The sequence below is a fragment of the Emys orbicularis genome, chromosome 1 (genome assembly GCF_028017835.1).
Source record: "Emys orbicularis isolate rEmyOrb1 chromosome 1, rEmyOrb1.hap1, whole genome shotgun sequence".
Classification (NCBI taxonomy): Eukaryota; Metazoa; Chordata; order Testudines; family Emydidae; genus Emys; species Emys orbicularis.
In genome coordinates this window covers 236,908,058-236,980,146 of record NC_088683.1, presented here as the reverse complement: position 1 = coordinate 236,980,146, position 72,089 = coordinate 236,908,058, and the positions used below count along the sequence as shown (strand labels likewise).

General features: G+C 42.4%; 1 protein-coding gene across 3 annotated transcripts; it reads right to left on the bottom strand.

Moving 5' to 3' along the window:
• Positions 1-16,751: 16,751 nt before the first annotated feature.
• On the bottom strand, positions 16,752-60,103 carry PNPLA4 (patatin like phospholipase domain containing 4). 3 transcript variants are annotated; one of them, XM_065415108.1, is made up of 9 exons: positions 60,036-60,103; positions 57,695-58,043; positions 56,622-56,739; positions 47,923-48,107; positions 41,064-41,158; positions 40,745-40,880; positions 29,890-29,955; positions 24,049-24,201; positions 16,752-17,625 (listed from the first exon to the last, which is right to left on the bottom strand). In XM_065415108.1, the coding sequence occupies exons 2-9, from the start codon at positions 57,851-57,853 to the stop codon at positions 17,494-17,496; spliced, it is 1,044 nt and encodes a 347-aa protein (XP_065271180.1). In that variant the 5' UTR covers positions 57,854-58,043; positions 60,036-60,103; the 3' UTR covers positions 16,752-17,493. The 3 variants fall into 3 exon arrangements, with proteins under 3 accessions (XP_065271180.1, XP_065271189.1, XP_065271198.1); XM_065415117.1 differs by lacking the exon at positions 60,036-60,103 and having other exon boundaries at positions 57,695-58,209; XM_065415126.1 differs by lacking the exons at positions 57,695-58,043; positions 60,036-60,103 and adding an exon at positions 57,258-57,582.
• Between the last annotated feature and the right edge of the window lie 11,986 nt (positions 60,104-72,089).

Here is a 72,089-nt window from a genome sequence, read left to right as displayed (position 1 = left end):
TGTCCAATTGCATTTTGCTGAGGCTCCATCAGCTTTCAGTGGCTGCTGAAATAAATTCTCTTGGATAGTAGAGCACCATTACCCTATGATTTCTGTTTTAGAAAAGACATTGCCTGAAATTAAATGAAGTAGCTGTTGCCATGAAAGTGGGTTATTTTCTTTATGATAGCAGTTTGTTGTCACATTGCAAAGAGGTTTTCAGAGATCTTACCATTAATTGGATGGATTCTCCATCACTGACCATTTTTAAATCAAGATTGGATATTTTATAAAAAACAATGCCTTAGGAATTCTTTTGGGGAAGTTCATGTTCGGTGGGTGGCCAAACCGTGGCTCGCAAGCCGCATGTGCCTCTTTTACAGTTAAAGTGCGGCTCACAGAGCCTCCCACGCCCCCTCCACATTCTCTGCTACTAGACTCAGGTGGGAGGGTGGATCTTGGGGCTTCTGCCCTGCTGTGGGGTGGTGGGATGAGGGGTTTCTGCTCTACAGGGAGGGGGATCTCAGCAATTCAGCCCTGTGGGGTGCACCTGCCAGGGTTTTGGGTTTCAGCAGGAGCGGGATTGAAGCCCTGAGCCCGGACAGGCACCTCCTGTGAGGCTAAGCCCTGAGACCCTCCATTCCCTGCAGGGCTGAAGCCCTGAGCCCTGGCAGGTGTCTCCCATGGGGCTGAAGCTCCTGAGCCCAGAGCCTCAGCAGGTGCTCCCCGGCTATTGAACTCCTGAAAATTGTCATATGCAGCTCGCAGGGTCAGTAACTTTGGCCACCCTGGTCCGTGTTATACAGGAGGTCAGACTAGATGATCACAATGTTCCCTTCTGGCCTTGGAATATATGAATTCACTGGAAATTTAGGATTCCATCCATTTTATAATCAGGTTATCATTATGTTCAGAAATCTTACACTTTTCAAGTGGAATTGTTCATAATTCTCTCCAGAAGAGTCTCAAACCCTTAGCCTGAAAAATTAGTGAAAAAATGTGATAAATATGAATAGGAAGCCAACCATGACCAAGCCCCATCTAATCCATCACATAAAAAGCTCATCTGAAAAGCGAGCAAACACCTTTTTGGTTTTTACATACTTAAATATCCCTTTCTTTATTTCAGAGTCCAAATGCAATGGCAATATCAGACATGATAAAACATGGTGGGTGTGGTTCTTTCTTCTTGGATACAGCATCTGTTCCTCCGTTATTATCATAGCTTTCTCCGTAAGTAACCATTCAAAAATAAGTATTACAAAACTAAATATGCTCCTGGGGTATTTCTGATGAAAAGGGATGGGTGAGTATGTGGCAAACCTGTATAAAGGTACTCCTTAATTTCCAGCAGGTGAAGGGCTACAAGTAGAACCCAGATTCCTTGCCCATTTCATGTGTGATCTGGAGGAGAGACCAGGGCATGTCTTTAAAAGAAACAGGGTGCTGTCACCACCTGCCCTGTTACCTTCGATGCCTTTAGGCTGTGCAGCTTTGGCTCAGAGCCCTGATGCCAGTAGCATCACTACAGCATAAAAATCTCACCCTGAGCTTCCACCAACACAGTTACTCCTTGCAGGGTGACCCCAACAGCCATTCTGGTCCTGAGTCTCCACAAAACCCACTCTTCTGCAGTGTCCAGTCTCTCTGACTGAGGTAACACCAAGTTCACTGCTCCCAAAGAGCCAGGGCACACAACAGCTTGTTAGCTTGGTTGGGGTGATACGCTTCAACTTAATACACAGCACTAAGATGGCAAAAGTAAGAATAAGTTTATTAACAAAGAACATAGATTTAAGTGATTTCAAGCAAGAGTGAAAAAGATATGAACGGGTTACAAACAAAACTAACACATTCTAGTGTCTAAAACTTAATTCTAGCAAAATGTAGCTTTGCCTAACATAATCTCTTACTCACACCAAGTGTTCAGCATTCTCCAGCTTGCTTATCCATCTTTCCTAGCTACAAAGTGCTGGCTTGCCCTGCTCCCTATCAGCAAGGAAGCAGCTACTGCTGGGTGGTCTTGGTCCTGCCCTTTGGTCCTTGGAGAGCTCCACCCAGTGAGACATGAAACTATTCATTTTAATCCTGCTTCTCTCTTCCCAGCTCACTCTGTCTGCAGTCACAGCACCTCTCTAAACCATACAATTAACACAATGCTGGTCCTTAAAGGTGCAGAATGTGGAGCAGGGATGTATTGGACCTATGCCCGCCCTGAAAGGGCCCAGACAACCAGTGACATTTCTTGACTGTACAGCATCTTTCTTTTCTATGCTGATTAACAGTATACTAGTAGATGTTCAAGGACTAAACTTTACAGCAAAAGCTGCCTTGTCCCAAACACCCTTGTAAAACGAAGGCTCGTGCAGTGTAACAATTTTGAAGGTCAACAAATTCAAGCTATTCTGGACAAAGAGGCAACAAGTTCAGAAACATAAAGGCTGTTATAGACAACAGCCTGCCAGCCACTCCCTCTCTTTTATATTGAGGGAGCTCCAGGTCAAGCACCTATCACCTCACCTCAATTGTAAGAGTGTTACGTGAAGAAAAAGAAGTTTCTCAAATAGGCAGGTCCCAATTTAAACGTGTGTGTGTGTGGGGGGGCACTTTTATTCACAACAGCCCTATCTTTCACCTGTTCAGTTTGTGCTGTTTGAAGAGAATCCAAGAACCTTTCTGCTATTACCATTGCTCAGCCAGATGAAAAGGGACTTTAGTTACCCATATGGATCAGAAACAGTGGAAGTCAAGAGAGAAAACACAACTTTGATGTAAAAAGCCATTGATTTTATCTAATCCACCACCTAATCAGACTAGTTTTTTAAAAAGCTTTTTATTGGTTGCTGTTACTACCAAACCATAATAACAGAATGTAACCAAAAAAAAAAAAAAAACGTCACCCAGCTAACATCTGTAGCAGAAGAGATGTGTGCACTCTGTAATACCAGGCCAGGGAATGCTTTGATGAATAGGCACAACCCATCAAAAGCAGCTTCACATTGGATTTTGTAAAAGGAGTCAGCATAAACACTCCTAAATTCAATGGTGGCATCACTGGCTGGAGCAAATCATAATATGAGTGTAAGGAGAGAAGAAAATAATCAGATGGAGAAGGTATTTACAACTTTTTAAAGTCATTCTTTACCTGAATGGTAGCTGTCCTGTTTCATGCCATGGAAATGTATATGTATAGTGTCAAAATAAGAACACAGTCTATTAACAAGGATTAATTTAGGGAACTGGATGACTCAAAGTTGGTAATGGAATCAGGTGCTTTTTTCCTTCCTGTCACTGTTGCAAATCTAGCTCTAGCCCTGGTCAGTAATAACCAAGTCATTTGGATGGCTTCTATGGAATGAGTTGGTGAGGGCTGGTTCTACAGGTGAGCAAGCAGGTCAGTCACCCTGGGCACCAACTTCCAGGGTGCATCATATCACTCTGCCACTCGACTTTTATTGTTGTTGTTCCGAACTGACCGCTCTGGCTTTTTTCCTGTGCTGATTGGCTGGCTGTAGATGGCATGTGGTTGGGTTTTTTGTTGTTTGTTGTAGGTTTTTGGCTTGGGGGACAGGGCAGGGAAGGGGCTCCGTAAAAGTTTTCTGCCCTGGAATGGCTAGGTGCACTCCTGGGGCTGGTGATCTGAGTCAACCTTTTCCCACAGCATAAAATTCACTGTTAAATTGGCAACCTTTACTAGCAGTCCCAGCAGGGGCCTAGAAATGAATTTTCATGGAGACATGAATCACTCCAGATCAAGGCTGAGGCATATTGGTGGGATGATGTGGGAAAACCTACATGATGCCTTTGCATCTTCCTGTGCATACAAGCCTGTGGTTGTCAATCTGGCATCTTTCATAAGCCCTAAATCAATGCCCCCTGCCCCTTCCAAATACAGTTTTTTAAAGTCCCTAAGAAACCCCCCAAACCCTTACCTTTTAAAAATGATAGTACATAAATATGTTTTAAAATAGTAATTGGGGGGGGGGAGAAAAGTATTTAATAGGATCACAAACACAATCCAGAATATTAATTCAGTCACTTCTTAGTTGTACAGAAGGTACAATATAAGCAAACACTTTTCCCGTTGCCTGGAAATGCTTTGCATTTAGGACTGGTAGTATATTGTTGTGTTAATGTAATGTATTTCATTGCAAAATTTTAAGGCAGTAGCAGTTTTTAGTAATATGTCCTGCTTTTCTTTCTGCACAAATTTTTTAGATAAAAAGTACCCCCAAAAGTCCCCAAATTCCATCCACTCACTCCCCTTGTGGTCTCAGGAAATTATATAACAATTAGCCACTGTATGGTATAATTATATAACAATTAGCCAGTATATCACTCTAAAGTCATCATGATAATCTTAATATTCTGCCAGATTTTAAAGGTTAAAATTACCCATTGCATAAAGGAATTGAGTATTTTTCATTACACTTGCAATGTTCTCAGGCACATTGCAAGTAGCACAGAATCCAAACAGAACTCTTGGGGAGCCACTCTTGTTTAGTCAAGCTGATGGTCTCTAAGGCAATGGCATATCTGATGACAATGTGTTATTTATTGCTTAATGATGTGGGTTTTTTTAACAGATTCTTCAGTGTTGTAAAAAGCATAGGAACAACTCAAGAAATACAGATGGCATCTGTACTTTGCCAAGCGAATGGATTTATGATAAACCATCCATGACTCTTAATAATGGATTTAATCAAGAATATGAAGATATGAGACTAATAAAGACTTTTACTCACAGTGGAAGTAAGATATGAAAAAGCTGGATGCATTCATAACTGAATTACATTAGCACATGTAACAAGTACTTTTCTACCCCCACAAAAAACCTGGTTAATTTAGAGTTAGTGTTGCTGAAGTGAATTTCGTATCAACACAATCACTAAAAATCAAAGAAACCACCAGTTAAGGCAACGTGAACATCAAAGCCCATCTCACTGTATATGTCTTACCACCCAAAGGCACTCAGAATCCTCTGACAGATCTAATTCTTCTTAATCACAAGAACAAAGGTACAGCACGAACGTTCATCTTCGGTTAGATTAAGATGCATTCCCCATGAGCACAAATGCAGTGGCAAAATCTGCAATGTGTTATTTGTCCATTAAAAAGTAGGATGTCAGATTTAGAATTGTGAATTGGAGTGTGTTTGGGAGGAATTCCCATACCTATCACCAGCCTACTATTTTGCCCCACCTCTATTTCCTTCTTTCGGTGCCCCTTTTCACCTCTCAACTCCTTTCAACCTCTCCCACTCTCAGATATCCAGCCATTTCCCTCACTCTGATCACCTTGGATATATACACCTCCCAACAAAATGTAGCTTGCGAGGGAAGGGAAAAAAAATCTACTTTAAAATTACTGGAAACATACTGATGTGCACATAACATATGTGAGTGAATGCATGAGCTAAGTACCGTAACCCTTGTCCTGTCTTCCCTGATCCTCCTTACTCACTGATGTGTCATGTCCAAAATTAGATTGTAAGCTCTTCTGGGCAGGCACAATGTCATTTATATTTTCTAAGGTACCTAGCACACTTGTAAAGCCTGTATAAATAATTTAGCGAGGCTGCATAGAAATAGTTTACTTTCATTTGCATAGTGATTAACTACTACTTGAGGTAGTCTTACAATAGAATGAATAATGGTTGTATATAAATGACTTGGGGGAAATTAATACTTCTGGACAAAATCTACTCGAATTGCCCTGAAAGAAAGGGCAATTTTTTTGCATAAGCTGATATTGTTTTGACTCCATATTGATGAGCAGATATCTCACCAAGGAAAGTAACCGTTTTGGGTCGAAGGAGGAGGTTGCTATAACTGAATGGCAGAAGCTACCACAGACATTCTCTTTAGAGCAGTGGTTCTCAAACTGTAGGTCGGGACCCCAAAGTGGGGCGTGACCCCATTTTAATGGGGCGCCAGGGCCAGCCTTAGACTTGCTGGGACCCAGGGCTGAAGCTGAAGCCCAAGCTCCACCCTCACCTGGGACAGAAGGGGGTCGCGGTGCAATGAAGTTTGAGAACCCATGCTCTAGAGTGTCTTCCTCTTAGCAAGTATCAGAGGGGTAGCCGTGTTAGTCTGGATCTGAAAAAAGCGACAAAGAGTCCTGTGGCACCTTATCGACTAACAGACATATTGGAGCATAAGCTTTTGTGGGTGAATAAGCTTATGCTCCAATACGTCTGTTAGTCTATAAGGTGCCACAGGACTCTTGGTTGCTTCCGCTTAGCAGACTTTCAAAGTGCTGTGTTCTCTGACCAGGGTAAAAGACTAAACAAATCCCCACCATGCTATAAATCATGGTGATTTTGCAATATTTTGTAACATTAAATGTAATGCCAGTCTAGTGAGGCTTTCTGCAGTACTTGTCTAAGCATTTAGGTGTTTATCTTTTATTTAATCGTGCTCTCTCTCTATTTGTAAAATTGCCAATAAAAACCACTTTGGTTTAAGCCAAACTAAATTGAGAACCTGACTATTATTTGGGGGAGCTGCTGTCTGATATACTCAGAGGAAAATGAATACTGACTTTGGAGAAAAGGAGAGAAAAATGAAAGAAACTTTGCCTAAGCATTGGGTCATAGGGATAGAGAAGACTTACCTTCTCCAAAGTGGTCCTAGGCACGTCACATACAATCATATTTTCAAATATGGGTGTCTACTGTTAATCAGTTGGTCCTAAAAGCATTCCTAAACATTTTCTTTTAATACATATGGACTGAACTACACGTGTCAGCACACCTGCAAATAAGGTTCTTAGATTTCCAAAAGACAGTAATTGCACCCATAATTGTGTGTGCAAAAAGGGAGGCCGGTTATAGAAAATGGGTTTTCCCAGAGAGACTGGATTCTTTAGCTGTGTATTCCTGTACCACATAAAGTTCCCAGTTTTCTTCCAGAACTATTCCTAATCCTTTGAATACGTTTTATTCTCTAGTAGCTTTGTGAGCTCTGGGCCCTTTATCCCCAAATCCAGCTGACTGACTGCAGCTTGAGGGCATTAGTCATAGAGGAAAGTCATTTCCCAGGTATGCCTTATCTTCACTAATTCACGGAGGCTAATTTTCTACTTCTCAGAACCTCTTCCACAAACCTAGACACATTTGATAGGTCATTAAGGCTGCTAAATGAAGTTGGCCCTTAAAAAAAGTTTTGAGGAGCCCTACAGTGAGTTCAGGCACTACGGTAGACAGAAATGATTTATTATGCCACAACTTAGGAAGGCTTACCTTGTCAGGAACTAAGACCAAGACACTTCAGTGATTTAATGCCTGACAATAGGCCAAGAGACATTAGATCTGTCTGATCCACCTACACAGTTAGCTCCTGTCTCCTCACAAGCAGTGCAGAGTTCAGCATGTCATTTGCTTTTTTCCTCAGTCATTTGCATCTTCCACACCCCTAATCAGATACTGCTTACTGAAATCTTCTGAGTGAAATTCACCCCTGCGCAGAGAGCACACAGACCTCAAACTAGTCCTCTGCACAGAGGTGAATTTTACCCTTGGAGAGAGGCAGAAAAACTTGCAACAGGATATTTCATGGAAGAAGAGACCAGCAGAGGGTGCCAAATATCCCTGTTGTGGATTGATAGTTGCTGCTCTCTGATGGATGATATAAAAAAATTGAACTACTTGTTCCAGAGGGGTGTATATTCTCTCCTTAGTTATGGACAAATCTCAACAAATAAAAGACAGTTACATTTTCCGTAACTGGTGTTCTTCGAGATGTGTTGCTCATGTCCATTCCACAGTTGGAGGGCGCCCATAGCGACCCCTGGACTGGCGCCACCATGGCGCAGTATAAGGGGCGCTGCGCACTCCTCCCACCCTCAGTTCCTTCTTGCCAGACAACTCTGACAGTGGGGAAGGAGGGCGGTATGTGGAATGGACATGAGCAACACATCTCGAAGAACACCAGTTACGGAAAAGGTAACTGTCTTTTCTTCTTCGAGTGATTGCTCATGTGCATTCCACAGTAGGTGATTCCCAAGCTATACCTGTTGGAGGTGGGTAGGAGTTCACAGACACTCAGGACGGAGCACTGCCCTGCCGAACCCGGCGTCCTCCCTGATCTGGGAGGCAATCTCATAATGCGAGGTGAACGTGTGGACCGATGACCATGTAGCAGCCCTACAAATGTCCTGAATAGGGATGTGAGCCAGAAAGGTGGTCGAAGAGGCTTGCGCCCTTGTCGAGTGAGCTCTTACAATCGGAGGCAGGGGAACGCCCACCAGATCATAACAAGTACAGATACATGAAGTGATCCAGCTGCAGAGCTGCTGAGTGGAGATCGGCCGACCCTTCATTCATTCGGCCGTGGCAATAAACAGCTGTGAAGACTTCCTGAACGGTTTTGTTCATTCCAGATAAAAAGCCAGAGCCCATCTCACATCCAGCATGTGAAGACGGCGTTCTTCACTAGACGCGTGAGGCTTGGGACAGAGCACTGGAAGGAAAATGTCCTGGCTCATATGATAGGCGGAGACCACCTTGGGGAGGAACGAAGGGTGTGGGTGGAGCGGGACCTTATCTTTATGAAATACCGTATATGGGGTTTGGAGGTCAGGGCCCAGAGTTCTGAGACCCTCCTAGCAGATTGCCACAAGAAAGGCTATTTTCCACAAAAGGTGGGTCCAGGAGCACGTGGCAACCGTCTCAAATGGAGGCTCTGTCAGCCTGGCCAGAACCAAGTTCAGGTCCCACTATGGAACAGAGGGCCTAACATAAGGAAAGAGGTGATCCAAGCCCGATCGGTCATGGCATGAGAAAATACTGTGTTGCCCTGCACAGGCGGGTGGAAGGCCTATATGGCTGCCAGATGCACTTTGACGGACGAGGGCGCTAGGCCTTGAGCTCTGAGATGAAGGAGGTAATCCAGTATAAGCTGGAGTGGGGCAGCCACTGGCGAGATGCTGCGATCAGCGGCCCATCGAGAGAACTTTGACCATTTTGCCAAGTAAGCCTGACTTGTGGAGGGCCTCCTGCTTTCCAGGAGGACTCGCTGGACGCCCTCTGAACAGGTTCTTTCCTCTTGACCTAACCATTGAGCAACCACGTTGTGAGGTGGAGGGCTGCAAGGTTGGAGTGGAGGAGGCAACCTTGGTCCTGAGAGAGACCAGACGGATTGCTCAGCGTTCTTTGACATTTATGTGCAGGACTAGTTCCTGCACAGACCACAGGCCTTCGTCTGGAGGTCTCCCACATGGGCTCCCCACCCTAAGTCCGATGCATTGGACACCAACTCTATAGTTGGGGAGCAGATCCTGAGTGGGACCCCTTAGAACATGTTCTCCGGAGTGGTCCACCAAAGGAGGGAGGCTAGTATGGACTCGGGCATGGTGAGGACTTTGTCCAACCTGTCTCTGGACTGGGAGAATGTCGAGGTCAGCCAGAGCTGAAGGGGGCGCATCCTGAGTCTGGCATGGCATACCACATACGTGCATGCTGCCATGTAACCCAGGAGTTGGAAGCACGCCCTGGCAGTTGTCACAGGAAAACTTGTGAGCGTCCTGATAAGATTCCTCAAGGTTTTGAACAGGTCTGGTGGGAGGGAAGCTCTGGCTGATGTCACATCGAGAATGAACTCTATTTGTTGTACCAGTACCAACGTAGATTTGGTGTTGTTTACCAGCAGCCCCAGAGTGGTGCATGTGGGCAGGAGGAGTTGTACGTGGTCCCGTACCTGTGACCTGGAGCTGCCTTTGACCAGCCAGTCATTGAGGTAGGGGGAAGATCTGGACCCCCCGACGGTTGAGGTAGGCCACCACCACAGATATACACTTTGTGAAGACTCTGGGTGCTGTTGAGAGGCCAAACATGAGGATGGTGAACTGGTAGTGTTCCTGTCCTACCCCCCACTGCTAAATGTCCTCCCCCAGCCTAAGGGGAGGATCCAGAAACGAAGGGAACCTGAAGGGGACACCGAGCAGAAAACCCCGGACAGCACTCACTGCTCCTCGAAGGTGTCAAGGGAGCCAGCGGAAACCACCCAGGGGAACTCCGCCAGGATGTGTGAGCGGACTGAAGTTCAGAAATAGGCCCCGCAGTCGCAGGAAACCCCATCAGACAACCTCCTCTCTCTGGTCTTGTAGATGCCCATTTTGGCCAGTGCTAGGAGGAGGTTGACAAGGAACTCCCGCGACTTGGTGGGGCCATGGATAGGGAGTGCATAGGTAAGGAGGTGAGGGGAAAAGTGCAGCCAAAAACATAACAGGATATCTAAGAGGAGCCAGAATAGGGGCTGCAACCTGGCCCACTCCAGATACATGTGTGCCGGGGTCTCCCTCACGCCGCAGAAGGGGCAGATGTCCAGGACAGGGGTGAACCGTGCCAAGAACATGCCCATGCTCACGGCTCCATAAAGGAGCCGCCAACTAATATCCCTGGTGGGCTTCGGGACCAGGGTGGAATATAGGCTGGCCCATCTCTTACCAGAGGTGGTAAGAGGGCCCGTCACTTCTTGACGGGGTGGGACGCAAGACTGAGGATGTGAAGGGTGTGGAGCACAAGCGTGTACAGATGTCTCCGTGGTGCGGTCCAGAAACGAGGCAGCTGTAGTTCATGCAGCCGCCTCATGGTGAAGGGGTGGGATGGCTGGATAGGTCCAGGGTGCAGGGGCCCGATGAGAAGGTCTGGAGGGTCCGGGGTGTGGAGTGGGCGGGGGGGCCCCTCCCGCAGAACCTGGGCAGGGGGGGCCCCTCCCGCAGAACCTGGTCAAGTAGACCCGAGCAGCGGGCAGCAAAGTGGCCCTCACCTCCTGAAGTATGTGCCGGGTAGTTCGAGGGCTGGAGAGCCCCATGCGCTGAGCGAGCATCAGGGGATCCAGCCAGTCTCCTGGGTCATAGTCCAGGAGGTCTCCGATTCTGGTGACTTCTGCCAGGACCAGCCTCTGTCGCACCGAGGGGGACCCTTCCATCTGCACACGGAGCTGGGAGTTGTGTAGCAGAGGCTCCACGAGGAAATCCGCCCCCTCGGTGGCCGCCATGGACCTGGTCATCAAGACCAGTTTCCAGGTCTGGAGGAGGCCCTGGTAGAAGACCGGCAGCCCAGAGAGGTCTCACAGATGGAGCCCTCTCGGATGGAGATAAAGGAACTGCCGGTCGTATAGGATCTGTGCAGGAAGGCGTGTATCAGTATGCTCCACGCTGGACTACTTGCACCATAAAGGAGCTTTTGCAGGGCCTGGAGGCGGAAGATGTGGACCTCGGTGCGCAGGCACTTCAGGCCTTGTTTTCCCTCCTCCAGGGACAGGTGGAGGACCTCTGACGGAGGAGACAGAGGAAGGGCTCTATCGCCAGAGCATACAGCTGGCCTGACAGCGGATACCCCAACGCACCCCACGCCCGAAGCTGACCGGCTTGGTCAGGGTCTAGTTGAGCCTGACCAGACACTCCGCAGAGACGTACAGCACCTGGAGAAAACCCACGAACTGGGGTCTGAAGCCGAATGCCCGCAGAGTGCCCAGGAGATACCCGTGGTCCACCCTGTCGAACGCCTTCTCCTGATCCTGGGACAGAAGGTCGAACGAGAGGCCATACCTACACCAGAGCTCCAAGAGATCCCGGACCAAGTACTGATTATCAAAGATGGTACAACCCGGGTCGGTGAAGGTCTGGTCAGGGTGGATCACATCCGCCAGCACAGACCCCAGCCGCAGCGAGACAGCCTTCGCTACGACTTTGTAGTCCGTACTGAGGAGTGAGATGGGATGCCAGTTCCGAAGGTTGTGGGGGTCTCCCTTCTTTGGAAGCCAGGTGAGCACAGCTCGCCTGCACGACAGGGGGAGGACTGCACTCTCCAAGGACTCAGCCCAGATGGTGACAAGGTCTGGGCCGAGGACATCCCAGAACACGTGGTAGAACTCCATGGTCAGCCCGTCCATTCCTGGGGATTTATTTGTGGGCATGCGGCGGAGGGCTTCCAACAGCTCGGCCAGAGTGAGAGGCAGCTCTAGCTGGTCCCATTGGGAGTCCATCCCAGAGAACTCTGCAAGCATTGGGATTGGTCGGATCCGGGGAAAAAAGGCTCGCGTAGAAGGCCCTAGCCCTCCTGTGCATCTCCTCTGGATCCATGAGGGGGGTGCCATCCTCTGCCAGAAGGTAGGTGACATGCTTCTTAGCCCCCTTCTTTTTCTCCAGGGTGTAGAAGAAGTGGGAGCCGCGGTCCACCTCCCGAAGAAGGTGGATGCAGGATCGAACAAAGGCACCCCGGTCCCGATGGTCCTCGAGGGCCCAGAGCTCCTCCTGCTTCTCCAGGCATGCTCCACAGAGGGATGGATCCTCGGGGCTGGTGGCCAGATGCCTCTCCAGCTCTCAGACCTCCCATTCCAACTGCTCTATCGCCACGTCCCTCTACCGGCTGGCACCCTGGGTGAAGAGTCATGGCAGAAGAGCCGGGCGTGCACTTTCCCCACATCCCACCACCACTGCGCCGAGGGAAAGGCATGCCTCTGCCCTCGCCAGGTCAGCCAGAACTCCCGGAAGGATGCCACGAAGCCCACATCCTCCAACAAGCTGTTATTAAAGTGCCAATAGGCCGGCCCCGGCCTCTCTGCGCTGAGAGAGGCCGTCACGGTCGCCAGATGGTGATCCAAGAACGGGGACAGCCAGATGCTGGAGGAGTGGGTACATGAAAGGTGATAAATAAAAGCGGTCCAACCAGGAGTGGCGCGACTGATGGGCCTCCACCCGGACAAAGGTGAACATCGACACGTTGTCAGGGTGATGGTCGACAATCTCCCGGAGGATGTCCGCGGTGCCCAGGCACTGCTTGGTCCCCGAGCGGTCACACTCATCGAGGGTGGTGTTAAAGTCCCCACCCAGGACCAAGCACTCGCAAGGATCCAAGGAGCTGAGGAAGGTGGATGCCTGTTGAAAAAAGCGCAGCTGCTCTGGGCCCGATGTCAGGGCATAGACATTGACGAGATTGACCACCAGCCCCTCCATGCAAACCCAGAGGTGCAGGAGGCTGCCCAGCACAGCCCTGGCAACCCCCAGCACCTCGGGCCATAGGTTGGGGGAGAACAGGGTAGCCACTCTGGCCTACAAGCTGTGAGGTGGCTAAAATAAACCCTGTCCCCCTACTCCAGCCGCCAACTTGCTTCGGCAGCTGGATCCGTATGGGTCTCTGCAGGAAAACCACAGAGTACCCTCCCACTCAAAGGAAGGAGAGCACCTGGCACCTGCGGAGACCCAGCCTACAGACCCAGGTGTTTAGTGTAGCGAAGGTGATGGGTAACATAGGGAGGGGCTGGGGGGATCCTCGCCAACAGGGATGCTTGCGGGCATTGTTGGGCCACATAGCAAACTGTGACTGAACCCGTCAATAAGCAGGGAGTCACGGAAGCAGTGGGTCCGCTGGTAGGCAGAAGTGGCCAGCCTCCCAGTCCCTTTACCCTCCCCCAAAATGGCCCGCCTCCCAGTCCCTTTACCCTCCCCCAAAATGGCCCTCACGACCCAGAGTATTTGATGAAAGTCCCCCCAGAGCTGGAGAGCAAGCTGCACCTTGTTCCAGGACCCACAGGTGTCCTGGAGAAACTCTCGCAGCTCCTCCCGCAACCTATCGGGGGTGAGGTCACAGGCCCCTGGCCGTCCTCCGGTGGGGCCCCTGTCGAAGCCCTGTGGCCTACCGAGACGGGCAGGCAATGGGCGGACCCCTGGTGTGGCACCCAATGTGCCAGCACCACGCAGCCTGCCTCAGACCCCAGCTCAGTGGGGGGCATCAGAGGGAAACTAGCAGCCCCTAAGGGGTCGGGACAGGGGAACACGAAGGCCGCTCCCTGGGGGTCATCCACTAGCAAGGGGAATGAGACAACCCCAGGATGGCAGCAGCACGGGAGGTGGAGGGGAGAGAGACGGGATCAGCATCAGGGATGGGTGCAGGGCAGGGATCAGGAAGAGGAGTGTGATTGGGATTGTGAGTCCCGGCAGCTGAGCTACCGGGGGGTGGCACCTCTTGGCTGGGCTCAGGTGTCAGGGACATGGGAAGGGAGCCCTCGGTGATGCTGGGCTCTTACTCCATAGTGGGTGCTGCAGCTACAGCATCGATGGATGGAGAATCAGAAGTGGGGCCCCCACCTGGAAAGGAGGTAGGCTGCCCTGCATCAGCGAGGGGTGCCCCTGGTAACTCAGGGCCTTGCCGCGTGGCACTGACCCGGGCAGTGTGAGTGCCACTGAAAATCAGCTCGCGTGCTGCCTTTGGCACACATGCCATAGGTTGCCTACCAGATTATAAATGTATTGTAAACTGTTGGATCAACTACAGGCCAGTATATCAATTAAAGCTCCCAGCAATTTGTCTTTCTCCATAGTTTTCTTTATTTAACAAAAGAATTCAACTCTGTGTCAAACGTTTCAAAGACTCTATAGTTCTTCGCTGAAACCCTGGATCTGCTCCTTGGCCTTTTCCAAAGCGTCTCCCCATTTAGGCTTCTATCTCTTCTTTCTGCATGTATCTCCTAGTAGATCTTCCACCTGCCTGGGCACGGAGGACAAAAGCTCCAAACCCCAGCCTGTCTCCTTCTCTGACTGAACAGGCCTCACCTCTTATAGTGCTGCCTCCAAGCAGTCACATGAACCATGATCACCTGACTCAGTCAGTCAAAGCCTTCAGACAGGGCACATTTTTTTTTATATGTACATGCGCCAGGACCAATGACCTGTTATATTTATCTATTAAAAATGGAGGGAAGGAAATAATAGCCTATATCCTAGGGAGCAGTGTAAGGCTTCAATAAATAGAGGTGATGAAATAGTGAATTATTAGGGTCAGTCACTAGAACTCAATCTCCTGGCTCCTATATTTGAGCACACATTTACATTCCTGCTAGGTTAAGCAGTGGAATGTAGTCAAAAGTGCTAACAACTCATACCCAATCAACTAGATAAACACAAAGGGTGAATTAAAAGCAACTGTAACTGGAACATTCAATGATTCAGTAATGGCTGTTTTCCTGCCAAATTCTAATGTTCTGCTTCACCCACTTCAGCACTATCGCTCTGCACATAAAGGTCACCAAAAATATTTTTGAATGGGAAAAGTGCACTTTAAAAGGTGGAAGGCACCTTGGATGACAGTAATCATGAAATGTTGTCTGTAACTTGACTTTAGTAAGGCTTTTGATACTGTCTTAAATGACCTTCTCATAAGCAAACTAGGGAAATGTAGCTAAGAACCTACTCTAAGGTGGGTGCACAACTAGTTGGAAAACCATACTCAGAGTAGTTATCAATGGTTCAGTCAAACCGGAAGGGCTTATCAAGTGGAATCCCACAGGGACCTGTCCTGGAACGGGTTCCATTCAAGATCTTCATATGATTTGGATAATGGCATAGAGAGTACACTTATTACATTTGAGGATGATATCAAGCTGGGAGGATTGCAAGCACATGGAAGGACAGGATTAGATTTCAAAATGACTTTGGCAAACTGGAGAAGTTGTCTGAAATAAATATGATTACATTACATAAGGACACTTAGGAAGGAACAAGCAACTGCACAGATACAAAATGGGAAATGACTGCCTAGGAAGGAGTGTTGCAGAAAAAGATATGGGGGTTGTAGTGGATCACAAACTAAATGAGTCAATGACGTAATATCCATGGGACCTTTCCACATCTGGGAAGGGAAAAATTTGTTGCTTTAAAGAACATGTAAGTAACATTTATATTTATTTTTAAGCTGGTGTTCAAGGAAATGGCATTTTATCTCTAGTTACAGTAATTTCTTTGTGCTATAAATGAGGCAACACAAAAAGCACTTGAATCACATTGTTTCCAGATATTAATTTATTATTTGCAGACTCCAGTCTCAGTTAGTCTAAGTTTCAACATAAATTCTGCAATTGTGCAGTATTTTCTTTGCTAGGGCTTGGTTTATAAACATCTGTAGTAGATGCTTTCAAATTCTCATCTATATATTTTCCATTACATAGACCGCAGTGTACTTGCCATTGTTCATTTGAACATTATATAATTTACACAGTTTAATCTTTATAGTGCAAATAGACTAATCACTGCATGTGATCCAAGCCATATGTTTTTTAAAGAACAAGGAATGTTACTGAAAATGCATACATAAATATAAAAAAAGACTTGTGACCATTTCATAATATAAAGGTTAAAGGCTTGATCCTTCAACCAATGAAGTCAGAAGAAAAGCCTTCAGAATCTGAACCTGTTAGTTATTGAGCTCCTGAATTCCAATAACTCCAATGGGAGTTGAGACCCTCAGGAACTGGCGTTATGTCTCTGCCAACCCTATCAGAGTAGATTTTACTGAAGAAAAAAAAAAAAAAAAAGCAACTGTCAGAACTTTTCAAAGAATTCTTGCTGAAATAGTTTAGATTTCTTTAATTAGCCCCTGTCAAATAGTATTTTAGAGAGATGGATAGAGATATTGGACTAGACTATAGTTGGAAATGTATGATTTGAATCTCTAAATACTAACATTTGAGATCTTCTGATCTCAGCAGAACATTTCAGATTAGGTCTCCAAAACGTTGCCTCTTAATTTCTGTAAATTATTCACTAAAGTTATTAGGGACCCTCTTATGACCTTGGGACGTCATCCTGCTCCCATTTAAGTAAATGGAAAAACTTCTATTAGCTTCAATGGTGCAGGTTACGCCCTTAGTGAAGGGGGAAAACATGCATTTATGCAAACTTTTAAAAAATATCGATCATTTGTCCAAAATGGATCAATGAAGTATAACACCATAGTACTGAGAAATTTACAACAAAATAAATACCTGACAAAGTTCCAAACATAAATTAGTTTATTAAAATTTAGTAGACAAAGAACCACTGCATAAATAAAATTAATTATATCTGGTGCAATCTTCTTTCCAACATTTTACAGAAAAAAGTTCTTAAATTTTGAAACAGATGGGTATTTCAGGATTTTAAAAGTCCTGGAACTGATTTAAAGGATAAAAATTTCTAATGGTGAAAAAAATACATGTATTATAATTAAAGAAATTCAATTAAATTGTATTGTTTCTCACAATCTCTTTGTAATTAGAGTTCATGCTTGAAGTATTACAACCCGTCAATTACTGTGCGCAAAAATAAGATTAACAGAGAAAGTACACAACTATTCAAAGCTTAAGAGAACTAGATACAGTGCAAATTTTCAGGACATAACCTGAATGAGTATCTCATATATGATTGATGTCAGCAATCATATTTTCAGTATTTCATGAAGTAATACACTAGTCTGTACCATACATCCTAAATAACAACCTTCTTTTAATTTTAATAGATTTTACTATTACACCTATTTGAAACAGCAGATCCTTTTACCATGTAAGTACAGTTTTCCATTTTGACATGCTGACAAATTTCAGCCAAAGCACCTGTATATTTTTTTGACTGATGCAATACCTCTGGCATTTGTATTTTAATAAACAAAAACCATGGCAGCAATATCTTGGGTTCTGCGTGACACATGTACTTTGTTTTGACAGCTATCAGACATTGTTAATTTTCCATGCACATCATCTATTCAAACCAGTTTTCCTTTAGTAGAAAATGTACAGCATCGTCAAATCCATTTTGGTACAGTGATTCCATCGTCTTCTGACTTGGTGGGAATAAAGCTTGATTAAGCCTTACCAGGTTGGCCACAGACAACTGCAACAGAGAAGTATTTTAAATTAGGCAACTGTCGGGACCAACTATTGTATTTTGATTTTCTTGTTCTCTTTGTCTCTTCATCTCTCCTACCCCCCTTTAGGATGGATAGATGATGTTTCCAAAATCTAAGGACTATTCAAGACGCCAGCTGATCATCCTGATAGTGTAACGATTGTCTGGTTATAGATTTGCTCTCCCGCCTTATATTTTAGATTCTTTCATTAAGACTATTTTATTTGTAGGTAATTTAATCCAATAATAAATAAAATTACAATGAATAAGATATTAGACATTCATTAGTTTAAATGATTAACTCATTTAATATATATTTTATTTCTTACACACTTCACAAATGGTGAAATATAATTACAGAATAATAATTACTTTTATTTGAAATAAATAATTAATCAAATTTTGCAACTATGGAATCACCAAGTCTCTGGAGCCTTGTCTGAGTTGAATAGGGCAGTTCAAAACTCTCAGAACTATTGTTTCAGGTTGACTGCAGATTTAGACACGCATCCGTTGACTCGGTTAACATTTTCAAGGTTGTCTCTGTAACTCTGAGGACTAGAAACTGTTTTAAGTGACACTTCAGATTCTGGAGCACAACTGTGGGGCAGGAAGTGACTTCTGTAGCAAATTCCACAGATGCAGAAAACAGAGGGCCCTCCAAATAAACTCTTTAGCATGTATGGATGAGGCACCAAACTTTGTTTATACAACCAAGACTCAGCTAGATGACTCAGTTGGACGATATCAACTTATTTTCTGTATGGATACATGATGCAAATATTAGCCAAGTAATGTGTGGCAGATAGCATATACATGTTAATTCCACCTACAAAATCATCTTTCCAAACCATTCCTACTGCTGAAATCCTTGTCCATATTCTAATCATCTTACCTTGAATAATGCAACCTTTTCCTGTCTGTCCTCAGCACTCCCTGCCACTGCCGAAGTAATCTCTCTCTCATCACTTCATCCACATCCCTGAATCTTTCCATTGGTTTATTGTATCTCACAGTGATTTCACTCTCGTACAGAAGACTAGCACACCACTGAACTCCCAATTAAGATCTATTTTAAGTGCTTAATTAGGACTTCGGTGGTGCAAAGGCCTTGTGCTGGTCATCTGCATAGGAAAGAATTTGTCATACTGCATATGACTCGAGTTCCTCATTCTCTTCACAAGTAAAAAGGCAGAAAATACTGCAAGTGAACTGTCGGTTGAATGCCTGGCTTGGATTTGTGGAACACTGAGCCACATTGCTCTGGGAGAGAGGACTATAGGAAAAAGACAGTCTGCATCTCATAAGCAGGGAGCTAATCTTCCCAACTGGAAACTAACTGGAGCAGCTAGGAGGGCAACATAGGAGGAGGAGGCAAATGTGGTAGAAACTCAAATCTAGTGCATCATAAATAAACTAAACTGATGTGACATAGAATATGAAGACACAACATTTTTCAACTGTTCTGTGGTAGGAGTCTGGACAACAAGCAAGAGAAATTGGAAGTTTACATTGGTGAGAATAAATTTGATATAACTGGCACTACTGAAACAGTGGGATGATTTACATGACTGGAATGTTAAAATCCCTTGGTTTAGGAAGGACAGAATGGGTGAAAGAATTGGGGTGTGATATTAAAGATACCATTACTTGTTTTAGAGTTATTTGTAACTCAGAAGCATAGGATCTTGAATGCATTTAGATCAATGTGCTAACTAATAAAGCCCAGGAGAGTGTATTCGTGGGAGTCTGTTACAGACCATTGAATCAAACCAGAGAGAGCAGGATTAGTTACTTTCTTAAGCACTTGTCTTTAATATGAGGAAGGAAAGATTGTGTTGTTAGGGGGGACTTTAATATTAGCAACATATACTGAAAGTTTCAAGCAACCAATAGAAAAAAATTATCAGAGTGTCTAAAAATTATAGATAATTTCCTAACACAAAAGTATTGCACCCAAAAGGAGTTAGCTCTATTTTGGACCTCATTATGATGGAAAAACAATCATTGGACTAGAAGTTGGTATTTGCCTAGGAATCAATGATCATGACATGATTACATTCAATTAAGGGCAAACAGAGGACAATCCCAGACATATCTGGTGCTTCAAAAGGGTTAATTTCCCAAAGATGAGGAATATTATGAGCAAAATGGATTGGGAGAAAAAATTTAGGCAGAAAAATCTGAATGAAAATCTCAAAGAAGATCTTATTAGATGTCAAAAAAGCCATAATTTCATAAACAAGAAAGAATACAAATCTGGCTGAAAGCCCATCCTGGTTCATGAGCAAAGTGAAGGGAGCAATTAGAAATAAAAAACCCAAATATATAACAAATGGGAAAAAGGGAAATAAACAGTAATAGATAATTGATAAGGGAAGCTTAAGACCTCAAGGGGAAAAAATGGATGGAAAGGCTAAGGCCAATAAGGAGCGTAAGTACAGGTGACCCTACCAGCATCCACTCAAAGTGCCCCAATTCATTAATGTTAAAGTATCTGATAGGTGTCATGTAATTGGAAAACTAACAACACACTGATCATTAATATTCTTGAGTGGTGTATTTATGGTAAATGCTCAAGGGGCTATACAAATATGAAGGAAATGTAGAAAAGGTGTTTACCAGACAAGTAAACAGGTTTTTCCCAGACAAAGGACAGCCTGATGCCTCCAGTGGTCATCAGAGTCAATAAGCAATCACATGTCATTTGCATTTTAGCAAACACCAGTGGAGGAAGAAGCCATGGAAAGTTCTTCATTAGCAGAAACCATGTCTCCTTCCTCACAGCTTGAATGAGCTTTACTTTGGGTGTGTGGGGGGGTAACCTTCAGAAGAGTCAATTTCTAAAGTTCACTAGATTATAAAAGAGAGAAGCAAAGACCCCCTAAGATGACAAAGGAAACAAGCACTATAAACTTTGTGGGACATCTTGACCAGAGGGGTGGTCAGCCACCTTGCTGGAAGGTTGATTGATAAGGAAACTACCTTGAACAAAGGCTGTAGGTTACACACTAGAAAGCATTTTTCACTTTTATTTGGTTGGAACCATTTCTAATACTATCTTTTGTACTTGAGCACACTTAAAATTCTATATCCTTTTGTTAATAAACTTGTTTTATTTTCAAGCTATACCAACCCAGTGCTGTGTTTGAAACAAAATGATTGCTAGCTCCGGTTAAAGTGATAAAGCTGTGCATTTTGTCTCTTTAGAGGAACAAACAAACCTTCTTATTCCACTGAATGGTCCAGGGGAGAACTAGACATTGCAGAGCACATGCTTTTGAGAAAAACTGAGACTGGGGAGGAATATTTGGGTCATCTTGCAAGATATAACCAGAGCTGGTGTATACTGGACTGTGGCTAGGGTTTAACAAGTAGGCTGCTGGAATCAGAGTTGCTGGGTCAGAGCTGCTTATCACAGACACTCAGTGCATGGCTTGTCTGCAGGCTTTCGGTATCCAGGCTGAGCCACAGCAGCAGAGCATTTAAGGCACAAGCATTATGGGCAATCGATGACAAATCCCTTACTGGTTTGGCTTGCAGTACATTAGGATCAAAAGAAATCCCTCAAATGGTATACTACCCCATATTCCCTTGTTAACAGATGGAGATGGTAAAATTGTTAATAATGATGTAGAAAAGTTCCATAAATATTTCTGCCCTATATTTTGAAAGAAAGGGGATGAAGTATTCATTTCAGATGTGGATGATGTACTTTCCAGCCCATTAGTAACAAAGGAAGTTAGTCAATCATCATCTACTAGGAATAAATATTTTTCAATCAGCAGACCCAGATAACTTCCACCCATGAGTCCTGAAGAGTTGACTAAGGAGCCTTCTCTGGCAGCAGAGAAAGACTCCAGCAGTGGGGAAAGGCTCTGCCAGCTCCCCGCTGCTGATGTCAATTTTTAATAAGTCTTGGAACAGTGGGAAAATTCCACAAAATTGGAAGAGTGCTAATGTTGTGCCAATACTCAAAAAGGGCAAGTGGACAGGTAACTATAGCTAGTTAACCTGACATAAATCTCAGCCAAAATAATGGAAAATCGGATAGGATATTCAATTGATAAAGCATTAAAGGATAGGAATATAAATAATGCCAGTCTACATGGTTTTACAGAAAGTATGTATTATCAAACAAACCTGGTTTCATTCTTCGAGGAGCTTACAAGTTTGGTTGATAAAGTTAATTGCATAGACCAGGGATTGGCAACCTTTGGCACGCAGCTTGCCAGGGTAAGCCCCCTGGCGGGCCGGGCCGGTTTGTTTACCAGCCGCGTCCGCAGGTTCGGCCGATCGCGGCTCCCACTGGCCGCGGTTTGCCGTCCCAGGCCAATGCAGGCTGCGGGAAGCGGCGCGGGCCGAGGGATGTGCTGGCTGCGGCTTCCCACAGCCCCCGTTGGCCTGGAGCAGCAAACCACGGCCAGTGGGAGCCGCAATCAGCTGAACCTGCGGACGCGGAAGGTAAACAAACCGGCCCGGCCTGCCAGGGGGCTTACCCTGGCAAGCTGCGTGCCAAAGGTTGCCAATCCCTGGCATAGTCCTAATATATTTAGACTTGTAATGTGTTTGACTTAATACCGCCCCACATTCTGATTAAAAATTAGCACCACAAACTATCAATAAAGAACACATTAAAGGGATTAAGAACTAGCTAACTGACATAAATCTCATAAAATAGTTGTCAATGGGGAATTCATGTTGAATGGGATATTTCTAGTGAAGTTCTGCAGGTATAAGTACTAGTCCAGACACTATTCAACATTTCATTGATGAGCTGGAGGTAAATATAAAATCACTGCTGATAAAATTTGCATATAACACTAAAACTGTCAGGGTCGTAAGTAATGAGGAAAACGGCAATTATATAGAACAATCTGGATCTCTTGGTAAGTGGGTCCATTCAAACCAAAGGTATTTTAATACAGCCAAATGCAAGGTGATACACTTAGGAACAAAGAACCAGGAACAAGGCTATACCTACAGAATTGGGGACTGTGTCCTGGAAATCAGTGAGTATGGAAAAGATATAGGTGTCAGAGAACAAACAACTCAACATGAGCTCCCAGTGCCATGCTGTGGCAAAAAGGGTTTATGTGATCCTTGGATGTATAAACAGGTTTTACCTCTGTATACAGCACTGATGCAAGAGATACTGGAATACTGCATATAATTCTTGTGTCCACATTTTAAAAAGGATGTTGAAATATTGGAGAGTGTGCAGAAGAGAGCCACAAAATTTATAAGGGCGTGAGAAAATGCCTTACAGTGAGAGACTAAACAAGCTTAATCAGGTTAATTCATCAAAAATAAGATTGAGAGGTGACATCATTACAGTGCATAAGTGTAGAGAGAAAATACTGGGTAGTAAAGGGCTAACAGTCTAGTGGAGTAAGGCACAACAAGAACCAATGGCTGGAAGCTGAAGATAGACAAATTTAAATTAGAAATTAGGCATACATTTTTAACAGTGAGGGTGATTAACCATTCGAACTAAATACTAAGGGAAATGGTGGATTTTCCATCTCTTGAGGTCTTCAAATCAAGCCTGGATGTCTTTCTGGAAGATATGCTTTAGTCAAAGACAATTTATGCTTTAGTCACACCAAATTACTGGGTTCTATACAAGGGTAACTGGGTGAAATTTAAATGACCTGTGATACACAGGAGGTCAGACCAAATGATCTAGTGATCTCTTCTGGCCTTAAACTCTATGAATCTATGAAGAAGGCCCTTACGCCTTGTGTACACAAGGAAATTAATCAGCATATAAGGTTGCCCTGTTCAGGTTTTCCCATGTTCATCCTTTTTGAGGTGGCTGTCCTGGAAAATCTGTAAGTGTGCTCAGTACACACTGCCAGCTGTCCAGTTTTGTGGACTCAGGATCATCCTAGATGTCTTGGATTTTTGTACCTCAGAGGTGACAACCCTACTGGCATAGCTACTGCAGAATAGCTCCCTGTGTGGACACTATTCTGGAATAAGAATCACTTTATTCTGGAATAATTACTCCACTTTGGAAGTTGTAGGTCATGCTATCTAATCTTTCCCCAGGCCTTTGCTGGAGGAATTGTATTAGGATAGAATAACTTCTTTATCTTCTTCTATTTCTCCTCTTTTTTTTTTTTTTTTTTTTTTTTTTTAAACATTGCTCTATAGTATGGAGTTTGTAGCCTTTTAAAAAAAAATGTACATGTGCCCACTGAGCTCATTTTATAAACTGAAAATCCAACACTTCATTTTTTCTTTAAACACACCTAAAAAAGATTAGGTACTCAATTCCCATAAAAAGTCAATGGGAGTTGGGTACCAAACTATCTTAGCTGCTCTTGAAAATCACATAAAAGAGCTAGCAAAAATAAAAATAATTATGCTATCACCAAAATTAGTTAAAAACAAATCACTCACCATTAAGTCTTGCTTTGCAACTTTTATATAGAGATCTACATGTCCTTTGTCTTGTGGACAGATATCTAATCGACCACTGAAAGGAGAAACAGTGACTGTTCGTCCCACAGGCAGAATAGGGAGGCCGTTGGTAAGGCCACCATCAATCCATTTCTATTGGAAAAAAAAGAAGTCAGAGTTTGTTACGTGCTGACTAGAGCTGGGTCAAATTTTTCATAGTGAATATTTTATTAGTTGGAAATGCAGTTTTGGTCAACCTGAAACTATTCATGAATTTGACATGAATTCACTGAATAGTTTTCTCCCTAAATATATTTTTCTGGGTAGAGGAGGAGACGGCCTTTCCCTTATAACTGCCAGCCCACTAGTTTGATAATTCACCTGGGATATGGAAGACACAAGTTTAAATTTCCCCTTGACCTGATGTAGAGAAGGGATTTGAACTTGTTCTCCCTCATTACAGGAATGATCCCTAACCACTGGACTATGGGATACACTGGGGCAGATATCTCATAGTCTTTCCCACTATGAACAAACAATGAAGTAGTCACTGGAGTGGGGATTTGAATTTGGGTGTCCCACATCGTAGATGAGTGTCCTAACCACCAAGCTACAACGATATTCTTACTCACTCTCTTTGGTCCAATGAATAGTGACTGGGCCAAAAGGAGAGAAAGAATATCTCTGTAGTCTGGTGGCTAGGGAATTCATCTATGATGTGGGATACTCAAAAAATTTTTTGGCAAGTTTTGAATTCAGTTCAACCTGAATCAAGTATTTTTTTTCAATTTTTCAAAACTGCTAACAAACAGAAAAATCAAGTATTTGCCCAGCTCTAGTGCTGAACCTTTGTCATTGGCCCCCTTAGATCACATAAACAAACAAACAAATGTTAAAAAACATGTTGAATATATACTGTCCTTCTTAGAACACTATAAAAGAAACATTATGTTTTCCTGAATACCAAATAAACCAAAATTCTAAAGTCTGGACAACACAAAGTATTCATTGCTCACTGGGTAACATTATATACATGTATTACTTTATTAGTGAATGTTTCATATATACTTGGTACTCTGGACTTGTCTTAAATCTTGACTCAGTGCTAATTTTGGTTTGTTTGTTTTTTAGTTAACAGATTAATAAGAACATACTAATATCAGTAAAATAAAAACCTCAAAAGCACAATAGAACAGAATTCCTCAGAGATTATATAGAAGTTAGAATACTAATAATTTACAATTTTGCATGTTGATATAACACGTGTGTGTGTGTATATATACATATAAACAATAGAAATGTTTTATGTATATGTGCATGCATATATCTATATAACAACTCTAAGATCTAACAGGGTATTATAGAACAATTATTCTAAACAAAACAAAAATGTGTAGCCCAATGAAAATATGGATGCAAATGAACTTTTTGCAGAAAGTTAAAAGATACAACTGGAATTCCAATTTCCATTGTTCAAGATGAAATTTCTATCTAATCATACAGATGAGTGCTTTTATATAACACTTCTTTTATTTAAACTATTTATTATTTTTAAAAGACCAGTTTGTTCAACTAATTAACAATCCAAGTAACTACAACAGAAGGTACTGCTTGCATGTTTTATTTATGAGGGCTGTGAGCAGCACATTGCACAAAAACTGCAGAAGTGGTCAGTCAAACTATAGTTATAGATAAGAAGCCAACTTAAGAGAACTTATCTACCCCATTCATGAGACTTCTCATTACTTCCAGAGGAGCAGTTCATTGGTACTATCATAGAAAGGATGTAGATAAAACACCACTAAAGTGTGTAATGAAGCTATTACTGTCATAGTGCTTTAGTAAACACATTATAACTCACAATCAAATCCTTCTGGGGAAATTCTGCACCACTGCGCAATGCAGAATGTTGCAAAAATTAATACTGTGTGTGCAGAATTTCCATTCCACCACAGAAATGAGCTGCAGTGCTGCTAGCCACCAGTAGGGGCTGCTGGACCTGGCAGAGCCCACATAGAAGGCACTGCCGGGAGGAGGAGGGAGCTAGAGGGTTCCTGGCAGCTGCAGTTCCCAGCATGCCCTGAGGGAAGGAAAGGGCGGCACACAGGAAACTCCGTGCAAGTCTGGGACTGAGCATCAGGCTGTATTTCCCTCTGGACCCCTAGGGAGCGAGGGCGGAAGGGGCTGCGGGTATCTGGTCGGGTGGGAGGGGCCCACAGCTGGGGTCTGTCAGAGGAAGGGGTTTGGGTGTACTGGCTAGGGGCCCCCCCCGCAGCTGGGCTTTGTGGGAGGGGTTGTGGGTGCCTGGCTCTGGGGGGGAGGGAGAGGAGCAGAGAAACAGGAACTAGGTTGTCATAGGGATTTTTTTTAACTCTCTATTCCTGGGGGAATTTTTTGTTTGTGTGTATTGTTACAGACATACTTGCTGACAGGTATTTTGAAATAAATTACCAAAATAATTGAAACTGGCATGATTACGTAGCATTATTTTGACAAAAAAATTGAAGAATTTTGTAGAATTTCAAAATATTGTGCATGGAATTTTTAATTTTTTGGTGCAGAATGCCCCCAGAAGTAAAGCTAACCAGTATCAAGTTTGTACACACCGATACAAATTCGGACGTAGTTTCAGGATTCTCAAACAAATAGCTGAACACTAATTAGATTGTATACATCAAAAGTCCTGTCTAAACTATTATTGTATTTATATATTAACTTGGGTCTGAAGATTATCTTCCCTAATTTGGCAGCTAGAGTATGCCTCACCAAATCTACACCAAAATTCATGCGTTTGCTAAACTAGACTGAATTTGTTATATGCTTAAAGGGACATCTGAGTAAGACTTTGACTTCCCAAAAAACCACAAATTTTGTACTTGGCTGAAACAATTTTCAAAACTTTATAACTTTGTTATTTTACTAATCGTAAATTGTATTCCTACAAACAACACAAGAGATATTAAGTCCTCGTTGGAGGAATGAGCTGATGGCATGTGCGCAATTAATAAGTGCCCACTATCCAAGTGCAAAACAGTGCAAATTTCTGTAACCTTAATGGCAGATGACGAAGATACCTCTGGGGTTCAGTCACAGGAAATGCGGTTGTAACAGGTTTCCAAAAGAGCCTATTACCTCTACTCTGTCTGAAAATGGTTTATGGCCTTTGTCACATGAAGTGAAACCAGTCCTTCAATTAGGAGGACACTGCAAGACCCTAGCAATAATCAATGAGGTGACCAATGTATAGCAAGCATTACCTCTGTCTATAACATCTTCTGGTTCAGCAGCTCTTCTGGGGCTCTCCATATTCCACCATTTGGCTGCAAAGCTACCTCCATAGTGGACTGGTCTCTGCTGTAGGCCAGCCTATTTTTCAGCTCTACAAGGGCAGTTGCCCTTGGCCCAGCTCCCTATCTGTGACCAGCCATGTGATTCTGTAACCTGGGCTTCCCTCTGTAGCCAACTCCAAATCTGACAATTCCAGAAGACTGCTCCCTCTCTCACACGCCCACATATTGTGACTCTTTGACAGTGTTCTTTTTGCCTGGTCCCCCAGAACAATTGGGTTGTCACCAATAACGTATTACTTACACTACTGTATTTTTAATAAGAATCTCACATCCTACTTTCTTTACATTCCCATTTTTCTAACAGTTTAACATCTCCAACTTTGTAATCTCACAACTCAAACTTTCAACTTTTTTTTTCTAATTCTGTTTATATTGCAAAATGCCCCTCCTCAAAACTTCAACATTTGTGAGACCATACACAACTTCTAAAAGGGGCTGAATTACAAATCATTTGTTCCATAGGCTTAAGCACTGCAGTCCCAGTTCCAATTAATTTCCATGCCATTACACAGTACCTTTAGAGCTATGAACACTGATTGAAAATGCAAAAACTTTTGAATTATTATAAGTGGCTCAAAGTGCAAAGATAGGGGAAATTCTGAAATAGTGTGCAATGAAAACCAACCCAGAAACTCAAATTGAGGATGTAAAGCATGAGGGCTGGGCTTAATGGAATCTACACAGACCAGTAAATGAAATTCTCTAAATATATTGCATCTGCAGAGCGATTTTTTAAGAGTCACATGCTTTGCTTCATGAGCCACAGAACCATCACCAAGCAGTAAAATTTTTGCATGTCTCATCCACTCTTTAAGCACTCTGGAACAGAGGGTGAAAGACCCCACACTCTCTAATTGCCTATAAATTCCCCTTCACATCAAATGCAATAATCTTCTGTTGCTCTCCACTTTAGGGGATTAGCAACAAGTTTCAGGAGGAAGACTGAGTACTCCTAAACAAATGAAGTACTACTTCCCCCAAATTGTCCACATATTTAGCTTCTGAATTGAAAGAACAGAGCTACATAAAAGTCTGAATTGACCACGAAGCAATAGCTGTGCACATTTCAGTGAATGGCACAATATATAGGCAAGCAGCAGTGGCTGCCCTTCCTTTAGTGGAATGGAATCTAAGTCCTCTTGGACAACGCTAACTGAGCCAGACCAGGTAACTTCTGAACTGAAACGGCCTATCCTTTCAACTTCTTGCCAAACACCGAAAAAACTACTGCAAACTTCTTAGTGTAGAGAATATACAAAGCTAGCCCCCTAGCAGGGGTACAAATAGCAGTGAAGACGGTAAGGGACTGATTAGCCAAGAAAAGACACACCTGAAGCCTGTGCATATGTACCCAGGTATATAACCTACATGGCTCTATAGTTGCCCAAGCAGTGCCTCCCCATCTATACTGCTCTTTTTAGCAATGTAGCAACCTGCTGTCTGCCCACTGCAGGAGCCTTCTCTGGCAGCAGAGAAAGACTCCAGCAGTGGGGAAAGGCTCTGCCAGCTCCCCGCTGCTGGAGTCTTTCCCCACTGTCTTCCTCTTGGCAGAGCCTTTAACTGATATGTGTAGCTTCACACTACAATGTGGACGCAGCCTGTTTTTCACTGTGGCATGTAGCTACACATACCCTATGTGCTGCCACAACTGATGTGCAGTATAGAGATAGCCTTAGATTTACAAAGAGATTTCGTCCCATTCAAGTAATAGAGTGCTTTTGACATCCAGTGTATGTACTCTGAATTGTGAAAACAAGATCAACATCCAAATGACTCCATCTGGCAAAGAGTGAGGTTGCTACTGAATTTCTGGGGGACCTTTCATCATGGTCTGACCCCTCTGACTCAAGTTACTGGCTAGGGTGGTGCTCTTACGTGCCAGATATGTCATCAGTGGAGTTGAATTGTACAAGGCACTACTACATACATCATTCCAACAACCAGGAAATGAACTCAAGCTTTCTCTTGGCAGCCAAATACTAAATTGCCAAAGATGAATGCATTTCAGTGATGCGCAAAATGATTTATTTGAACTTATTCTGCAAAAGATCTGATGGGAGGAAAAACACTAAATGTAACATTAACATTTTGGTACATCTCAGCTGAGTCCAACTACAATTTTTAGAAGGAAAAAATTACCTAGAGAATTTTGTGCTACAAACAATACTGTAATCATTAGCAGCCCATCAGACTAGATAAACAACTGGATATTATATTAACATTTTAAGAATGCTGCTTTCAGGTCACTACCATTTCCAAATGTATAGTGTCTCTAGCGTTCGCTATGTTTGTATAAGAATGGATTGCAATGACTTCCTTTAATGCTCTTTTCAGCTACAGTATTAAATAAATAACGATCAGTGTGTAACAAAACAATGGACTTGTGATTCTCCCTTCTCCCCAGCCCCCAAATTCATCTGAGATTTTGATGTCACAAATGAAAAATGCTTTTGTAATTAAATACCCAAGTCTTCAAACATCACAATATTACCTCTCCTTTATATTCCACTGCTTTAATTCCTGCATACACTGGCACAAAACTGCTGGCTAGGAGGACCTAGAGAGGAGAAAAGAAAAAAGAAGGTGTGAGTAAAATGAATCTGAAAATATTAATATTTCCTTTTGTGTGTCATTTAATCTTTACCAGTTAATACAGTAATCATTATTCAACATGTTAGTTCCACTTCAAAATAACCATTTACAAACATATTCATCTCAGTATCTGCTATGTACTGTATGTCAAAATGTGATTAAGAATTCAGGACTGTTATTTTAGTTAAGTTACAAATGGCAATCTCAGAGAGTGCACATGGTACAAATCAATTATTCTGTCATTGATTTAATAATGTTTGGTTTAGAAGAATCAGAACTAATTTTAGATTTACTTTATTCTTTCATGTTGCTGCAAAATCACAATTTCTTAATATAGATTTAAATCCAAATATATGTAGATTGTAAACAAACTGTGTTATTCATGGTTATATACTGAAAAGTGAAGCTACAACTGGCGAAAGACAGGCATTTAGCAGATACTTTGGCACAGTGTTTTTCTTTCTAATACATCAGTTTTTTCTGAATAATAATGCAGTATGATAGGAATTGCACTTTTATAAATGATAGCCTTAAAATTCACATATGTATACCATCCACCTAAATGAATACTTTTTCTTTTATTTTTGTGTGCTGGGCTATCACAGAATGACAGCAACAAGTTACTATTTGGACTTACATTAGTTCATACTAAATAACCGGCTGGATTTTGGCTCTCATAAAAGTGATACACAAAGATTACACTCATATGTGCACATACAACTCAATTTAAAAAGCAGCCAAAAAATAATACCTTTGTATTCCATTAAGCAATTCTTTGTAATTATTGATGTTTTACCATTACAACCCTTTTCACTGCTAACAGTGGTTACAATCATCAGGGCCAAGTGTTATGGACACATCAAGCATATAACTTGTCAAAAATGACAAGAGCAGTTCCCAAGGCAACAGTTTGTAGTTTTCTAGCTTAGAGCAATACACTGCAATGCAGCACACACCTAGAGAACTGACTCTACACTTTTCAGCATTGGCTATTGTAATAGAGAACAAGCATTCACTGCAGATTGCTGTTCACCTGTCTTCTCTCCAGAACAAAGGACATAACTATTCTACTCTATTCTATACAGGTTTTTATACTGCACTCATCACCATAGTATCTGAGTTCCTTCCAGTAGTGCACTAAGCAATGTAACTACACAATTGTCACGTTCAGGTCTCTCATCCGCTCTTAAGGGGTAGAAACAAGTGCAGTGGAGTGTCTTGTTTTGGTAGGTTTTTTTTTTTTAATAGACCTGTTGCTATGTGTTTATATTAGAGAAGGCAAAATAAAAGAAACATGCCTTGCACTTGCAGCAGAAAGTGAAGTCTGTGATGTTCTTTAGTCTTCATTCCACAGTCCCAGACTGCAACTGCCACCCAAGAAAGTTCTACTTCCTGCACAGACGAGCTTCACCCTTACTGTCAAGAGTTACATTAGGTCATAGGAATGGAGCTGTTGACCATGATCTTTTTGCTATCCCAGGCCCAGACCATGAAGTGCTTTGAGGAGAAGGACTGAAACCCTGAACCTGACACAAAATTCTATGAGAAGCCAGTGAAGAGAGTGGAGGACAGGTCTGATATGCTCACTGTAGGCTGTGTTGCTGAGAAGATGCCCTGTACCGTTTTGTACTAGTTGTACTAGTTTCCTAAGTGCTGAAGGCTTCAGATCCAACTATACTGCATTGCTGTAGTCTAGTTGAGAGATGAGGAAGGCATCAATAACTGAGACCAGCTGTTTGCCCACCAGAATAATGGAGTCTCCTAGCCAACCAGAAGTGACAGAAAGCATTACTTATGTCTGTTGGTATGTGAGAGCTCAGAGTCACTGAGGAATCCAAGAGTACTCCTGGACTACAGACTGAATTGACCAACTGTGGATATGAACCTTCAACCAAAGGAGACTGTACACTGGCAGCAAACTCTTCCAAATATTTTCCTTTACCCATCTGCACCATCTCTTTCATGCTCAGATTCAGTTTCAGACAGCTGAAGTTCTCTGCTTTCTTCTTCAACAAAAATAGCCCACCAATTTTTGAATATTGCCAGATTTAGCAAGATTTTCAAAACTGGCACTTAAATTCATATTTCGAGATCTAAACAAGTAGCTGGATTTTTAAGTGCTGAACATCCAGCAGCTCCAATTGACTCTAACAGATGCTCAGGAAGACAGGGAAAGAAGGAACCCTCCCAAACATGCCACTGGTTGGCCCATCCACCCCCTATAGATTTTGAATAAAAGTTTTCCAAATATTGCCTAAAATATAGAAGATTGCATCCAATATTTTAAGAGGTTTTGGGGAAGAACCCCTTCCCCAGCTACCCCAAGAATCCTCATTCCTATTTGTTTTCAGATCAGCACACATTCACAATCGTGACCAAGTCTACATGATGGCATTTAGAATAAAATGTTGGAAAGCACCAGAGATGTGGCCCCTTTGAGCTCGACATACTGTACACATGCATTTTTTTTTTTTGGTGGTGTATAGGCCTGTTTGAACACAAGAATTTCCTTTAGATATGCCCTTCTCTTCCTCTTATTCTGCCCTGTTACCATGAGATGATACAATGCTACACTGACATCAAGATCTATGAAGGCAGTGACTAAACATAGTGAACTCCCTCTAGTATCCTGATCTACCTTCAACACTGGTAACCATATGTTCTCTTTTTTTTAAGTGGGTTCCAGTGAATAAGAGAAAATCGTGAAACAAATATTTAAGAAGAAAGCAAAGGGACATACATACGTTTAAGGAATTCTTTTTAGCAAAATTTACAGAAACACAGGGCCAAATTCAATAATAAAAGCCTATGTGAACACAGAGTTAAAGTTGCTTGGTGGCATGTTGTGCCCTAGCATAATGCTGAGTTGAGCAAAACGCAGACTTCTGAAAACCAGGAAATGCAGTTAAAGTTTCCCAGGCAAACTTAACTCTGCCCTCTTTCAGCAGTGTCCTAATATACCCCATTAACACACAAACCTTTACTCTGCCAACTCCAAAGGAGTTCTTCACCTCCTTTTAAGCCCTTCACTCATCCACAGGATTCCATCTATCACTATTAAAGGACAAAAAGGAAAAATAAAAGGTTGCCCACACCACTTTCCCTCCATCCTCTTTGAGCATATTACCTCAATATGCACATAACACATCCTCATACTGATCCTTGGCACTATTATATATAGGAGGTTCCAGATTCTGGGGTACACTCGCAAACTTAGCCAACACCCTAGAAAGAATCCACGTGTGCAATTTACAACGCCTTTTACAATTCCTTTATACTTACTCACAGGATGCCATTTCAACTTACATTTTCACTATTACAATCCTCTCATATTCCTCTCACTGCTCACAATATCTTTTGTAATAAAAGCCTTATGCCCTGCTATTGACATAATCTACCTAATTCTGTATGGAAATGAGATTTAGTGCATCCTGAAGGTACATATGCACCTCTTCTCTTTTCTCAGACATAAGAGGGTGCAAAACATAGATCTTCTCATATCGCAATCACTACTCTGTCACATCCCTCAAAGTAATCCACAGATCTCGTAAACACACCTCACTACTGCCTCTAGAGTTCAGTACAGCTACGTTGGACAGATTACACACTTCACCCAGAGTACATGCACATAATAAATGCTTAGACTGCTCTTGTATCCCAGCTCACCACTGACAATATCCTTTGTAGTAAGACCCTTGTCCTGCTAATTATATAACAGAGATAATTCTACCCTGAAATGATACATACTGGATCCTGAAGGTACACATGCAGATCTTTCCTTTGCTCACATCAGAAGGTGCAAAACATAGATTTCATATCAAAATCACAGATATCTCAAATTAATCCAGATGTCCTCGTGTCCCAGAAACACACCTTTACCAAGCAGGCACAACTACTGCCTACACCATTTAGTGCAGGTAAAACTAACACATTTATTGCACCTGGAGTGTATGCAATTATTTCCCATTGGCTACTGCCAGCTCCAGGGAACCAAAAGGAAGATGGTGTAGATAACTTTTTGTGTGTGTGCTTTAATAGTGCTAGAAAAAATCATGTAGGTGAAAGTAAATGGGTTGAAGAAGGAGGTGACAAACATGTAGATTTCACCTACTGCGATGCTAGCAAAGCAAAGGTATGTGTATTAGTTTTTGCTACTGAATTTCCTAGTTTTCTAAACAGGAAAAGATATGTTGTTGGTAGTAGTTAGTAGCCATTTAGGCAACTGTACATATCACGCCCCACAGTTTGCATACTGAGCCACTCAGTCCCCCTATCCTTCCCCAGCCTCCCCCCCCATGCTTCAACACCCCTTCCCCCAGTCTCGCCACTGATCTAGTCACATTTCCCCTTCCAAACAAGCCTCCTTCCCACTATACCCAGGCCACCCACTGCAAGCTGGGTACGCATCTCCCTGAAGTCTCTACTCCCTAGTATACATTCACTGCTGTTCCCGTCACACCCTCCAATAAGCTGACTCAAATATCAAGCTGTGAGCTTTTGTCCCTATCCCACTATCATCCAAATTCAACACCCTTATATGTGTGCCCAGGAGCATGCTGAAACTGAGCTAGCCTGCTCACCTCGGGTCCTGGGTAAGGATACGTGTTGACCTGTGATCCACCCTCTATCTGTATACTTTGTGGTCTGAATGTACCAATTATGAGGTGACCAGTTTACACAGTCCTCCACCATCATTCCTACAATTCACTGTCCCTATATCTTCTGACCCTTCAGCCTCTTCACTTCCTTCACTTCCCAGTGTTTCCTCTACAGACTGGACACTACCAGTTGTTTATATATCCTTGCTCGGTGTTCAACCCTTCTTTTTCCACATGGACTGCTCAACTTCCAGCTCAGTCCTGCCCCACCACTTGAAAATGTCTATTGCCCTAGCATGCTGCCAGTTAACATCTGTTGTGAGTATATCCAGGAGCACAACTTTCACAGGAGCTCTTGGAATATACATTTTTATAAGAAAATCTCAGAGGCTGGTGGAGCAGGGCAGTGCAGGGAATAGATCAAACATCTGAAGATCCTGTACTGCAAGGCCAAGGACTCAAACAGCAGGTCTGGTGACAAGCCCAAAAGATCTCCCTGCTATGAATAGTTTGACAGGATGCTTACCACAGCCCGCCACGTCAAAGCCCTCCATTTCACACAACATACTCCTGCCTCCAGAGGGTCTCACTGTGAAGCTGGAGGACGGAGAGGTGGGTGCAGCGGCAGCTGGGACCACAGGGTACTCTCAGTTCCAGGAGCATGCTGTGAAGTTTCAAGCACTGACACTATGGGGAAAGAGCTGCTGAACCATGCCTGGCTACAAGAAAGCACTCGAGCAGCAAGTGAACCCCTTCACAATCACCAGGTCCTTTGCATACACTGATGGGACCCTGCCACTTGCCAGGAAAATTACTTTTTTTCCCCATTCTCGTATTTCTGAGAAATTAGAGAGCTTCCCTTGCATGAAACAAAGTCTAAGCCAGTACTGGTAAATATTCCTGAGACATGACTTTAACCCATCATCTCTCAGCTAGATCCAACTTTTTTCTTTTAATTAAAGTAAAATCAATGTTACTTACTACAGTGTGTGTGTGTGTGCGCACAAGGCTCCCAATGGTAGATAAGAAAGTGACTATATATGAGAATTCATGAAGGAATGATATATAAGCGTTCCAAAACACTGCAAATTGTGTGCTTGTGTACAGAAAGAAAGCAAAATGTGGAGATTCTCTTCCTTCCCGCAATGGCAATATAATTAATTTACTGTTTCATTCCATTGGCAGACACTTCCTCACCTGCTGGGCCAAGCCTCTCACCTAGGATTCGGAGTGTCACAATTAGCCAGCAGCGGGATCAGAAGAAGACGGACCAAGGTTTTTAAGAAAACCAAGGAGGAGAGGGGCACACTCCATGAAGAGGGACAGCTCCAGAAGTTCCAGGATAAAGAGGACGAACAGGGAGCAGGACCAACTGCTCATGGCCAGAATGATGAATATGTGGGCCAGCAGCATGGTTCAGCTAGCTCTTGTGCTGCTCCACAGCCACTTCATGGCACAGTTCAAGCACCAATCCATGTGCCGGCTGCAATGTCTGTAGTTGACCTGTAATGTCTACATGTATCTTTGCATGACTCAGAATGGCTGGACAGTGGAGTTTGGAGAGAGAGAGAGAGAGAACCTGCCCGACAGATGTACCCCATCTCTGAGAAAGAGGGAGGTGGCAGAGCTTGCAGTTTCTTTACCATACAGTAAATATTTTCAGTCAGCCATAAGCCCTCCAATTTCCTGATTTAATGTTCTACCAATACTTATTAATATTAATCATATTGTCACTGTAGCAGTTACTCAGACACTCAGCCAACTCAGAGAAATCAATCACTGCTGCTGGACACAAATCTCTGATGCAGTCTTAATCCGCTCTTAATATAAGATATGAAATGCACATAAGGAATAAGAGGCAGATCATTGTCTCCCAAATGAATCACCACAACCTCAAGGTGAGTGGTGGGCAAACTACGGCCCACGGGCCAGATCCGGCCCGCCAGCCACTTTAATCCGGCCCTCGAGCTCCCGCTGGGGAGCGGTTCTGGGGCTTGCCCCACTCTGGAGCTCCAGCAGGGAAGCAGGGTCGGGGGCCACTCCGTGCAGCTCCCGGAAGCAGCGGCATGTCCCCCCTCTGGCTCTGCTCTGCATGCTGCCCCCGTCCCAAGCGCCACCCCTGAAGCTCCCATTGGCCAGGAACCACGGCCAATGGGAGCTGCAGGGGTGGCGCCTGCAGACGGAACAGCGTGCAGCAGAGCTGCCTGGCCGCGCCACCGCATAGGAGTCAGAGGGGGGACGTGTTGCTGCTTCCGAGAGACACTTGAGGTAAGCACCACCTGAGCCTCCACCCTGAGCCACCCCCTCTTGCCCCAACCCCTTGCCCCAACCCTGATACCCCTCCCGCCCTCCGAACCCCTCGGTCCCAGCCCAGAGCACCCTTCTGCACCCCAAACTCCTCATCCCCAGTCCCACCCCAGAGTTCACACCCCCAGCTGGAGCCCTCACCTCACCCCCACACACACCCCTCCTCCAGCCCAGAGCCCCCTCCCACATCCTGAACTCCTCATTTCTGGCCCCACCCCGGAGCCCGTACCCCCAGCCAGAGCCCACACCCCAACCCCAATTTCGTAAGCATTCATGGCCTGCCATACAGTTTCTATACTCAGTTATGGCCCTTGGGCCAAAAAGTTTGCCCACCCCTGCTCTAGATAGGTGACAACCTGTTAAGCCATCAGTTAGATGCTCCAGAGTGGGCAAAACATGATGCCAACATAGGCCACCTCTCTCCACTCCAATCAGCCTATAGTCAGCAATTCCCATGTCATGGTTTACTCCTTGCTCTCCTGCAAACTTCAGTAACCTTGTGATCCAGGAATCTACCAGAATCCACATGTTGGTGAACCTGGCAGCGCACAAATTCATTTTCCCTCAGGAGTCAAGGTATCTACTCAGTCAGTTTGAAACTTCCATCCTGTGTGTCTTTGGAAACACCACATAAATCTGCGCTGAGATCAAGAAGTAGCCACTTCCCCTCCCTTCCCCCCCATTCTCAGAAACTAGTAACATAGACAATCCAAGGCTTGCCTACATGTCCTCATTTCCCCGCTTCCTCAACAGCAGCAATCCCTCTCCTGTCCTCCTACCACAAAGTCCTCTGTACCTGGTTCCTCCTCACTTGATGTAACAAAAATTTTGGTTAGACCTGATGTTAACAACATGAGTTATTAAATCTTTACTACACAGAAACATCAGTGGGTGTTCACTAACACCAATGGCAATGGCACATTCCCTTGAACTACCTACGCATGCATGAAGTGGCTTCACAGAAACCTTCTAATGTTTTTTCTTCTTTATTGGTGCTTATGCACTGTAATCCTACCAGACTGCACAGGCAAAGAAGTGAACTTGTTCTTACACATCACTCCCTGGGGTCCCTCAGGAACTTAATGGGTGCCATACAGTACCATGGGTAAAACTTTACTCACTGCAGCCCCCAAACCCTCTGACACCTTATTTACCCACTCCTCTGCTCCCTAATACTCCTCTCCTCCCGTTCCAGGAAGCAATCACATGTCTATTCCCCCCCAGATACTTTGATTACTCACAATAAAATTGCCACCCATGACTCAAATTAACAAATTTAAGGATGAGCTAATCACAAGGTTTCTATGAAGCCACTTCATGCCTGGCTGGGTAGTTCAAGGGAATGTGCCAGTGCCATTGCAGTTAGTTAACACCCACTGATGTTTCTGTGCAGTAAAGATTTAATAACTCATGTTGTTTGTGACCAGTTGTTTCTGTTAAAATATAACATGTTTTTATTTTATGGGGAGGTTTATTATGAACACAGCAGAATAATAAACAGGCTGGTCAACCTCCAGCCACTCAGTCCAAAACTCCTTTTATCTTAGTGGAGGCTTGTGAGTAGCTCATCCTTAAATGTATTAATTAAAGAATAATCTCACAGCCATCTATCTCCACAAGGGCTGTGGTTCCTCCAGTCATTGGTATCTCTCAGTTTAACAGTACAAGGCAGCAGAAAGAAACCAATTTTTTTTATTTTGGGGAAAGTGGGGTATGGGATGGTGCATGAGTGCAACAGCGCCCCTCTGGCCAAGTATAGCACAGACCTAGAGCTTACCAAGCATGGGACTGAGAGTCCAGTCCTGGTGCCCAGGAGTCTGACAAGCTTTTCTTGAGTTCCAAGTCCGCCAGGGGGTTGGTATGGGAACCCATGCCCACCCACTCCACTGGGTTCCAGCTCAGGGCTTCAAGTCAGGTAAGCAAAATCAGGGTTCTTCGACTTCAACAATGCCCTGATCTTTTCCCTACCTTTCCCTGGTTCTTTGCAGGCTCTCCACCCTGTCGATCAGTTCATCCCCTCCTGGAAAGCTCTTTAGTAGTTTGCTGGCAGGAGCTTTTTTCTCCAGCCTGCTCACTTCTCTGGTAACTGCTCTGCCACTCTGCTTCCCAGCCCTTTTATCCCCCCAGCTGCTTCGAGGCTTCCAATCAGCAGCGGCCAGCAGTGCCTGTATTAACACTGTGGTTGCTGGGCCAGTATGAGGTACATTCACCCCATGACAGGGGGTTTCTGTCACTCAGGAACCACTCAGTCAAATGACCCCAAATTTGGATCACAACGTTATCCTGCATCCCCATGACACACACCAAATTTCAAAGCAACTTGAATAACCAATCAGATTTTAAAGCACTTACAGTGTTGATAAGTGAAAAGTACTGCACATTGCAAAAAATAATCCCAACTATACATACAAAATGATCGGCTCTAAATTAGCTGTTACTACTCAAGAAAGATCTTGTCGGTCATTGTGAATAGTTCTCTGAGAACACCCGCTTAATGTGCAGAACTAGTCAAAAAAGCTAAACTTGTTAGGAACCATTAGAAAGTGATAAATAATAAAACAGAAAATATCATAATGCCACTATAAAAATCCATGGTATGCCCACACCTAAATAATGAGTGCAATTCTGGTTGTCCCATCTCAAAAAAGATATATTAAAATTTGAAAAAGTACAGAGAAGGGAAACAGTAATCATTAGGGATATGGAGCAGTTCCATACAAGGAGAGATTAAAAAGACTGTGACTGTTCAGCTTAGAAAAAAGAAGACTAAGGAGTGATATAATTGATGTGTATAAAATCATGAATGGTATGAAGGCAGTGAATAGGGAAGTATTATTTATGCCTTCACATAACACAAACTAGGGGTCACCTGATGAAACTAAAAGGCAGCAGGTTTAAAACAAACTTGTTCCCATAATGCACAGTCAACCTATGCAAGTCATTGCCATGGGTTGTTGTGAAGGCCAAAACTATAACTGGGTTCAAAAAAGAATTAGGTGAGTTCATGGAGAACACGTCCCTCAATGGCTATTAGCCAAGATGTGCAGGGATGCAACCCCATGTTCTGGGTGTCCCTTAACCTCTGACTGCCAGAAGATAGCAATGGATGACAGGAGATGGATCACTTGATAAATTGCTCTGTTCTGTTCATTCCCTCTGAAGCATCTGGCACTGGCCACTGACAGAGACTGGATACTGTGTTAGATGAACCATTATTAGTATGACCCAATATGGCCATTCTTATGTACTAGAGTAAATGGCAGGAATGTAAATCTTGTAGGTATTTTTCTGTATTGTTGCATGCACTCTGTAAATAATGTACATTTTCTTAAATACTGTTCTCAGTTTGGGTCTCACAAAGATTAAGTGGGCGTTATGCACAACTTTGGGTAAAACTCAACAGACTGAGACCATCTGATCTGCATCACATCAATAGTTTGAGCTCCTGCTCTGTACAAAAACATACTACCTAGAAACTTTTTGAAAAATGGCTAGTTTTTTTCAGGGTTTGTATCTCTGGAACTCCTAGCCCAAATTTGGGTAACTGCACCATCATGAGGCACAACACATTTGAAAGGAATCTGATTAAGCATGTTGATTTTAGAAGACTTAAAAACATTGACCTTTAAACAGAAGTTGTGACACAACCTTAACTATAGTGGTGCTGCTGTGCCACTATATTTTTGCTTGCCTTGGTTATGTGGGCAGTCCCACTGAAGTCAGTGAGATTACCCAAATGAGTAAAAGGAACAGGATTTAATCCAATTAATTAAAAAAAAAAAACATGTCACAGACCTTGGGAGACAGGCATACAGTTTCATTTACAGAAGTGATATGCAACTTTGTTACCTTAATGAGGTCCTCCCTGGAGGCAAAATTTGAAACCAAATAATTTTTTCCATTTTTAGTGTTGGTGATTGATACATAGAGACGATTCTCTGCTATCTCATGAGCATTAGAAGGAAGAAAAGACTCTATACCTGCCCTATAATAAAGAAAATGATTAACATTATTCACCATTAATTACTGAACAGCTTATAAATATTTCAGAAGCAGAAGAAAGCTGAGCTTTCCATTGTACAAATAGCCTTCTATACTTTCTCACTATTTTCACTAATTTTGAGTTTTATATAGAACTGAACTTAGAAAAGTACATTAAGATACGTACCTAAGTCTTGTCATGAAATCATAACCTGGTGTCACTGCACCAAAGTACAGTTTTCTAATTTCCTCTGCAAACTTATAGGTAAACTCCTCGCATTCCTGAAAATTAAAATGCTTGATATGAAAGGTTCTGTAGTTATTAAAAACCATGTCCACCTGAATTACACAAAATGTTAATTATAAATAATTGTAGTGTAATGCTTTACCCATAGCATATTAATTGATGAGAGCTTACTTTACCAAAAAGGAGTTACAAGATAACTGATGAAGTCTATGTTTGCTCATGTCCCATTACAGACAAAGCATATGTGGATAAAATAAATGAATTACTTCTCCACACCATACCATCTCACTTGTGTACACCACATGGGAAATAATGTAAGAGAAAGTTTTATATATTCATAGAAAATAAACAGCATACCTTTGGGATATATATATCAGGTGAAAGAAAAAATCCCAAAGGTATGCTGTTTATTTTCTATGAATATCACCCATTAGATGAGGAATCCACTGACATGTATCATTGCAGAAGTTAGCTTTTATATCAGGGAATTTCAGTGGAAAGTGACGTCTTAAAATTCACTTAAACAATAACAATATAGATGAGGTATTTCAAGACAGCTGTATAAAAAGAAAGACTGAAAAGGTATTTAAAGGCTCCTTCCTCACTGATGAAAAAGCAAAATTTCTGCAGTTACTGGGAAAAATTAACAAGAACTGATGACAACTGACGTGGGTAGGCAAAACTGACACATAAAAGACATTCTGAGAACCAATCTGCAGTAAATACAAGCAATTTAAAATGGAATAAAGGTAATATTGCATCTGATCCACAAGAGATTTGACAGCCTAGCCTACCTACCCCTCAGGATTTACATAATTCTGATCCTGTAAAAACACCCCAATAATTTCAATCTTACATGTAACTAAGGGCAGGCCCGCCAACAGCAATTCCAGGCCCCAGGGCAGAACAGTCAATGGGCGTTCTTCCGGTACGGCCAGAGCTTCCACATGCTCGCTTGGTACCACACCATGTGTGCCTAGGAGCCCTGTGACCCGCCCGGGCGATTTAAAAGGCAGCCAGGGGCCCCTGGGCCCTTTTAAATCGCCTGGGCCCCTGGGCAATTGCCCCCTCCCCACCCCCCCACCCCCCATCGGTGGGCCTGACTAAGGGCCAGTTTTCTGAAGCTGCTGAACACAATTACTTTATGTACAGTAAATATGTTTTTGAGACAACATATTAAATTCATATTTACTTGCAAGTATTGAATATACTGCTATCTCTCACCATTTTATTGACAAGTCTTGCAACATCTAGTGTTTTTCTTAAAGTTCCAGGTGTCATATTATAAAGGGAAGAATATTTTTTTTTTTTAAAGGAAGTTTCCAAACCTCATAGTTGCAGATCAAAGCTTAGAAATGTGAACCCTAAAATGTCAAAAGCTCAACTGTCAGAAGGCAAATAAAAAGAACCCAATATTTATTTGCTTTTAAAATGATTTTCAGAGGGTCTAACTTTGGACTTTGAATGCCTGAGATTAGCAAAACTGTATTTGTATGAATTCCTATACCATTTTGTGAAAAGAGCTGTTCCGATTCTAGGGTCTTGAAGAACCTGCAATCCACTTTTCAAAACTGGTTTTCAAGAAACATGTTGTACCTAAATGCACTTTAAGTGTTCAGTTGTACATTAGAGTGGTCTATAAATAGTTTAGAGTTCTTTGGTTAATAGCTTCCTGCATGATGAAATACTGAATTTAATATGAATGAAATAAATAAATTAAAAATAAAGACTTGGATCAACCATTTGGAGATATCCGGTCACAGGGATTTTTGTTGTTTGTTTGTTTTGGTTACATGTTATAAAATCAGTGCTCGGAAAAGGTAAAGATTGACAGCCCTGAAAACAGAAGGCATCCTATCCACAGAAGAGATATATACCATTGGCAGCAGTAAAACTTTCCCATACCTCGCATGTGTCTTAAATCTGGCCCACCTAAGCAATCCACCTAAGTGACAGAGGAAAATTTAGTCTCCCTACTCAGGTTCTCTGTATAGATTGGCAACATATGTGTGAATTAATGCTAACTGTGATATATTTGTACTAGAAACAAATCTTCACTTTAACATGTCAGAGACCAACTTATTTCTCATAGGTCAAACAGATATCAGATAGGAACTACTGACATAAATTGGGCTCTATAGAGCATTACCAATTCCAAATCACCTGTTCATTTCAAGTGAATAAGTGTGGACACACTATGTGAATTCAGTATTATAGGCTATTGTTTTGTATGAAAGGATCTATTCATAATAAGAATTATTCACTTTTGCCATCAAAAAGAACATCTCCCTTTTATGACTACTCAAAGTTATGGTAATGAGATATTCGTTAAAATATTTAAAAGCATCAATGTGACTTCGGAGCCTAAGGCCTGGTCCACACAACCCCCCCCACTTCGGACTAAGGTACGCAAATTCAGCTACGTTAATAACGTAGCTGAATTCAAAGTACCTTAGTCCGAACTTACCGCGGGTCCAGACGCTGCAGTCAGGCTCCCCCGTCGATGCCGCGTACTCCTCTAGCCGAGCTGGAGTACCGGCGTCGACGGCGAGCACTTCCGGGATCGATCCCAGAACATCAATTGCCTGCCGTCGGACCCGGAGGTAAGTGTAGACGTACCCTAAGTTCCATTTTCAAAAGTGACATAGTATTGATATGCCTAAAGATGAAGAAACTAATGGAAGTTAAGTGCCTAACCTGCTTAGGCACTTTTGAATATCATATTCGGCACCTCACACATCCCAAGTGAGTGATCTAATCACTGGACTAAAGCTTACAAGGGAGCTCAGCCACCACTTCTTCACTACCCATGTTGTGAATCTAGTCCTCCTTTCCTTTGTTTTAATCAAAATGCCTGAAAGTCAAAATAAAAGTTTTTGGGTCTAAATGTTTTGTTTTGACATTCCTGAAATGTTTTGATTTGTAGGAAGTTTTCAAAAAACATTTTCAGTTCAACGCAAAACAAAACTTTTTTTATTTTATTTTTTTAATTTTACAGCAAACTGAAAAAATCCATTATTCACCAAGCACTAATTACAGCTCACCTCACTTTTAGACTCTCTCCTCAGATTCAGAAACCCACACGAGAGCTCTGAAATCAGGGGTGGGAGAGAGTCCTAATTATGATTTGTCTAACTTAGCCATATTTGAAAAAAAACCTAACTTTTCTAACAAAGTTGCTTTTATGGATATCAAATATGTCTATGTTGGAATGTTCTTTGTAACATTCTTTGTTCATGTTTTGGCTCAGATGGAATTTTTTTTGCTAATGGTAAGAATATATAATTAGTGACAGAAAAGTTGAATAGAAATTTCAATAGAAGTACAACATTTGAATGAAACACATTCTATCCACAAGACTGAACTGTCTTTGGGTAACATTCATGGGAATTAAGAGATACAATAGAACCTCAGAGTTATGAACATCTCAGGAATGGAGGTTGCTCGTAACTCTGAAATGTTTGTAATTCTGAACAAAATGTTATGGTTGTTCTTTCAAAACTTTACAACTTAATACAGCTTTGAAACTTTACTATGCAAAAGAAAAATGCTCCTTTCCCTTTATTTTTTAGTAGTTTATGTTTAACACAGTACTGTACTGTATTTGCCTTATTTTTTTGTCTCTGCTGCTGCCTGATTGCTTACTTCTGATTCCAAATGAGGTGTATGGTTGACTGGTCAGTTCATAACTCTGGTGTTCATAACTCTGAGGTTCTATTGTATTATTTTGTCCACTGGAGAGCTCACATAATTTTTCATTAGTGCAACAGAAACAGAATGATGAAAAAGTTAATTTAAAAAATGTAAAGAAAGGCTAGAGAGCTCAAATAGCCTTCTCTAGTTCATACGATTTCATACATGCAAAATTTCATTAAAATCAGACAATGTAATATGTGCTTTACTCCAATAAAAGAGCAAAACCAAAACTTTTCCTACATTTTAACCTATAAAAAGGGCCAGGCTGGAGAAAAAACCCTATTGCCCAGAAGCCCAGTATAAGCAGAAATGCTATCTGGGCAAGTAAGTGTATCCACTATTCTGCCCACTGGATAAAGAGAAAAAAGGCTGGAGGCAGGGTGTGTGAGATAGCTGAAATTGATACCAGTCAAAGGAAAGAGGCCAGAAGGAAGAAGTGAACAGAGCAATAGAATTTTAAGTTCCAGTCTACAGAAGAGAGAAATGGACCTAGCCAATTTATGCATCCTAGTTTTCCACTCTCCCTTGGTGAGCAACTTTTTCAGTCTCAATTCAACAGGACCCCTAGCCTGTGCACCTTATTAATAAAAAACAGGAAACCCTCTTTAAGAAGGAGGAAGATATCAATTTTACTATTTCATCTATCTGATTTCTGTAGTCTGCCAATGCCATACCCCTTTGCTGACTAGAGCTTCAGACAAACAGCCCTTGTTCAGGCCCCAAACGAGGTGAAAAATGGGAAAACCAAGAGATTGTGACACAGAGTTTATTTTCCATCTGATCCCTCAAATAATATTTTCCTGATAATATCAAAATTGATGTTTTATCATTGCCTAACACATTGATATTAAATGTTCAATATTTCAATGTTTAGCAAGGTTTGGTCTTCTTCAATGCTGTATTCAGTCATTTCACAAAGAAGTAAGAGAGGCAAAATACTTTGTTGGAAGTTATGTGTACTGAAAACTAAACCCTTTTAGGTATGTCTGCACAGTAGTTAAACACCTACGCTGGCCTGGATTAGCTGACATTGGCTCCATAAGAAGTGCAAAGTGGCCTTCAACCAGCCGAGGTAGCAGTGGAGAACTGCTGTTGCAGAGAACTCTCCACCAGACAGCTCTGCTGCTTCACTACCTGTCTCCCTCCCTACTTCCAGCCTAAGCAGGAGGGAGTATTTGGGGGGCGGGGGGGGTTAAAGCCTGGGTGGGACAGGTAAGGGGAATGGCAGAGCAGAGCTCTGCTATGCATCATCCTCCATTGGTATACAGGGACAGCCCCAAATTGTGCAAGGCCACATGACCCTGAATCAGAAAGCAACAACTGGCTTCCTGCAAAGACCCCACCACTTCTCCACCCTTTGCTCCACCCAATAAGATCTTGGACAAAATAGAGAATCAAAGCCTATAACTGTGTGTGTTAATATCAGTCAAGTAAAAAAGAACCTGTCTGTTCCTTATATCTCCTTCCTTACAAGGACAGCAGGCATGTTTACTGAACAGTGTCAGCAGTTGGCTGTAACTACCAGCCTAGAACAGAAACTGATTACCTCTCTACAGCAAACTTTAATAAATTAAGCATATCACCAGCACAAATCTCACTCATCACTTCCCTCATACTGTCTCCTAAACCCGGGGTTCTCAACCTTTTTCTTTCTGAGCCTCCCTCTCCCACTCCAACATGCTATAAAAACTCCAGAGCCCGGGTGGTGGTGGTGAGGATTGGGGGCTCTGGGTTTCAGGCGCTGGGGGGCCCCCCTCTGGGCTGTAGGGCGTCAGGGCTCCAGCCCCGGGCAGGGAGCACGGACATAGGTGTAGTTTGACTTCTATTTGGGGTGGGGGTGGGGTAGGGCCGGCAGGGCTCGGGCCAGCTCCGCACAGTGGGGCTCGGAAAGGGAGCGCCACCTCCACCCCCCGACTAACCTCAGCAGATCACCCAGCTTGTCTGGGTTGGGGGAGGCACAACCAAAAATTATAACTCAAAGGGTGATGGGTTCAGCTCAAAAAGTTTGAAAACCACTCAGGGTGCAGGAAGAGGGATCCTAGGGGCTGTGTATAGGTGGGGGGCAGAGCTCAGGGTGCAGGGAGAGGGGTAGCTAGGGGCTCTGCCAGGAGACCCCCCCCCACATGGTCACTGCTCCCCGAAGACTCTGCGGAACCAGGTCCCCACGTCCGGGCGGCTCTTACTGGTTGCGCAAGCAGTCAAAAGGGGTTGGGAGCTGAGGAGCAGCCACAGCCCTGGGCACCAAGAGGAGGAGACGAGGGAGCGCTACACTGCCCCCTCCATGAAACCTGTCAGAGCAGCAGCCACCCCACACTGCCCAGCTCCAGCTTCCGACCACCGACCTGGCCAGAAGGCGAGGCTTCGGGAGGTGGGGAAAAGGGGTGTGTGGAGCTGCCACCGGGACTGCCCTGCTCTGGGTAAGGCACTGCAGTTTGGGGGTCAACGCACCCCTGAACTCCCCTCCACCTCTGCCCATGGGCTCGGGTCTTCTGCTCCACAGGGCACCAGGGCTTGGGGCTCACGGACCCCCTAAAACTGGCTCATGGACCCCCAGGAGGCTGCAGATCCTCGGTTGAGAACTGCTGTCCTAAACTACAAGAATACAAATAGTGTATAAGCTTTCGTGGGCTACAACCCACTTCTTCGGATGCATCCGAAGAAGTGGGTTGTAGCCCACGAAAGCTTATGCTCTAATAAATTTGTTAGTCTCTAAGGTGCCACAAGTACTCCTGTTATTTTTGCGGATACAGACTAACACGGCTGCTACTCTGAAATAGTGTATGTATGACTTTACATATTTCAACAAATCTTCATCCATATATGACTTCAAAATTATACAGCCTAAATATAATCTTTTGATGTAAATTGAGCACATACTTCATTAGTTGGTAAGTGTTTTTAAAAACGGTATGAGGAATATACACACACGTTCTTTGTTAGGGAAAGCAAAGAGTTGTGAGCTCTGCTCCTAGACAAGAACTAAAACAAAACAAAACCTGTCACCAAATAAAAATAGTGCCACCCTAAAAACCTTACTTTAGGAATTCAAGTTTTTTCTTAAAAAATCACTACATTCTAAATGAATTAGTTACTTTTCAATTACCTCTATGTTTTCTGGCATTGTTAACAGAACTGTGGCAACCAGTGATCCTGCAGAAGCTCCTGCAAAAGCCTTCACAACCTTCAGTAACTTCTTACCATGTCTGCAAAGAGCAGATGCTGCCCCCAAGTGGTATATACCCAGAAACCCACAAGCTGCAAATGACAGGTTGAGATGTTTCATTTTTGCTGTGGAAACAAAATTTTGCCATCAGGAGATGGATCAGTTAAATGCTTTAACAAATTTATTTTTTGCTATATAACACACACAAGCACAATATCTAAAAACAGCTGGCTTGTTTTCAAAGGAGATGAGCATCTTCAACCCCCAATTAATTCAATAGGAGCTTGTAGGTGCACAGCATCTTTGAACTTCAGGGCAACTGTATTCAAAATGCTGCTTAGTCAAATACTGCTCCATTTCTATTGTTCCAAGTGGAAAATTATTTTTATCCACAATAAAATATTAATAAAGTGTTTTTATAAATGTTGTGTTCCTCTGTTAAATTAAAAAGTTTAACACTGTATATTGAGTAGATATGTTTTCCCATATCTGGAGACCTAGTAAAACAACTTAAAAAAATAATCAATGATTCTAGTCATTTTCCAGAACTGTTTGATGGATTGGTACAATTTAAACTCATTTTGCTGCTGGCTGAGATGGTTAAAATTGCTCAGAATTGTAGATAATTACATCTGGTCATCATATTCACTTTAAATGTGCAGTACTGACTCTAAAATAGTCCTCTTGGAAAAACACTTTTCCCCTTTCATTATTGGAATTAATTTACTTTAGAAATGCTACCATCAGCATCTAATAATGCAAAGACAAATTTATGTAAAAGGCATTTCTTATTTAGAGAAAGGAAAACATGTTATAGTTGCAATCGTAAGAAGACACAAAAGAGAGACAAACTATAGTTATATAAAAATAAAACAAAACCCACCACAAGCACTTTAAAGGAGCTAAGGGTCTAATTCAGGGATCGGCAACCTTTGGCACGTGGCCCGTCAGGGAAATCCGCTGGCGGGCCGAAACGGTTTGTTTACCTGCACAGTCCACAGGTTCAGCCGATCGCAGCTCCCACTGGCCGCGGTTCGCTGTTCCAGGCCAATGGGGGCTGTGGGAAGTGGCAGTCAGCACACCCTCAGCCCACGCCACTTCCCGCAGCCCCCATTGGCCTGGGACAGTGAACCATGGCCAGTGGGAGCTGTGATCAGCCAAACCTGCAGATGCTGCAGGTAAACAAATTGTTCGGGCCCGCCAGCGGATTTCCCTGACGGGCCGTGTGCCAAAGTTGCCGATCCTGGTCTAATTTAAACTAACAAAATGTAAAAAGGGAAAATTAAGCTGAAGTTTAATTTTTAACTTCCCTGTTGTGCCCAGATATATTACCTTGGATTTTTGCAGAAATAGTGGTAGAGGTATGAGAGGCAGGGTGCCTTATATTCATTTATATTTCTTATAAGATTTAGAATGTCACATGGAATTGGGAGAAAGGAGGTTACATACGTGGCTGCTCATGGATTTCAATGGGACTACTCACAGCAGTGAAGTTAAGCAAGTACGCAAGCGTTTACAGGATCGGGGCATTTGCCTACCTTAAGGAAAAATGGCTTAGCATGGCATCTAGTGCACTTAATATTAAACATGGAGTTAACTAGAGCTCAATTGCCCAACGTGTAACAAAGGAATCTTGAGTATCAGAGGGGTAGCCATGTTAGTCTGTATCTACAAAAACAACAAGGAGTCTGGTGGCACCTTAAAGACTAACAGATTTATTTGGGCATAAGCTTTCGTGGGTAAAAAGCCCACGATGCATCTGAAGAAATGGGTTTTTTACCACGAAAGCTTATGCCCAAATAAATCTGTTAGTCTTTAAGGTGCCACCAGACTCCTCATTGTTTTTAAAGGAATCTGAAATCTCTTACAGGATTGAGCCTACTCTCAGGTTTAGGGAGGACAAGTGTCCAAAGCAATGTCATTAGATCCCTTAAATTCAAAGCTGTGCTTATACAAGGGAATTTTAAAAACAAAATTTCCTCCAGTGTTACCATGGGCTCAACTGAACCTGTGGCAATACTAGAGAAAAAAAAATCCCTAAAGTTATCTCGAGTAGACAAAACCCTAAAGATCTAACTTCTTACATACCTCCAGAAACTTGCAAGATTCTGCTATTGCTGATCATAAAAGCCATATACTGTATAGAAGATAGTTAAAATAAGCAATAAAAAAATAAGCTAAGTATGTAACAGAAGCCTAACCCTTATGATCTCAGACCTTCAGCAAAGGGTTAGGAAATGAGTGTTAAAAGGGGATGGAGAACAAAGCTAGACCATATTGTTCGAGTTACTCGCTCAGCCTCAAGATACCATTAGCTCTAAAACACAAAGGTCTAGATGAATGCCTAATGAGAATAGATTTGTTACTCTAACTATATCTTTAAATTTCCTTTGTAAATTATCTTCCTCTTCGCACTACCAAAACCCAGTAATTAATTAGCTTATTTTTTCTCTATATAATCCACTTATTTCATGCAACTTCTTCTGTGTGTTTTGGACTGGACTTGTAAATCATGCAAAAATAAAAGCTATAAAATTAATTCTCTTTTAATAGATTGTATTTTAAAGGTAAATTTAGCTGAGGTTGCCAAGGCATGCCAATGTTACTACAATAATAAGGTCATTAAAACTCAGTGTGCTTCTCAAACATATGTTCACATAAGGCTACTGTGATGGATTCCCCCTGGGGTGCCACCTGGAACTGGGGTACCACTGAGCCCCCCAACCCACCAGCCTAGGCTCCCTTTATACTGTGCTGCTGTGACCAGCCTGCACTTTCACCAGCACACATACAGGTAGGTACACACCCAGCTGCAGTTACACGCAGACGCTGTGTCCAGCCCCTGCATGGGAAAGCTCCAGCTAGGGAACTTCCGAGCTACTCAGGCACACACCCCCTCTGGAGCGTAAACCCAAAATAATACCGTCTTATGCTGCACAGGGAACTGTACAGCATAAGCTCATGAAATTCATCCCCTCCCTCAGTGTGGAGAGGAATACACAACAGTTTTCTGCCCCAGTTATGACTCCCACACACTGGTTTTAGATAAAGCAAAAGCAAGTTTATTAACTACAAAAGACAGATTTTAAGTGTTTAAAGGGATCACAAACTGATCAAAGCAGATTACCTAGCAAATAAACAAAACATGCAAATTAAGCTTAATGTACTACATAGATCAGATATGAATAGCAAATTCTCACCCTAAGTGATGATACAAGCAGGCTGCAGTTTCTTAAGGGGAAAGCTGCACTAGCTTACAGCTTGGAATCCCCAGGTGTCTCATTCACAACCTAAAAACCCCTTTAGCCTGGGTCCAGCACTTCCCCCAGTTCAGTCTTTGTTCCTCAGGTGTTTCCAGGAGTCACTCTGGGTGGGGAGTCAGTGAAGAACCACGATAATGTCACTCCCCTGCCTTATATAGCTTTTGCATATGGTGGGAACCCTTTGTTTCAAAGCTTGGTTCCCACACCAGTCAGTGGAAAAACACTGATATCCCAAGATTCAGACCAGTACCAGGTGACCTGGTCACATGTCCCTATAGTGTCACAGCAGCCATCACTCGGAGGCTGTTTGTAGTGTCCTCAGAAAGGCCCCCACTTGGGAGATAAGCTTCTTCTAAGGCCTACTGTCTTCTCCTAATGACTCATTAACCTGAATGGGCCATCTAGACTGAGAACCTCTAGCCTAGTAAGCGTTCCCCAGGTATAAACACTTTTGTAATACAGATTCCTAACTTCAGATACAAAAATGATACATGCATACAAATAGGATAATCATATTCAGCAGATCATAACCTTTCCAATGACACCTCACATGACTTAACTTGCATAAAATACATCATAACTATGTCATAATTATATTATAATAATATCACTATAAAGAATATGGGGTGCAGTGTCACAGTTACACAGTCACTATGGACAGATTTGTTTGATCCTCATTACCTGAAGGAATATTTGAATTCTCTAGGCATTAAGACTCCTTGTTTTCCCAAATTTAGTTTGCATGCCTCTAACACATCCTATGTGTACAGTACAGGTTTAGGTGGCTTCATATGGTGATGTGATGAATGACCAGAAGAATAGAGCATTTTGAAAGAGAAGCCCCTAACAGAAGGTTAAATCCTTTATGCTTCTTCATTAAGTATGGATTAAAAGCAGGAAGAGGAGAAAGATTTCCTCTCTGTATACAGCTTTAAAAATACCTAAAATGCTCTTGTTGAAAGTCTATGAAAAAGCATCAATACACTATCAAGAAACAATTTGATACATTTTATACAGTGAAGTCTGTACTTTGTTTAAACTTCTACGCTGAACCTCTTCCATCCATCAGGTAACACAGAAATGAATCATTAATGTATGGGAGACTTTCTGTTGAAAGTGGAAGACTTTCTTTAAAAAAAAAAAAGTGTATCGTTTAGATGTTGTTAATTGGAATTCACTGAAAAAACACTTCCTACCTCGTCTCTAATTTTTTTGTGGGGGAATATATAGAAGTATCACTTAATCCGCAATGACTACTGCTGTACAGATAGATGTCTCCTCCCTGGCAGGAGGGAGCAGCTATTTAACGACACATAGCAATATTACCAAAAATCCCCTGAGGGCCCCCCCCCGAAAAAAATTCAATGTAATTACTCTGATTGTTCTCATTTCCTATCTGGAAACCAAAGGTGAAATCCTGGATCCATTGAAGTTAATGGCAAAATTCAAATTGACTTTGGCGCCAGGATTGCACCCTGTTTGTCTACTGGTTCTGATTTTAATGACAGGAAGAAATCAAAAAGAATGTGTGATAATGTTTAATATGTTTAATCTCTATTTTTCCCTATGTAGAACTAACTTATTTATAACTGTCATATTTAATTCACAGAACTTTATTCTCTATGGCACAAAGCACCAGTGTGAAGCTGTAATTTACAAAATAATAGATGTCTATTTCAAGAAAGATGAGATATACTGTAAACCAATTAGCTGTATAACAAGCAAATTAAGTGATATGTGAGAAAAATAACAGGAGAATATATATGAATATTTTATGTAGAATTGCTGAGACAATACAAAGACAAAATAAATGCTATAGAAAGTGTATTTTAAGAAGAAAATGTAACAAGGCGAGAACAAAATTAAGATTTGTTCTGAAATCAGAGCAGCTTTTTTTGGTAATAACTACATATGTAAGAGATAATCTAAGCCTAGTGTGTACTGAAATGGTGACGCCAATGCTTTTTGAAGTGCAAGTATGTAGAAAAAGAGATATAAAGAATGATACAGACTAACTAAAACCAAAAGCTGTGGTCTGTTATGGAGCTCATTGGGAGAGTCTGTTTTCCTCTACATTTCTCCATAACTTTAGTGGCAACTTTCAGAACCTTATTTTAGTTTCCAAGATAAAGTATTTACATTTCACCGAACATTTTTGTTTTCTCTTTAGTCTGTAAATTAATAAATACCTCTCCTGTTTAATTTACATTGAATTTGGCATTGACTGTTGTATCTGGGAACATCAGATAGTTGTTGCTTGCCAATGTTTTCAAAGAGAACATAACTGTGCATTTAAGGGATGCAGAAACAAGTAAACATGACTTAAGTTCAGATTCATCTTAGGGTATGTCTTCACTAGCAACGTTAAAGTGCTGCCGTCACAGTGCTTTAACTTGGCTCTGTAGTTTTTTTTACAGCGCTTTCTCCCAGCGCTGTAAAACAAAACAAACCACCCCCACGAGGGGAGTAGCTCCCAGCGCTGGTGCACTGTCTAAACCAGGGGTAGGCAACCTATGGCACGCGTGCAGAAGGCAGCACGCGAGCTGATTTTCAGTGGCACTCACACTGCCCGGCTCCTGGCCACTGGTCCGGGGGCTCTGCAGTTTAATTTAATTTTAAATGAAGCTTCTTCAACATTTAAAAAACTTATTTACTTTACATACAACAATAGTTTAGTTATATATTATAGACTTATAGACCTTCTAAAAACGTTAAAATGTATTACTGGCACGCAAAACTTTAAATTAGAGTGAACAAATGAAGACTCGGCACACCACTTCTGAAAAGTTGCCGACCCCTGGTCTACACTGCCACTTACCAGCACTGAAACTTGCAGCGCGTAGGGGTGTGTTTTTTTCACACCCCTGAGGGAGAAAGTTTCAGCGCTGTAAAGTGGTAGTATAGATAAGGCCTTAGTGCTGTTGCGGGCATAAAGGGAAGACAGCTCCACCTCCCCCGCCCAGAGACTTCTAGGGGCTGGTTTGCCACATGGCACAAACTAGGGCAATCCCGAGGGCTGCCCTAACTGGTGCCCCTGTTATAAAGAATGCCTGTGGGCCATTGCAAAGGCAAGGAGACAAGCTTGCCTAGGCCACACACCCTACCACTCTCAAATCAATCCCTCCCACCTCTGGCTCACCCATGTCTCATGCATCGAAATCCTTCCTGCATCTTCTGTGAAGCAAGAACAGAGCAGACAGAGCAAACTCTATGCCTTGAAGCAGGAGGCTTCTGTACAAGGGATATTTTTTGGGACAGGCTTACCCCAGTATACCAGCTCCTTTGCATCAACTTAGCTAATGAGAAAGGGTCCCTAGGCAATGGCAAATCTGGCATTCTGAACAGGTAGGTGGGCAAGGGCATAGAGAATTCTACAGTGTGCCATAACAGGGTCCCTAGGGTACAGCTCTGGGTAGAAGAGAGCCAAAAAACATAAGGTATTTATAAATCTGTAGCACTGGAGTAGTTAAAATGAAAAACACTCATGACTAAGAGCCTTTGTTTTTTAAAGCTCTGTCCCCTTCCCTCTGCCCCAAAACATCTATGTATCAAACCTATTCAAATTTAGAACTAACCCTTCCCCCACAACCATTTAAAACTTCCTTTATAAAAACAGCAACAATTTTACCTGGCCTGTTTGCTGATTACACTGGACCACTGACCAATAAAGGTGGTCACTAGTTCAAAATTCCAGTGCTGCAAATAAAAGGCTGTCAAGCAGACAAGAGAGTCCAATGTCAGCGACATAAAGGAACTGCTTGAACTCCTACTGCCACAAGAGCCTTCTTAAGCATTCTATAGAACTGTTGTTTAAAGACTTGCAGAGACCCTGAATGAAGTGGAACCAGTAGTGAAGATGCATCTACTTATGTGTACAAACTCATTTGAACTGAAAATGTATTTTAATTATTTTAAGAGCCAAAGAAAAATCAATTTCTATATAGTTGGTATTTCTTCTCTTAATCTGTCTTGTCTATTTAGGCCCTGATCCTGCAATGTAATACATGAGGGTGGATGAAGGATGTTTGCTCACTCATTGAGTCTGCATGTACTGCAGGACTGTAACCTTACACTCTAAAAATTTGAGGGCAGGGCTGTCTCTTACTATGTGTATGTACAGCAGCAAGCACAATGGGGCCTCTATCTCTGTTGGGTTTCTGGGAAATACCGTTACACAAATAATAGTAAAAAAATATTTTAAAAACAACAACCCACAGCCTAACACTTGCTATAAACTTATTTCACCAAAAATTTTAACAAGAATTAACAAAAAGGAACTGCCAACAAATGGGCCATTTTTATGAACAAAAATATACTGAATGAGAGCTATCAAGCAGTTTAGATGAGATATGATAAATATTTGCATTAAATGAAAAGCTTTAAAATATTACATTAGCAAACTGGATGGCTAGCTACGATCCACTGCTAGTTCAATAAACAAGCTTACAATTTAACTTGGACTTTACCTTGAGAAAATAAGCAAAGGCATGAAAGGAAGAGATGCAAGGTATTTACAGATCCATACTCACACTGAGGCAGCTTTCCAGGGATTGTAAAATAACTATCAATTTAATAAGCATCAAGAAACCAGATAGGGATAAATACTTATGAGAGTCTGCCTTTGCTGTATCTTCAAAACCACAGAAGCCCAAGTGGGTGAGTTGTATCAAACACAAAGGCTCTAATTCAAAAACTACTGAAGACAAAGAGTCCTTCCATTGATTTCAATGGGCTTTGGATTGAGCCCAAAGCGCACACAAAGACTCCATTACTAAGTCACCTCATGCTACCCATACAAGCTAAAGAACTACAAAATAATACCAGATTGTGTCCTAGTTATTCAGTAAACTGTTCCAGGGTGGAGGGATAGCTCAGTGGTTTGCACATTGGCCTGCCAAACGCAGGGTTGTGAGTTCAATCCTTCAGGGGGCCACTTAGGGATCTGGGGCAAAATCAGTACTTGGTCCTGCTAGTGAAGGCAGGGGGCTGGACTCGATGACCTTTTGGGGTCCCTTCCAGCTCTAGGAGATAGGTATATCTCCACATATTTAAAAAAAAAAAAAAAAAAAAAAAGCTTCTTCTGAATCATCAGCCAAGTCCCAATAAAGTATACAGAATGACTTCAATTTGATTGGACCAATAGTGTATTGGGTGAATAAAATTTATTTTTTAAATTGCAGAATGTACCTCAGTGAACCATAATTATTATTATTTAGTGCACTGTGGAAAAAATACAAAATCCTTTTTTATTAGCAATAAAAAATTCCTGTACGTTGCTTTTTTTTTTTTCCAAAATACTTAAATCCATATTATACAGTAACTTGATGATAAAAACAAGATAATTGAGATTTAACTGAGAATAAAAGTATTAAATACCTTCCATCATGAGTTGTCTTCCATCATATGTTGCTTTGGGCCCTTTCCCATAGGCTGTTTTAACTTCCTCAGCAACAACAGCGGTTGCCATGTCCATTATCAGCCATTCATTCTGTACCTGGGACACCCACATTAAGACAATCAAAGGTTAATCTTTTGAAGGAAAGAATAAAAGGAATGGTTGCAGGAAAATCTCGGCTTATTTTTTTCTGAAGTATTTAAAATAATACTGTGAAAAATTATGATGTGTTCTTTAAAACTAGCTGGGCATGTTTTCCTTAGAAAGGTGAATAAAAGCTCCACATCATTTACATATTTGTACAGAGTCTAAACACACTACCATATATAACATTTTATATGCTATTATTTATAATAAACAACAGCATGCAATAATTTACACTTTCAAAGCGGAAACTAATCTAAGTAGATGTCTAAAACTAGGTACAGTAGACTATGCCACTTACAGGCAGCGTGTGTAGAACATGATGTGCAAACACCAAGATTAAGTTTTATTTCATAAATGATCCTGTCCACTGCTTCAGTCATGTTTCCACAGCCTTAGTCTTTTCTCCTTGCATACTTTTCATAGTGATACTCAAGTTCTATGCTCTTATCCTACCTTAATAAATCCTTTACCTCTTTTTCTGGTCTTAGTCCTCGTGTGTGTGGGGATGAGGCACAAATTCCTTTCTTCAGTAAATCAAATCATCTCAGTCCATGCCCTCCTGCAGTCTCTCCTAAACACTTATTTCTTTCAGCTAGTCTTCCACCAGTAATCATCTTATTTTTCCTACACTATAACTACACGGAGGTTTTATTTTTCTCTTAAGGAAGCTAGAACAACAAGAAACCTATATGGCAAGTCACATATCCTGTTACTTCCCTACCTGCACCCCTCAGTCTGGTCATTTTTCTGAGTTAGTGTCCAAACCTGCAATCCCTTATGCCAGTAGTCCTCAATTAATCAAACCTTAAAACAGTAAACTCTAGAGGAAGGGATCTGGTCTTGTTGTTGAAAGAGCACCATGAATACCTATAACACCATAGAAAAAATAAATTAAGTAGATACTTACATTATATGTGGATTTAACGCGTGTGGCTCTTAGACTGCAGTAACCCAGAACACCAGTCCAAAACTGCTGAGTTTTAAAAAATATGCTACCATGCAGTCCACCCTCTTTCAATGGAGGCCATTGCCTTTGGATGCTACACATGTGTTTAGTGGCCCACATTCCTCTGCAAAGTAGCCCCTGAATCCAGATGGTGTAACAATAAATGGATTTGCTCAGAACACGATCATTTTACTGCCACAGGCTTGTAATGAACGAGGTAGCTATAACACCACCAGATGAGTTTATTGCTGGACATTACAAGGTTATGCAAGGGAGATGTCCCATCATCCACTAATAATATTTAAAATACCTGGTGGAAAACACAGAAAGCCAAAACCAAGTTGAGTGATAAAAAAGAAGCTGTATGTTAAGGCCCTGACTCTACAATGGGAGCCATGTAGAAGGTAATCAGTAACATATCATGCAAACTGATCCATAAGGACTCTGCTTGCACAGATTAGATTGCGGGATTGGGACATATTTTGCAGGTGACAATACAAGCTCTAGAAAAACAAGGTGGGTGAAGTAATACCTTTTTTTGGGCCAACTTCTGTTGGTGAAAGAGACAAGCTTTCAAGCTGAAGAACTCTGTGTAACCTTGTCTCTTTCATTAACAGAAGTTGGTCCAATAAAAGATATTACCTCACCTACTTTATCTTTCTAATATCCTGGGACCAGGGGTGCTGCAATGGGGGGGAGGGGGTGTCAGGGGGCCATGGCCCTCCCACTTTTTGAAAGTGGATGAGCCTGGCCGATCCCCTTTTCACCATGGGCCTGCCCCGGCCCCTCTTCTTCCCCTGCCCCCCTTCAGCCAGGTGGCAGCTGGAGCCAGCAGGGGAGCCTGGGCAGCTGTTGGGCACCACGCCACAGACCCTCTGGGGTACAGGGCGGAGAGCAGCCACTGGCCTGTGTCCCTGCTCCACGGTCCCCTGCCTGAGACCAACACAGCTATATCATTACAAATACAAGCTCTAGACAATTACACAGAAGAACTGAAAACACATTCCTTGTCTGGAAGTTCATGAATGCTAAGTGTCAAAAAACAAAAAATAAAAAAATGATAATCTAGGAGGGAAGATTGCCTTGATTTCCGCTTCAAATAAAACACTGTGGGATCCTGATAATCCACGACCATAAAGGGAAACCATCAGCTTGAAATGTAGTCAATTTCAAATGGGAGTGAAATGCAGCTCAAATGGGAGGGAAAAGTCACTACACCCACCCATGAGTGCCCCTTCCAATGTAGTCTGTGTTTTACAATCACATTTGTCTTACTTTTAGAATTTTGGAGGAATTTATTGCCTCAAACACCTGCACTCAGTATGGGATAGAAACTGTACAGCTGCCTATACAGTGTCACCCAATACCAGGGCTGGCCTTGGGGTAGGGGGGAACCTGGGTGGCTGCCCAAAGTGCAAGTGGTCAAGGGAGTGCAGTGCAGCGCAGCAGAGCTGAGGTGCACAGTTCCCCCACCCCCCGCAATGTTCCACGGCTGCTACTCTGAAACATACCCTTCTAGGGGACTGTGAGGGGAGAATGAGGAGCAACACCAAGTGCTCCATGCATCCAGATCACTTTCCCCACCTGGGCTGGGAGGCGAGCATCAGGAGCTGTTGCTCTCTGCCTTTCTCTCAGGCAGCCAGGTGGGGAAGTGACCTGGATGCAGGAAGTCCCGATGTTGCTCCTCGCTCCCCCGCGTTCAAGGCGAGCCAACAGCTCTGCTCAGTGCATCCAGGTCAGTTTCCCCACATGGGTGCAAGAGTGGGGGGGGGGCAGGGGTTAGGGAGGATGGGGAGCCTACGGTGGCCAGGGGCAACGGGGGGCACCGCACCCATGGGGGCCTGGGGCACGAAAAGAGAAGCTAGCCCAGGGCACCATTTTCCCTAAAGCCGTCTCTGCGTAATACACACCGGGGGCGGGGAAATAATCCTAATCTGAGCGGAGCTAGAACAGTTGCAAAGCTCTGTGACAAGGCTACAGCAGGGCAAGGGGAGATTCCCGCCAGTCTACAGCGCAGCCTCCCCATCTCTCCCGGGGGTCCGTGGGGGGGTGAGCATAGAAACGTAGGGCGGGGGGAGTCGGGACCTGTCCACCCCCACACGCTGAGGCAGGGCTCGACGGGCCGGCAGGACGCCCCCCACTGCAGCAGCCTCTGCTGGGATCCGCCTAGAGGCCCAGTGTTTATGCAGGGGGCGGGGCTGTCCTGGCACGCGCTGTGCTGGCTCCCAACGTCAGAGCGCCGCGCGGGGCATAGCACTTTGGGTCAAGTAAGGGCGCGCGGGAGCCTCGCACACCCACGCACCTCTTCTCCCTGCACGCGCCGGCCACCGCTGACGCGCCTATTGTTCTACAAACTCAGCGCCAATAAACCGAGCGACTCCCCCTAACCCCACGCCGCCCTCTCTTTGTCGAAAACCTCGCGAGATCTCGCTTCCCGCCCGCTGGGAGGGCGCGCACCTCTGGAGCTCGACTCGCACGCGTGTGACGCATAAAGGGGCGGGGCAGAATTAACAATTCGCCGCTCTGTGCAGTTCCGCCCGACTCGGGCTTGCGCATCTCACAACGGGTACGGTGCGCGAGGACGGACGAAAACGTGCACGTCACTCACGCGTCTTCTCCCCCCCCCGCGCATGTGCAGTGTGCTGGCGCTGGAACGAGGCACGCAGGGCTTTGCGGCAGAGGAGGTCCTGGCACAATTCTCCGCGCTGCAGCCCCCGCCCCTTCCTCACACGCGCAGGGAGCGGGCAACTGGCCGGGATCCTGCGCGCGGCGTAGCACGTGCGAGGCCCTGAAGCCCCCGGGCCGGAGCAAAACGCCACAGCGGGCACTGAGGAAGGGGAGGGTCTGTGAGCGGGGCGGCAATGAGCCACCCTAAGCTTCTTGCTTAAGGCCGGGAGGGGCAGTCTGTTGGGTGCCAGGCGGCGTGCCCAGGATCCCCGTGCAGAGCGGGGATGGTGCTTATGCCCCCTTCGGCATGGCAGTGACTCTCCCCGCTTCAGGGCGGGTTGCCTGGGCTTTGTGGAGTCATTCTGCTGCCTCCGCCCTTTCAGGCCAGTCAGTCTGGGGCAGAGGAAGCAGCCTCCCAACACGCGCCTTGGTTTTTTCACAACAGTTCATATTAATGTAGTACTTTTAAATATTAGTGATTACTAGAAATTTAGTGTTAAGGGTGATCAGTATTATTTCAATATTTATTAAAAATAGCAGCTAATATTAATTTAGTAATAAATGCTAGTGATTAATAAAAAAAACAGGCGCCTTGGATCAGTGCACTCAGTACATTTTTTTTTTTTTGAAATTGCTCTGCTGTGTAATGTAATGTGAAGGAACGTTTCTTTGGCTCCACCCCACCATCTTGAGGCAACCCAGCCCCTAAAATATTCTTCTGAACTAATTAAATTCTGTTACCAGTTAATGACAAAAACAAGGCATCTTAGAGGCCACTTTAGGTGCAGGTGATATTTTACACGAGCCCCCTCCCCTCCCAACCTAAATTTGAAATGCAGTATGCAGATGATAGATGCTTGCAATGATTTCCCATTATGTTTTTAGTACGTGTAATGAAAAATTAGTTTTGTTTACAACTTCTGTTGGTTGAGCTTATTGGGCACCCCGTGGACTCCTAGCATTCCTCTATTCCTACCTCCTCAAGTTCCCTATCTTCCACTTTCCCATCCCCCTCTTTTTGAGGGACTTTCTGAAACTCCCTCTAGTTTCCTCCTGGCATGTGCCCCTCATTCACTTCTCCCCCACAGACTCTCCAGTGAACCTGCACCCAATCCTGACACAGCACAACGGCCAGGCCTGTCCTAGAAGTCTGTGGCGAGGGGGTGGGCGGGAGGGAATGGCTGCAGGGTGATCTTCCATCTCTGTGCAGCCAGTGCCCTGTGCTCCCTACTGCCATGCAAGTGCCTCCACATTTATTTATTGACAAAACTGGCAGACTTTTAAAATATTTTGCTTAGAATTTTTATTTTTTTGGTGTGGAATTCCATCAGGAGTAGTAGACCTGTGCGGTTCAGTGCCAGGAGGGTCTGGGTGCAGGAGGGATCTGCATGCACAGGAGCTCATTGAGGTGTTTCTGGGTGCATGGGCAATGGGACTCTGCAGGGCACTCCAGGTGAAGGTGGTTGGGGATCAGCAGGGGGGTCTGGATGCTGGGGGACTCCAGATGCAGGGGGTGAGGCTCGGGGGCAGTCTAGGTTTGGGGGGTCTGGATGCACAGGGGTTGGGTGGATGTCTGACCTGACCCTGGCTGGACATCCCCAGTCCCCCACCCCACAGTGATTTACCTCTCCACTGGCTGCTCTGGGCACCCTAAATGACATGCCCGTGCTGCTGGGGAGGGGCGCATTACTGCTCTTGTGGCTTCCCTTTACTTCCCTGTCAGAAAGTCATTTTTCTGTAGGGAATCAAAGAAATCTGTGTGGGTCGTTAATTCTACATGCGCGCAGTGCTGCAGAATTCCCTGAGGAGTAATTATTTTAAACATGACAGAAATGCTTAAGGAATGTTGAAAATTACATTTACCATACATTTGTTAAGCATGAACTTAAACTGCCTAGAAAAATGTAAATTCTGATTTGAGAGAAATGCTAAAAGCTTCTTGAGAAATGTTATATTCGGTTTTTCAACAACACAGGTTGTTTTTGAAAGGTGTATTGCCCACTTAAAGTATATGCCCCATTCCTAAAATATAGAATGGCCTCATTGGGTCAGTCCAGTGGTCCATCTAGCCCTGTATCCTCCAGTCTCAGCTTAGTCTAGTGAGAGGTTTAGGGATATCCAGACCATGGGGTTGAGTCCCTGATCATCTTGGCTAACAGTCATTGATGGACCTATCTTCCATGAACTTCTCTAATTATTTTTTAACCCAGTTATACCTTTGGCCTTCACAACATCCTCTGGCAAAGAGTTCCACAGGTTGACTTTGAGTTGTGTGAAGAAGTACTTCTGAACCTGATGCCTAATAATTTAATTGATTCTTGTGTTATTTGCAGGAGTAAATTACCCTTCCTTGTTCACTTTCTTCTCACCACTGATTATTTTATAGACCTCTATCATATCCCTCCTTAGTCATCTCTTTTCCAAGATAAACAGTCCCAGTCTGTAATCTCTCCTCATTTGGAAGCTGTTCCATACCCCTAAACATTTTTGTTGCCCGTCTCTGTACTTTTTCTAGTTCTTATATATCATTTTTTTAAATGGAGCAAACAGATCTGCATGCAGTAATCAAGGTGTTGGCGTTCCATGGATTTATATAGTGGCATTATGATATTTTTGTCTTATTATCTATCCCTTTCCTAATAGTTCCTTACATTCTTTCCGCTTTTTGATTGCCACTGCACATTGAGCAGATGTTTTCGGAAAATTATCCACAATGACTTCAAGACCTCTTTCTTGTGAGGTAACAGCTAATATGGACTCCATCATTTTGGATGTATAGTTGGGAGTATGTTTTCCAATGTGCATTACTTTGCATTTATCAACATTGAATTTCATCTGCCATTTTATTATCTAGTCACCCAGTTTTGTAAGATCACTTTGTAACTCTTCAGAGTCAGTTTTGGACTTACTATCTTAAGTAATTTTGTATTATCTACAAACTTTGCCATCTCACTGTTTACCCCTTTTTTCCAGGACATTTATGATTAGATTGAACAGCACTTGTCCCAGTACAGATCCTTGGGGGATCCTGCTATTAACCTCTGTCCATTGTGAGAACTGACCATTTGTTCCTACCTTTTGTTTCCTATCTTTTAATCAGTTCCTGATCCATGCGAGGACCTTCCCTCTTATCCCATGACTGCCTACTTTGCTTTAGAGGCTTTGGTGAGGGACCTTGTCAAAGGCTTTCTGAAAGTCTAAGTAAACTATATCCACTGGATCACTCTTGTCCACTTCTTTGTTGATCCCCCCACACACACTCAAATAATTCTAATAGATTGGTGAGGCATCATTTCTCTTAACAAAAGCTTTGTTGACTCTTCCCCAACAAATTGTGTTAATCTGTGTGTCTGATCATTCTTTTCTATACTATAGTTTCAGCCATTTTACCTGGTACTGAAGTTAGGCCTACCAGCCTGTAATTTCCAGTATTGCCTCTGAAGCCTTTAAAAAAAAATGGTGTTACATTAGCTATCCTCAAGTCAGAGGTGATGCATGGGGTGGGGTGGGGGATGCAGGGTCATGTACCCCTCCCCCACCACCAGGTTGCTCAGTCACATGGTGCAGCTTAGCCCCCCACTCTGTGATACAAGAGGCTTTTAGCTGCTCTATGCTGTGTAAGGAAATCAACAGTACCCTGAAAAGCAGTCAGGCCAGGCAACTCTAAAGCGCTAAAGAGGGGCAGAAAACATTGTAGAAATCACCTCTCCCAATTAACATAACAAAGGTGGTGACAGTGTCATAATGCTTAAAATGAATAGCAATGTAGTTAGTATGAGATTTAAGGCTTTTGATAAGAAATAAAGAATGATAGTTTATAGCTAGAAGTCCAAAATAGCAACCGCAATAATTTTATATTAGAGACATCAAAATGGAGGATTTAGACTGAATTGACCAATATCAGACAGAAGATTAGGGCGAAATAAAGTTCAGCAAGTTCTTTAAGGTACTGTATAACATTGTAATGTTGCTTTATACGTATGTATGGGAAATTTGTGTATTACATTGTAATAGATTTAATAGCATTGTATTAAGGTTTTATACACATGTATAAGGGGATCAATGTGTACCATATTATGCAACGTTGTATCTGCTATACGGTCTGTGTAGCCTATTTGATTCCTAAATGCAATACAATTGTGTTATGTTATGTGTCATGTATTATAGTGTATTCTTTCTTGATTATTAAGAGTATTGTAACTGATTATTTTCTTTGAATAAATGTTATTTTGTTTTTGAAGAATTATGCTTAAGTGTCAATCCTTTGAGCAGAAGGCTGTATCCGTGTCTTCTCACAGGTTAACAGAACTATTCTGCTCTGGGGAGTCCTCTGAGGGTCAGAGACAAACTCCTGGTAAAACCCTGGCAATTCCTCTAGGGCAGGCCCTCCTCCTGTTACTCACTGAAGCAGGCCAAATTGATAATTGGATTACAATTACAGGCAGGCCACTATTGGGGTGCCTTGGGTCCACATTTTGGGATAACACCTGTGGAACAGCTGAGCAGGCAAGCTGCGAGCTGCAGGGAGGGGCCAGTGCTATCAGCGAACGGGGGAGGGAAAGCTCCCAGCACACTCCCAGTCACAGATTTTCCCAAAAACGTGTTCTGCAATGTTCAGCCCTCTACTGGATGGTTCAGATAGTAAGGTTTGTTACCCCTATGAGGAGTCATTATTCAATAGTTTGTTACTTTAAGTGGAGTAATCAAACAGTTCAGTTTAAACACAGCACTGGACTGATTTAGATTAAAAAAAATAAAAAGTTAATTAACAAAAGAAGACAGGATTTCAAGGGAATTCAAGAATAAGAGAGAAAGTTAGAAATGGTTACCAGCAAATAAAAGTGAAAGCACGCACCTAAAAGTCTCAAACTTAATCTAGCAAGTTTTGGTTCAAGGCTTTGTTTAAGATGGCCTTTCTCACCTGTAGTCTTCGAGCAAGATGGTGACTGACCCTCTCCTTGGTCAGAATCTCTCCCAGAGACCCAAAGGTGCTAGTGCCTTTGTCATCTTACGTGATAAAGAGATAACAGGGTTTTCAACCTTCTTTTTCTTTTTCACAGTCCAGTGGACATTTGAAGTGGATTCTTTGAAGGTTAGCCCTCAAAGTAAAATTTATCCGAAGAGGGAGAAAGGTGACATGGTGGTAAAGGAGGCTCCATGCTCTTTCTCCCCCCCCCGCCGCCACTTGTTTGCTAAAATGCAAATTGTTCTCTTCCCTGCCATCTCCTTCCCTGTTGTCTTGAGGACCCTATTTACTACATATATGTAAATTGAAGTAAACACACATTCCTGTGTTTATGATAGACCTGTTTAACAGCTTTGGCTAGGCAGGGCTGTCTGATTTTGAACATGTGCTAATAACTTCATATAGGGGAATTCATAACTTTACATATAATTTTGCTACATATATTTCACCATGATATTATTGATAAGCGAGTTGTTTTCAAATGATATCTCAGAAGGCATATTTTGTACAAAGATGATTACAAGAGCATGTGGGGTCTAAATAAAGGGGTAGTTTTGGTCACAATACCTTTGCCATTTCTCAAGAAAGAAATTTATACAAAGAGCTGGCATGAACTATACCGAAGTTTCAAAATGGCAAGTGGAAAATGAAGAGGGATATAAAGAGAAAATCAGTGGGGAAAGACTTAATTTGAAATTCTTTTTTGCTGACAACTGTTAGGCATATTATTCAGAAGTGAATACATTTACATTCTGTCATCCACTGAGCACCTATTTATTATGAACTCTGCATAGTAAATCTACATACAGTGGATGTAATATACATGATTTGGGATTTTAGTGAAAGATTAAATACAGTGTCTTGCAACATTAATTCGCATTGGCTTGGATTAAAATACTGATACATAAATTGAAGGACCATAAAAAAGTATACAGATTTATGGTAATGTATTAAAATGTGAAGAGATGACTAGTGGGGTATTAGAAGGATCAGTGTTGATCCTGTTTTATTTAACACCTTAGTAAATGTTCAACAAGAGGAGATATAACACCAATGAAACTCACAGATGACACACTTGGGAGTTGCCAGCAAGAGTGAGGTCAGAGGAATAATATAAAGGACTGCTGAAATATTAGATAAAAGGAAAAAATAACAAAATGAGGTTCAACTTGTTAAAATGTAAGCTCCAGAATGATTGTTCATCCTTTATTCCTATGAATTAAGACTGATGATCTGGTCTATATACTGTTCTTCTGGAGGGAACTAATTTGGAAAACAATCATAGAAAGCAATAAATCAAAGAGCCCTAGTGCCATAATAGACATGAAATTAGATATAAATTTACAATGCAATACAGCAGCAAAAGAACTCGAAGAAATTTTGGGTTTCATATGCAAAGACATCTTTTCACAGATCCGGATGATCATAGTCATTGTCTTTTTCTAGCTGTAGGCCAATTGAACCTAGAGCATTGCATTCGGATTTAGGCTCTTCATTGCCAGGATGAGAGAGACAAAATTGAAAATCAGATAAGAGCAGGAAAAAAATAGGAGGTAGGGGGCCTAGATGGATAAACTTGAAGCCAAAGTTTAAAGAAGCTAAATGTATATTTACTAGGGCTGTCGATTAATCACAGTTAACTCATGTGATTATCTCAAAAAAATGAATCACGATTAAAAACATTTAATCACAATTAATTGCACTGTTAAACAATAGAATACCAATTTAAATTTATTAAATATTTTTGGATGTTTTTCTACATTTTCAAATATATCGATTTCAATTACAACACAATACAAAGTGTACAGTGCTCATTTTATATGATTTTTTATTACAAATATTTGCACTGTAAAAATGATAAAAGAAATAGTATTTTTCAATTCACCTCATACAAATACTGTATGCAATCTCTTTATCATGAAAGTGCAACTTACAAATGTAGGTTTTTTTTGTTACATAACTGCACTCAAAACCAAAACAATGTAAAATGTTAGAGCCTACAAATCCACTCAATCCTACTTTTTGTTCAGCCAATCACTAAGAGAAACAAGTTTGTTTACATTTATGGGAGATACTGCTGCCTTCTTTTTGTTTACAATGTCATCTGAAAGTGAGAACAGGCATTCACATGGTACTTTTGTAACTGGCGTCGCAAGGTATTTACGTGCCAAATATGCTAAATATTCATATGCCCTTTCATGCTTCAGCCACCATTCCAGAGGACATGCGTCCATGCTGATGATGCTCGTTAAAAAAATAATGCAATTAATTGCAATTAATTTTTTTAATCTCTTGAAAGACTTAATATTTACCTAAGAGGAGGAGGTAGAGAAATGATGACAATCTACAAATATTTTAAGGAGGAAGAGGAAAGTGAATATAACTGGTACTTTACAGAAATAAAATTGCCTGTCACCGAAAGTGCAGGGATGTTGTACATTATTGATTCATAATTTCATTTTTCTATTATGCATTTCCCTTTAGGTTGGTTGATTGTAGGTGTCCTTTACAGTATCTGAAACCCTTAACTGATAACCATAATTATCAATTGGAGTGAAGTGTCTTGCATAATCACTGAGTCAAATTTGCCCTTATGCAGAGAGCTAGCATAAGGCCTCTGCATCATTTAAGTCCTAAAAGCAGGGCTTAAATGGTGTGTAGTCCTTGTGTTGCCTTCTGCATAGTGGTGAATTTCATCCTATATAATTACTTATTGTTGCACAGACACCTTAATGGCCTAACTTCCAGAGTGTGTCAATGTTTCCATTGAATAATATCTTGGAATTAAGTACCCATTCATTATAAGCTACTAAGTACAAGGGGGAAAAATCAAAATGTCAATCAATTTTGACTTTTCCATTAAAAATGTCCAAAAGGTTACCAATTCTTATTATATTTCCCTAGTTCAGGAGCTCTTCTGAAATACACTCTGGAATGTTAGTAAACTGATAAGGGGGTGGGGTGGGGGATGAGAGAGACAATTTGAAAATTAACATTTTGGTATAGGTTACCAGAGGGTCATTTAAGTGATTTTTCAGATATTATATTAAGTTATTCCATGAGGCAGTTATGTATGCGGTCTCTAATCTAGAAAAATTAATGAATTTTAGCCAAGCAAATCATCCAAGTCCAGTGAGTGCCAACATTTATAGCCACATACAACCAAAAGGTGAAATCCTGTCAGCTAACTTCCCTATAACTGTACCACTATCCTCAAAGATTCCCCGCCCCCAAGTTTACTGCCTAAAGTGGGATCAGGGCTCTCACATGCTTCAGGGCATACTTTGAGCTGTGTTTGACCACTTGGGGCTGGGAATTCTTTTTTCCTTCACTGTCAACTGGCCCATGAGCCAGTGATTATTTTTGGTTTTGCCATTTTTGTCACATCTAGCAAATGTGCCTAGCAGTTAGCTCAAAGGGTGTTCTAATGTATATTGATTTGATGTTTATACTATTAAAGGCTCTACTCAGGATTCAAGTAATTGTCTCAACTTTGCAGGAGTCCTTAGTGGTAACTGGGCACAGTGTGTCTGTATCTCAAACTCAAATACCTGTACATGGCTGAGAATAAATGGTGCACAGGATGGAGTGGTAAGATGGTGTGAAGAGCCTTTTGCATCAGGTGCAGATTGGAGGCACCACATTTTTTTTTTTTAAAGGGTCTGGTTGGTGGAGTTTATTCATGACCTGGGTAGAGTCTGTGTCTGTTCTTCAGGCCCGCAAAGACTACATTTTATATCGGTAACTCCACTGGACTAGTCCAACTGCTGAGTAATGGGTTGTTTTGTTTTGTTTTCTCATATTAATTCAATAATAAATGATGCTACCAACCACTGAACCTATAGGTAGTAACTTCCCTTGGGAGCCTTTAAATGGCCAAAACAATATTTATATGTGCTAAGTGTACAAAACATTCATAAGAACAGCCATACTGGGTCAGACGAGTGGTCCATCTAGCCCAGTATCCTGTTTCAGACATTAGCTAGTGTTTGATGCTTCAAAGGGAATGAACATGACAGGGAAATTTTGAGTGATCCGTCCCCTGACATCCAGTCCCAGCTTCTGGCAATTGGAGGTTTAGTGACACCCAGAGCACGGAGCTGCGTCTCTGACAAATCTTGGCTAATAGCCAGTGATGAACCTATCTTCAGTGAACTTATCTAATTCTGTTTTGAACCCAGTTATACTTTTGGCCTTCACAACATTCCCTGGAAACAAAGCTCCACAGGTTGATTGTGTGGTGTGGCTTTTTTAAAAACTTGCCGCCTATTAATTTAATCAGGTAACCCCAAGTTCTTGTGTTACATGAAGGCATAAATAACACTTCCCTATTCACTTTCTCAATGCCATTCATAATTTTTTTAGACCTCTCTCATATCCTCCCTTAGTCATCTCTTTTCTAAACTAGACATTCCCAATCTTTTTAAATCTCTCCTTGTGTTGAAGCTGTTTGATACCCCTAATCATGTGTGTAGCCCTTCTCTGCATCTTTTGCAATTTAGATATATCTATTTTGAGATGGGGCTACCAGAACTGTAATCTGTATTCAAGGTGTGGGCATATCATAGATTTACATAGTAGCATTATGATATTTTCTGTTTTATAATCTATCCCTTTCCTAATGATTCCTAACATTCTGTTAGCTTTTTTGACTGCCACAGCACAGTGACAGGATGTTTTCAGAGAACTCTCCAAGATAACTTCAACATCTTTCTTGAGTGGTAATAGCTAACTTAGAGCCCATCATTTTGTACGTTTGGTTGGGGTTATTTTTTCCAATGTGTATTACTTTCTTCATGCAGACATATTCTCTCAGTAACTTTGAGATACAAATTTAATTTTTTGGGGTTATCTGCTCCATGATGAAGTGTTGCATTATGGACCAATAATGCAAAGCTCACTTGAACCCCACTATCAGCCTAGTGGATAGGGGGAAAGTAGTAGACTCAATATATCTGGAGTGCACTAAGGCTTTTGACACTGTCCAATCTGACATTCTCATAAGCAAACTAGGGAAATATAGTGTAGAGGAATTAATATAAAACTGGTTGAAAGACTGTACTCAAAGAGTAGTTATCAATGGTTCACTGTCAAACTGGGAGGATGTATCAAGTGGGGTCTGTCCTGGGTCCAGTAGTATTCAATTTCCTTGATGACTTGGATGGTGGAATGGAGAGTATGCTTATCGAATTTGTGAATGATACCAACCTGGTTGGGGTGCTGACATTTTAGAGGAGAGGATTAGAATTCAAAACAATCTTGGAACATTTGAGAATTCATCTGAAATCAAAATGAAATTCAATAATATGCTAAGTGCTACACTATGGAAAGAAAAATCAAATGCACAAATACAAAATGAGAAATAACTGTCTAGGTAGTCATACTGCAGAACAGGATTTGGGGCTTGTAGTGGATCACAGATTGAATGTCTCAACTGTGTGCAGCTATCTTGGAAAAAAAGCAAATGTCATTCTGGGATGCATTAACAGGCGTGTCATATGTAAGATGCAGGAGGTAATTGTTCCACATTGCTCAACACTGGAAAAGCTTCAGCTGGAGTGTTGTGTCCAGTTTTGAGCACCACACTTTTAAAAAGATGTGAACAAATTGAAGGGAATCCAGAGAAGAGCAACAAAAGTAAGAGGTGAATAAAACATGACCCATGAAGAAAAGTTGAAAGAATTGGGCACATGTAGTCAAGAGAAGACTGATGGGGGACAGTACCAACAGTCTTCATATATGTAAAAGATTGTTACAAAAAGGATGGTGATCAACTGTTTTTCATGTCTAACAAAAGGTAGATCAAAATTGGCGTGGCTTGCAGCAAGGGAGATTTAGGTTGGATATTAGAAAATTTTTCTAACTGTAAAGATACAGTGAAACAGATCATCTGAGGAGGTTGTGGAATCCCTGTCATTAGAGGTTTTAAAGAGCAGGTTAGACAAACACCTGTCAGGGATGGTCTAGGTCACGGGTCGGCAACCTATGGCACGCGTGTCAAAGGCATCACGCAAGCTGATTTTCAGTGGCACTCAAACTGCCCGGGTCCTGGCCACCGGTCTGGGGGACTCTGCATGTTAATTTAATTTTAAATGAAGCTTCTTAAACATTTAAAAAAACTTATTTACTTTACATACAACAATAGTTTAGTTATATATTATAGACTTATAGAAAGAGACCATCTAAAAATGTTAAACTGTATTACTGGCACGCGAAACCTTAAATTAGAGTGAATAAATGAAGACTCGGCAGACCACTTCTGAAAGGCTGCCGACCCCAGGTCTAGGTATATTTGGTCCTGCCTCAGCATGGGGGAATGGACTAGGTGATCTCTTAAAGTCCCTTCCAGACCTACATTTCTATTTTTTCACTCTACATTGCTTTCATTTCTGTCCTTTCAACCGCTCGCCCCCCCCATTGTATTTAAACAGACATCCCAAAGTATGCTCCATATGAAGAGACAGTAACCATCCCAGAGATAGTGTTAACAATTCCAACAATTAAATGCATTGAATATATTGACTATTTTTAACTTCTAGTTATTTGTATTTTTATCAAATAACTAAAGTTTCACAAAAAACTTTCAAGTCATTTTCTTTCAAGTGTCACTACAAATATTTACTACAAATAAAAGCCCATGCCTATAGTCCATATGTTCTTCATCCATTAATCTGAAATCTGCAGTACTGACAGACCTCATTAATGAAGTCCGATAATAACTGA

Coding starts and splice junctions, on each gene's coding strand:
- PNPLA4 (XM_065415108.1), bottom strand. CDS start 57,853: ATGTGGGCCACTAAACACATGTGTAGCATCCAAAGGCAATGGCCTCCA. Junction 56,740..57,694: donor GCGTTAAATCCACATATAAT/GTAAGTATCTAC, acceptor TGGGTGTCCCAG/GTACAGAATGAATGGCTGAT. Junction 29,956..40,744: donor CCAGGGAGGACCTCATTAAG/GTAACAAAGTTG, acceptor TCTCCTCTCTAG/GTCCTCCTAGCCAGCAGTTT.